General features: G+C 41.2%; 1 protein-coding gene across 1 annotated transcript; it reads left to right on the top strand.

The window, feature by feature from the left end:
- Nucleotides 1-15,471: 15,471 nt before the first annotated feature.
- Nucleotides 15,472-34,067, top strand: LOC311104052 (heparan sulfate glucosamine 3-O-sulfotransferase 2-like; the record flags this gene model as incomplete). Its single annotated transcript, XM_084145708.1, has 2 exons — nucleotides 15,472-16,034; nucleotides 33,449-34,067. Exons 1-2 carry the CDS (start codon nucleotides 15,499-15,501, stop codon nucleotides 34,065-34,067), a joined length of 1,155 nt encoding a protein of 384 aa, XP_084001834.1. The 5' UTR covers nucleotides 15,472-15,498.
- Nucleotides 34,068-72,089: the final 38,022 nt, after the last annotated feature.

The following is a 72,089-nucleotide window of genomic DNA, read 5'->3' on the forward strand; positions in this document are numbered from 1 at the left end:
CATCAAACTGGGGGTCAGAGAGAGATGGAGAACTGATAACAGACAATTTAGAGACGTGTGTAGTTAACTGAGTCACCTGGTTCAGCAGTTGATGATTATCTTCCACAAGAGTCCGAATCAACTGGTCATGCTGTCCTAGCAACGTTCCTTGAGCCTGGATAGCTTGTTGGAAGCTGTCTTTGTTTGCCCCGTGCTGTTTCTCTGTTGGGTCCATGGCCAGATCGTTCTGTTATGGCTATGGTTCAACCCAGCACTCAGAGAAACCAACACGACAAAGGGAGTGGAAGAAACAAAAATATTTTAATAAAAGTTCAAATTGTCTTAGTCCAAAAACAACTGAAGTAAAGGAACAGAGTGGGCTAGTCGGCTCCGGAGGAAGGAGAGGCTGAGGCAGGCAGGCAGGCAGGCAGGCAGGCAGGCAGACCGACAGGCAGGAAGGCAGGCAGGTTGGGAGGTATGACTGAACTGAAGACAAAACAAACGACAGGTTAAGGAGAGTGGAGAGCCAGGCTGAGGACAAAGACAAAATAACTTTACTGGTGAGCCAAGTTACCGCTCTGGTAAGAACAACGATCTGGCGCCGGTGGAGAGCCATGCCCAGGAATAAGTAGTGTAGGTTGATGAGAGAATAGGATGCAGCTGCGTAGGCAGGAATCACTGGAAACACCCCGCAGCTGCACAGGAGAGGCAGATCCTGAGCCCGCCCCCTGCTCCACTCCAGACACACCCACATAAAGGGGACAAACACACATACAACAGAAAAAGAGGGGACAAAACAAGGAGGAAGGGAAACAGAACAGGGAGAGACAAGCTGCCCACATAACAGTCACATAATAAGATGCGTGGTTCACGCTGTGTGCAATAATATTGTTTAACAGGATTTTTGAATGACTAGGCTACCTGGGGCGGCAGGTAGCCTAGCGGTTAAGAGCATTGGGCCAGTAACTGAAAGGTCACCGGTTTGAGTCCCTAGGTGAAAAATCTGTTGATGTGCCCTTGGGCAAGGCAGTGAAACCTAATTGCTCCTGTAAGTCATTCTGAATAAGAATATCTGCTAAATTGATATAAATAAAATAAATGAGGATGGATCAACAACATTGTAGTTATTCCACAATACTAACCTAAATGACAGAGTGAAAAGAAGGAAGCCTGTACAGAATAAAAATATTCTGAAACATGCATCCTGTTTGCACTAAAGTAAATGCAAAAAATGTGGCAAAGAAATTAACTTTATGTCCTGAATACAAAGGGTTATGTTTGGGGTAAATCCAACACATCACTGAGTACCACTCTTCATATTTTCAAGCATGGTGGTGGCTGCATCATGTTATGGGTATGCTTGTAATATTTAAGGATTAGGGAGATTTTTGCGATAAAAAGACACAGAATAGAGCTAAGCACAGGCAAAGTCCTTGAGGAAAACCTGGTTCAGTCTGCTTTCCAACAGACACTGGGAGACAAATTCACCTTTCAGCAGGACAATAACCTAAAACACAAGGCCAAATATACATTGGATTGCTTACCAAGACGACATTGAACGTTCCTGAATCGCCTAGTTACAGTTTTGACTTAAATAGGCTTGAAAATCTATGGCAACACTTGAAAATGGCTGTCTAGCAATGATATACAACCAACTTGACAGAGCTTGAAGAATTTTTAAAGGAATAATGTGCAAATATTGTACAATCCAGGTGTGCAAAGCTCTTAGAGACTTACCCAGAAAGACTCAGAGCTGTAATCGCTGCCAAAGGTGATTCTAACATGTATTGACTCAGTGGTGTGAATACCTATGTAAATGAGATATTTCTGTATTTCATTTTGAAAAAAATCTAAAAACATGTTTTCACTTTGTCATTACGGGGTATTTTGTGTAGATGGGTGATAGAAAAAAGTATATTTAATCCATTTTGAATTCAGGCTGTAACACAAAATGTGGAATAAGTGAAGGGTTATGAATACTTTCTGAAGGCACTATATATACTGTATTCTCCACATAGCTCATACCTACTACTGTACATACCATTATCCTTCCAAATTGAATTATAAACTGTCTATAGACACCACATATTTATATTCTGGATTCTGATACATGCTCACTGTAATAGTGTGCATAATATCTACTCTGGATTCTTAATTGGACTCGTTCTGTCATTTCTTGATTTCTTGTTTTGATTTTAGATTATTTGTATTGTATTTGCAAGACATTGTACTGCACTGTTGGAGCTAGTAACATAAGCATTTCGCTGCACCTGCTATAACACCTGCAAATCTGTGTACCTAACCAATAAACGTTAAATTGATTATGATTTGAGAGCAGCTCCAATAGAGTATTTCAGTATTTATTAAGGGTTGTATCTGTACTGTACTGATTTTTAATACAGTATTGTCCTTTGAAACACTGGATAATCCATCTAAAATAGTACAATTAGACTCTGGACTGTTACAATATAGCTTTTGCATTAGAATATACTGTAAAATCCTTCCTATCGTCCCAAAGTAAAGGGTTATCTTTTAGAGTGAGACGGTATTCAGCCTTCATCTATTGGGGGATATATCAACATAGTCTGTATACATGCTCTCAGCTTGGTGGTCACAGATGAGCAACCTTGTGCACCAAATCTTCAGTGGGTGGTATGTGTTCCTCCAGCCCCCCTTAATAGCAGAGTGGTACAATTGATAGTGTGGCAGCTTGTCAAGCCTCAGTGACAAGACATCGTAACATGCTTTCAACGGACGTATCTAGTCAAGCAGAGCTTTCAGGGTTGTAATTTCCTTAAGATTGGAGTACTCTCAGCCTCAGTAGGCCAGGAGTGTTATTCTGTCTTTCCATTTTAAACCATTGACGCTGCATTGAGTTTCTATACTCCATTCTGGACTATCAGGAGTTTTTTCATCTGAAGACGTATTTGTCGCCCTTGCTAAAGATTGGTTGAAAGTAATTGCTGCTGGCAGATACTTTTCCTGGAATAAGAACCTTGACTTTCATCTTTGTTTTCTTTAATAGTTCTTATCTTTAATATTCTCTTATCTCTGTGAGTTAAGACGAGATCAGTAGGGCATAATACAACTCTGCAAGCAATTTACAAGAATCAATAGATTTCATTACATTTTAGAAGTTTAGACCATTACTGAGAAAAGTTATTTATTTTGATTAAAAATAAATAACTTTTCACCTTTGGGAGAAGGACTGACAGTAAATAGAAATGGTCAGCTTCTCACTCAGATCTACACTCAGTGTACAACACATTAGGACGTTTTGTACCCCCTTTTGCACTCAGAACAGCCTCAATTCGTCGGGGCATGGACTCTACAAGGTGTCGAAAGCGCTCCACAAGGATGCTGGCCCATGTTAACTCCAATGCTTCCCACAGTTGTGTCAAGTTGGCTGGTAGTGGATCTCTACTCCGAATAGCTCGTTCCAGCTCATCCCACATATGCTTAATTGGATTGAGATCTGGTGACTGGGCAGGCCACTGCAGTAAGCTGAATTCCCGTCATGTTTATGGAACCATTCCTGGACAATCCTAGCCTTGTGGCATGGGGCATTATACTGCTGAAAAAAATCTATTCGCAGATGGATACACTGCTGCCATGAAGGGATGCACCTGACTGGCAACAATGTTCAGATTTCCTGTGGCATTCAAATGTTGCTCCACTTTTATCAAGGGCCCCAATGTGTGCCATGAAAAGACACCCCACTCCATCACACCACCAACACCAGCCTGCAACGTTGACACGCGACATGATGGATGCATGTACTCGTGGTTTTCGCTATACCCTAGACCTCCCATCAGCGTGAAATGGCAGGAACCGGAATTCATCAGACTAGGCAATGTTTTTCCAATTCTCCAGTGTCCAGTGTTTTCGTTCCTTAGCCCACTTCAACCGCAGTTTTTTGTTTCTTGCTGAAAGAAGTGGAACTCTGTAAGATCGTCAGCTGCCATACCTCATTTGTGTCAAGGTTTGACGAGTTGTGCATTATTTTATGGGTCTTTGGGCACCAATGTTGTACTGGACTGTCAGTTGACTAACTGTAACCCGTCTGTTGTTCTGCACAATTCGTGTCAGTCTCCTTTGTCCTCTTTCATCAATTACCAGTTTTCGACCACTGCCGTTGGCTGGATGTCCTTTGGTTGGTGGACCATTCTTGATACACATGGGAAACTCTTGAGTGTGAAAAACCCAGCAGCGTTGCAGTTCTTGACACACTCCAACCGGTGCGCCTGGCACCTACTACCATACCCCATTCAAAGGCACTCTGAATAGCACACATACACAATGTCTCAATTGTCTCAAGGATTAAAAATCTGTTAACCTGTCTCCTCCCCTTCATTTACACTAACTGGAAAGAGCAGTGTATATCTACAATGCTGTATACTAAATTGGAAATAGTTCCTTATGCAGGTGTCATGGATAGCAAACAGAAAAACATAAATATGTGGTTGCAGCTCAGAGAGGAAGAGAGAGAGAGAGAGAGAGAGAGAGAGAGAGAGAGAGAGAGAGAGAGAGAGAGAGAGAGAGAGAGAGAGAGAGAGAGAGAGAGAGAGAGAGAGAGAGAGAGAGAGAGAGAGAGAGAGAGAGAGAGAGAGAGAGAGAGAGAGAGAGAGAGAGAGAGAGAGAGAGAGAGAGAGAGAGAGAGAGAGAGAGAGAGAGAGAGAGAGAGAGAGAGAGAGAGAGAGAGAGAGAGAGAGAGAGAGAGAGAGAGAGAGAGAGAGAGAGAGAGAGAGAGAGAGACCCCCCCCCCACACATGCACAGAGTGAGAGAAAGGTAACAGGACAGAGACAGAGCGCAAACAAATAAAGCAACAGATCGATGGAGTGACAGAATGTATCGTAGCTTATTATATGATTCCCATTCAGACATACACTACCGGTCAAAGGTTTTAGAACACCTACTCATTCAAGGGTTTTTCTTTATTTTGAATGAGTAGGTGTTCTAAAACTTTTGACCGGTAGTGTAGATTCCCAGTGCTTTGAGTGCTGATACCTGCATCTGATCAAATATATTGTGCTCTGTACAATATATTAATCATTACATGAGAGCAGATGTGTTGCAATACGGCAATATGTGTGTCTCCAGTATATTTGTGTATTTGTGTCATGCACTGGCAATGAATGAGACTTCAACCACAACAAAGGAGTCTCTTGAGATGACTGTTTAAGTATTAGTATGGGAGGTAATCCAATGCACTGATTCATAGAAGGACACTACGCCCTTCAAAACATCTGTAACAGGACCCAGTGGACCCGATTAGACAAATACAAAATAGCAGTATACCTGACTGGGGATCAGGTCGGAGTTTTACTGTTCAGACTCTTGTGTTTAGTATGGCTGGCCTGTATAGAGGGAGGCTCGTAGGAGAATGTGGTCTGAATGAGGATGAAATTCTTGGCTGGCTACCATGCTTCCTCCCTGTTAACTACAGAAAAGTTGTTATTTTTCTATTCTAAATTAAATCAAGTATGATCAGGCAACATTTGATGTTTGCACAGCTCAAAGTGTGTTTAAAATGTACACGGACATAACCATGTCATAATATTTCATAACCGCTGACATAACTTGTCGTAACCTGTCATAATGTGGTCATAACACAGTCATGACCCATATATTTACAACAGTTGTGACATACTGCATTATTTTATGGCTGGTTATGACACCTACAGTGCCTTGCAAAAGTATTCATCCCCCTTGGCATTTTTCCTATTTTGTTGCATTACAACCTGTAATTTAAATTGATTTTTATTTAGATTTCATGTAATGGACTTACACAAAATAGTTCAAATTGGTGAAGTGAAATGAAAAAAATAACTAGTTTCAAAAAATTTGAAAAAATAAATAATGGAAAAGTGGTGCGGGCATATTTATTCACCCCCTTTGCTATGAAGCCCCTAAATAAGATCTGGTGCAACCAATTACCTTCAGAAGTCACATAATTAGTTAAATAAAGTCCACCTGTGTGCAATCTAAGTGTCACATGATCTGTCACATGATCTCAGTATATTTACACCTGTTCTGAAAGGCCCCAGAGTCTGCAACACCACTAAGCAAGGGAAACCACCAAGCAAGCGGCACCATGAAGACCAAGGAGCTCTCCAAACAGGTCAGGGACAAAGTTGTGGAGAAGTACAGATCAGGGTTGGGTTATAAAAAAATATCCAAAACTTTGAACATCCCACGGAGCACCATTAAATCCATTATTAAAAAATGGAAAGAATATGGCACCACAACAAACTCCCAGACCAGGCAAGGAGGGTATTAATCAAAGAGGCAACAAAGAGACCAAAGATAACCCTGTAGGAGCTGAAAAGCTCTACAGCGGAGATTGGAGTATCTGTCCATAGGACCACTTTAAGCCGTACACTCCACAGAGCTGGGCTTTACGGAAGAGTGGCCAGAAAAAAGCCATTGCTTAAAGAAAAAAAATAAGCAAACACGTTTGGTGTTCGCCAAAAGCTATGTGGGAGACTCCCCAAACATATGGAAGAAGGTACTCTGGTCAGATGAGACTAAAATTGAGCTTTTTGGCCATCAAGGAAAACGCTATGTCTGGCGCAAACCCAACACCTCTCATCACCCCAAGAACACCATCCCCACAGTGAAGCACGGTGGTGGCAGCATCATGATGTGGGATGTTTTTCATCAGCAGGGACTGGGAAACTCGTCAGAATTGAAAGAATGATGGATGGCGCTAAATACAGGGAAATTCTTGAGAGAAACCTGTTTCAGTCTTCCAGAGAATTGAGACTGGGACGGAGGTTTACCTTCCATGCTCAAGTTTTCAGTTTTTTTTGTCTTATTTCTTGTTTGTTTCACAAGAAAACAATATTTTGCATCTTCAAAGTGGTAGACATGTTGTGTAAATCAAATGATACAAACCCCACAAAAATCAATTTTAATTCCAGGTTGTAAGGCAACAAAATAGGAAAAATGCCAAGGGGGGTGAATACTTTCGCAAGCCACTAAGAGGGTCAAAACCCACATTTATTCAAATTAGTTTTTTCCCTGCCAAGAAGTTTCCTTTGAAAGTTTGTTTCTTAAATCCTTTGTTGTTGTTGTTGTAATGAATTCTTTACAGTCATGTTTTTTACATCTTATTTTAAATAACTTGTAGAAAATACACTTTGACACTGTCATGAAGCATTATGACCATCCTGTGTCACTTTACTTGAACTAAGAAAATACACTTTATGACACTGTCAAGAAGCATTATGACCATCATAATCATAAGCCAGATAAGTCTATCACGTACATGCCCTTATATCAGTCATCAGTCAAAAAGAGGGTGTCTTGTCCTGCTCCTGAAAACTGCTCCTGCTTTCATCCCAGTCATCAACAACAGAGCATTGAGGTAGGTGCATGTCTGACATCAATGTGTGTGCAATTACAAGGATAATGTAATCATTTAAAAATGTTATATAACGTAAACATACTGTTGACAATAGGCTATGGTGTAATGGAATGTCTTGCCTTGTGTGGTAGGTTTTGTTCGCAATATATGTCACAACAGGTCAAATTATATGTGTCATGACAGTGTTATGACCATATTATAACAGGTTATGACAAGTTATGTCAGCTGTTATAACATATTATGACATGGTTATGATTGTGTCATAACGTCTTATGATGCTGGGTGTCAAGTAAAGTGTTACCAAACACACAACAACATTCTCCAGCTGACACTTTGGATATTGTGTTCCAGGAAATCCTGCCAACGACCAAATGGTAATGCAATACAGTCTCTGACACTACAGCAAGCATATGACAAATGACCAATAAAAGGATCTCTCCTATTTTTGAAGTTCAAGCATTCCTGGACCTTGTTCTATTGATTCGCCTTCTCCTGCTCAACTAGACATTGGCGCAGGGAGAGATGATCAATGATTGCATTTTTTAAACTTCTCCTGTCCTCCTGTTTTCTTTCTACCACAAGGTACCTAGCTACAGTCCCATCTCCTCCAGCAGACACTGACTGCCTGTCTGACTGGGCTCCATCCAGACAAGACTAACTGGGCAGAAAATGTAACAGCAGCATCAGTATTTGCCACAATCAACTTGTTCTAATTAAATATTTATGTATCCGTCCTAAAGCTGCCTCGTGATAAAGACCTCACTAGATGGTCTCTGCGGTGCCTGATCTCCTCAGATTGAAATGAACATACTGTACTGTGCAGCACGTCTTCTCCCTGGCTGCTTCAGAACTTTGTGACACAAAGCGTGATGCGAACATAGCAACAAAGAATCTGGCAGCATTATCGCCACATAATCAAGTTATTCTAAAAAGAAAAGGCGGATGTGCAAGAACCCCCAGACAGTTTCAGCTCAGTGTTTCTCCACAGTCGGCGCCACATGTCTTTCCATTTGAAATCCCTTCCCAAATCCCAGTAAGAACATTAATTGAGACTAGATTTCAGGAGGATAAAGGTGCCACGTCTGCATGGATGAGAGTAAATGAGTTCTGAATATGAAGAGGGGACTGAGTAGGATTCACATATAAATAATGAACACAGTCGAATCTCAGAGTGCTCTAAAATTTCGCCCTCACACATTAATTATGCATATGGTTTGGTGCTTGGCTGATCCATTTGAGATTTTATGCACTGGTGTTTGTGAAAATGAAAAGCTAAACATCTGTATTCTGTTTGTCTAGTAATAATTAAATATTACATTTCCCTATTGATGGTGAAGAATGACATTTGCTCTTCTCCGTCTAAGCAACTTAACATCAAATTATAGTCATGAGTTGCTTGTATGTACTTGGTTAAAAATAGTATAACTTGCTTTTCACGTTGTTTGAATGTTGCATTGGTGACACTCTTAGAAAAAAAAAGTGCTACCTAGAACCAAAAAGGGTTCTTCGGCTGTCCCCATAGGAGAACCCTTTGGAGAACCCATTTTGGTTCCAAGTAGAACCCTTTCCACAGAGGGTTCTACATAGAACCTAAAATAGTTCTACATGGGACCAAAAAGGGTTCTCCTATGGGACAGCCACAGAACCCTTTCGGAACCCTTCTTTCTATGAGTGTAGCTCTACAAACATTTCCCTCACCTCTATGATAGAAAGACACTGCAATGACTCAATGGCTTTATTTGTCCCAGCAATTTCAATAAGCACCATATGAAGACCATGAGTCTCACCTCGCCTGGTCATTGCAGGCATGTTTTGATCATGGCCTCTAGCAAATCACCTGTTATTACTGGGATCAATGGTCTATGTCAAACCATTTCACAGAGAAGTGCTTCTGTCTGGGGGAGGAGTCAGTGACATAAACAGCTGTGATTTCCAAAGACAATAGGGTAAGCTTTAAGGATCACTATGGGCCACTCACCTAGTATCCTAATAGCATCTAATCAAACATCCATTGAAAATATTTTACCAGAGACAAGTCTGCCATAGTTTAGGTACTTGTTGGATTTGTTTTGTTCAACAATGCATCCTTCATCTCCTATTGATAAATGATCAATACAAGACTTAATCAGTGTGTACCGAACAGTGTGTTACACATATGTGATACACCTTTCTATGGTTTAGCTGAAACTCCTATTAGACTAATATAAAGCCACTGTCTGAGTCCAACTGAAAAGAAGCAGATACCATCATCACTTAAGGATGCAGAAAAGAAACAGAGACTGCCCTTTAAATTGCATTCAGCTAATTACTAAGGAATCCATTGACAGTAACTAATAGTCGTCCCTGGCCTAACTAATGAGAGGGCAAAGTTTGGTTTATTGGGACAGGGAGAGATTCAGCAAATTCAGTGTCATTATCAGAATCATTTCCGGTCTGGAAGCCTGTGAACCAATGATAGATGGCCTCATTGAGGGGCAGCTCTCATTCCTCAGCCATTTTGTTTGGATTCAGTTTGGTTGGAGGCTCAAAATAGATAACGCTCTGGTTAGGTGCTCCCTGTTTGCATGCATTTCACAGGGTGTCAGTGAACCAGATGCCGTAAAGAATATGTGGAAATGCAATCTAATAGAGGGGGTAGGAAATGAAAAGGCGTTGAAATCCTCAACACACCCATCAATCTATTCTCATTGCGTTTGAGGTTTGCAGAAAAATGGCCGGATTATGTTCGACAGTATAATTTTCAAAGACAACGGACTGATTCATGTTGTTGAAATCCTGACCTATACAGTCAATAACCAAAATGTTGTCTAGCAAGAAATACAACAAAAATATATATATATTTGCCACCTGGTCTATGCTGATAGTAAACAGTATGTTTAGGCGCTGAACAAAATGTTTTAATGTTAAATATTAACTTCAGTAACTGGGTGAACTAAACTCTGCAATTGTGAAAAGGTTTGTTTGCATTTTTTTCATTTAATTCCATCAAAATTAAATATGCAGTGTCTCTCACCCAGAAATGCCCCCATTTTCAGCTATGTTGTTTCCCTTGCCCTGTACCATTTGACAGACAGTCACCTATGTCTCAAAATTATGCTTTCCCCCGCTAATGAAGAGCTCTGTCCCTAAAATGCCGGTGTGTCTAAAATGGTAACCATGCCATGGGGTGTGAATGGAAAGTAAATTAGCAAAACAGTCAACACAGATAAGATGGTACAGTATTTATATAGGGGTCTACAGTATGTCATTGGTTCTGTGTCTTCCACTGTAAACCACAGTCCATCCACCAGGAGAAGGCCTGTGCTGATAGTTAAACATATAGCATCACATACCTGATTGCTATTGAAAAAAGGAATACAACTAAATGTGTTACCTATAAGTATCATAAACTTCCAAAAGTCTATGATAGTCTCCCACCTTTTAAGAACTCAATGATGCTGGCACCTTAGCGGAAAACCACTTACAGCAGGTGCTCCCATTAAAACTAGAGTTTAATATCAAAAGTGTGGGTGGGACAGAGAAGATGTATCGAGGGGCTCTTTATGACAACTAATAACATTTTTATAGTCAAATCCTCCTCAGCTGTCTGGCAGAGACACAACCAGCACTAGACAAACTACCCACAATTTGAAAGATTACACTTTCAGATTAAGTATGCCATGTGCCGTTGTTAATGTCATTCTGCATTCTTCAAAGATAGTGTTTGACAATACCTCTGTCATTGTCCACAAACCATCAAGAACTGAGCAAGAAATGCTGATTAATTACCATTACTGATAATACAGGTAAGAAAATTGAAAATGTGTCTACTGTCAGACCACATAACAGTCAGAGTTATTCATAACAGTATATTCATAACAGTATATTCATAACAGTATATTCCATTTTTATTTCCTCATAAAGTTACAGCCTTTGGACATCCGACACAGATGAATATTTCAACATATTCAAATCAACTAAAGACCTAATATCAGACCGACAAACCCCTACACCATTCCGAATAAAATCAATGTTAGGAAGTACTTTTGAGGAGTTCAAAACAGACCAGGTTGAGATTGCATTGATGAACACATACTACATCTTGCCACAGTAGCAAGTCTAGCCTTCTGTAGAAGTGAGTTATAGAGTCTCTGCTACCTCTCATAGAGTTCAGTGCCCCTTTCTAAGCTCCTGTGTCTCAGCTCTATGTGAACAGGATATGAATAATGTGATGTTGGGGTTAGTCTTGGCTGGTTGGCATCTTTTTCCCCTGCACTTGCAAAAAGGCTGAGCTCGGACTTTGGACCCTGATCCTCAGTGTGAACAAATTGGAGAGGATCAGACCTGGTCCCTGTACTGAGGATCCTGCTGAACACTGCCAGTATAAACTGTCTATGGGACAATTACTCGTTTCCAGGAAGCACTCCCACTGAGACGCTCGGCAGATCACCAAAAGGGTGACATTTCTAAGCCCATGTTCCTCCTTTTGTGAGAGACATAGGAAATCGATAGATGAAAATTGTTTTGATTTGAACAACACAGGCAAAATGTCAGCAACAATTAGCTGAGTCAGTGGCTGGCAGGCAGGGAAATGGCCTGCTGTTTAATGGCCTTTAGCTGGGGTCTGGCTTGTCTATTATTCTGTTGCTATAGATCAGAAAGCAGAAACCAAGATTTTTATAAAAACGAATAAATAAATAAATACCTCTGATAGGTGCAGTGAAAGTTGTTGTTTTATAGGGTCAGCCATAGTTGTATGGCACCCTTGGAGCAAATTAGGGTTAACTACCTTGCTCAAGGGCACATCGGCAGATTCTTCACCTTGTCAGGTGACCTTTCTGTTACTGGCCCAGTGCTCTAACCACTAGGCTACCTGCCACCCAAATGATGTGTATACAGTACATGGAGGTCTGCACAAAGTAATAGTTTAATGTTTTACTGTTGTTGGCTGCACTTAACAAGTGGACTTCTCATAATTCCATGAAAAAAGTCCATGTAAATGTATACACAGCACTGCCTGGCGGTGAAAAAATCAAATACGTTCATATAAAAACACATTCTTTGGCATCAGCTTCACATAGGGCTCTTATTGAAATGTATCTACAATTGTGCTGCATATGTCATACATTCTCCGGTACATAATGTCAAGTTTTCCGCTCTTAATGTGGGTGGAGTAATTTTCTCTTTCAGACTCCAAGTGATGCATGCGGTCAAGTCTCCGATCTCATTATGGCTGAATGATAGCATGAAGCCACATTAAATGAAATGAACAGCTGTGCTATGGACAGTAAATGGAAGAGTGAGGAGGACAGCTCAGCTCGATGCAAAAGGTAACAGAAAGGAAAGCCAGCAGTTTGGTGGAGTGGTTTGCTTAAATGTGTAAAATCCTCCTGCTGTGCTGCATACTGTACAGTATCATGGCATCGGAATGCAGTAGTTTATCCCTGTTCAACAACAACAAACTACATCAGACTACAAGCTGGCTAATAATTTTTTCTTCAACTTTCTTCAGCAAATGTATTTACCGTATATATACGGGTAAGGGATATTGTGTCATTGCATTACAGTTACGGCAACTGCAGTTTCTCTGATAGGGTATAAACAAACACATTCAAAGTTATCTCCCAATGCAGAAAAGCACTAGAACGTGTGTATCTCAACATTCATTGCAACTGTGTGACAATCTCTCATTAGCAGTATTCAACAGGTAAAAATTACAACAAACATAAGCAGCCAAGTGTCATATATAATCTATACTGAACAACAGTATCAAGTTCCCTACATGCACTGCATTGAGACATCCATCCCTTTTACAGCATTGGGGTACAGGAGATAGAGCTCAGAGCAGCATAGAGAACAGGAGCCATTTTCAGCACCATGGACAGCACAATGGGCAGTATTACAACTGTGAACCATTTTCAGCACCATGGACAGCGCAATGGGAAGTATTACAACTGTGAACCATTTTCAGATCCATTGTCAGCACCATGCACATTATTATAACTTTGAACCATTTTCAGCACCATGTTCAGCATCCTAAGTAATACTGTGGGGAAAATGTCTTCCTTCAGATAATTGATTATCAAAGACTGATAGGACATTAACCATCAGCCACCAATCCTTACCACTCCCTCAAAATCTGATGATCGGACCTAATTTATTTGAACTATAAGAATTTAGAAGAACTAGAACCCCCGTGCAAGGACAGGAGTTTGAACTTTTCATCTGTGTATACAGAGACCTACTGTGTCTACTTTTCCAAATTAAATATTGAAACTCATTATGAAATAAGAAAGCTAATTGTGAGGCAAGGAATACAGCCAGAGAGGACAGGCTTTTAAAATTCCCTTTGCACTGTCCCGTGGATTCTTCCAATATTAACAATCCTGCTAGATGTAGATTGCGCTACGAGGACATGTGGAGCCGCAATACAACAGCCCTCCACCATTCTAAGAGTGATGAACCTACACCACCAGTACAATCTGAGCAGTACACACTTTGGTAATGACTGTATAGCATTAGCACTTTGAAGCACAAGGGTTCTCTCTAGCTGGGCTGGAAAGGTTAATGAACCCCCCTACGCCTCGCTGTATCAATGTCATATTGCTGGGGACTGTGGCCCCAATTGATCGGTGGTCCCTAATCACATTTCACTAATAGCTGGTTCAGCCCCATGGCAGAGCCACAGAGTGAAACAGAGAAACAGACTCCACATTAGCTGAGTAAATGGATAAAAATTTGCTCAAATCATGTAATGATGTCTTGTGAGCCATTACGTTTGCTGTTTGTTTTTTAAGTAATGATGCTAAAATGACTGGAATAAAAAGTTGAGATGGAATTGTGGAATAACAAACAACGTTTTTGTTTGTGTTTGTGTTTGTGTATGTGTGTGTGGATAAATCTTTTGATTCTTATACTGTCATGGACTAATGGAATGAGGCTGTCTGGTGGGTAGACTGTGTGGCTTTTTACTGGATAACATCTGCTCAATGGGTGTGCTTAGGTATGACACAAAGCAACATGTTTATCTCCTTGACTATACTGCAGGGCCCAATAACACCCATCTGTGAGAGAGAGCACTGAATCATGGAGATTTCACCTGTTCAAATCTAAGCCTTTTATGACTCAGGTCCTAACAGACTATGAGTATTCAGTCATGTCTCTCAGTTTAGAATATATCTGTGGAAGCAGAGATCTGTGCAACAGCTTGGAGATTCAAGATTAGACATAATCTTTGTTGTGTACTTTCATGATTGAAAGGGGGCAATTAATGGCCTGACATTGTGCAATTCAAAGTTATTTTCTAAATAAAAATGCATGGTGTCCTATAAATTCCAAAAGGCTAGGAGAACACAAATTCATGTGAGGTATGTGGAAATGTTCACACACAGGTATCCACATGGGATATCCACATGGGCTATGTTTCACCTGCCAACATGTCCACATATAACTATATATGTTGTATGTCTCTGTGAAATAGGCTACCTGGAGTATTCCTTTAAAAAGTTAAACGCATGGAGAATATGATCATATGAATAGTGACGTCAGACGGCATCTTTATATATTTATCATCGGTCCCTGACTGCCGCAACGGCATTCTTGAGAACTTTGAGAAAGCAGCCAAACATGAGCTGAAAATCGCAGATCCCGTGAAGGCGAGGCTGAGGCTTCGCACTGATTAGAGTCAATGGCAGATTACACCGTGCCTTTTGGAAGAGATGCAGATTTTAGGATTTCGGCAGGTTTCCAAAGTCACTCATCATTATCCAACGGACGGCATATTTTACGCAGACCAACGGATTGAGGAAAACGATTCATGGGATTGAGGATAACGACTCCGTGGGGGTTTAAGTGTTTCGACAAAAGATTATGCAATTAGTTAATATTCCAAATGTAATCATCCTACCACTCAAACTATTTGAACTAATTTAGGCCGGATCATTCTACTTTTTCAAAGAAAATGGCTGAAATCTATTTATTCCAAAGTTATCCAACAGTTGTTTAGTTAGAAACGATGCGAATTGTGCACAGGTAATTTCTTGGAGGAACATTTACCTGGTTTTCTGTCGTATTGGGATGTTGGCAGAGGCAGAGTCGGGTTCCACAGGGAGACACCGCAATCCAGGAGCAGCATAGAAGAAAAACATGCAGTCCATTGACCCATGGAGACATGGCATATAGGTTTATCTCAAGCCGAATCGTGCCATCTTCAAATAGGTTGAGCAAACGATTTATTTTTATATTCACCATTTCATTGTCCTTCACATATTTATGCTACAGCATAATTTTTTGTTGTGGTACAATCATGCCAACCCAGAGTAATGAGGAAAAAAGGTGCCTCCATCACAAGAATGTAGGCAGCAAAAAACTTCTGCAAAAAGATTGCACCGCGGACAGGAGGACTGCTCTGGATGAGACTTTAAACATGGCTCTCACTCACCAAGGATCAAGTCATGATCGCAACCAAAGTAGAAATTCTGCCTTGCCCATCACTCACAAACAGAGTATTGCCTCATCCGAATATAATATTACTGTCGCACAGAAATATGGAAACAAAAAGTTACCTAACGCACTAATCGTCGGGGTGAAGAAGGGGGGCACCAGGGCGGTGCTGGAGTTCATTCGAATTCATCCAGATGTGCGCGCGCTTGGAACAGAGCCCCACTTTTTCGATAGAAACTATGACAGAGGATTGGACTGGTACAGGTACGAAATGTCACGTTGATTTCAATACATAATAAACTAATTTGTCTGTTTATGATATATTTTCATGTTCAATATGTTCTTTTTTGAACAAGTGCATGCCCCCTACAAAGGAATGTGTCACAATAAAACAGTAGACTTATAACCTAATGTATGTAGGTCTGCCTATGAGATAATATACATTTATGTCATTTAGCAGACGCTCTTATCCAGAGCGATTTACAGGAGCAATTAGGGTTAAGTGCCTTGCTCAAGGGCACATCGACAGATTTTTCACCTAGTTGGCTCGGGGATTAGAACCAGCGACCTTTCGGTTACTGGCACTACGCTCTTAACTACTAAGCTACCTGCCGCCCCTAGATATGCTTGGGTGTACTGTATCTGTAGCCATTTTATTATATCTCTGACATTATTAGTCAGCTCTAAAAGTGTGTACTGCCCATAACGTTTTTCATGATCATTAGGCTAATCATGTACCTTGTGGGATGGAATAAATGGGCAGTATATTCCATCCTCTCTACCTACCACTCTTGTTGAAATTGTTGATAATGATCACTTAGAGCTCCCTATAGATCCTTTTTCATAACACAATACAGTAGAGAACACTCATAGACACGCTGAGTATACCAAACATTAGGGACACCTTCCTAATATTGAGTTGCAGCCTCAGTTCATCGGGGCATTGACTCTACAAGGTGTCGAAAGCGTTCCGCAGGGATGCTGGCCCATGTTGACTCCAATGCTTCCCACAGTTGTGTCAAGTTGGCTGGATGTCCTTTGGGTGGTGGACCATTCTTGATACATACGGTAAAACTCAGCAGCGTTGCTGTTCTTGACACAAACCGGTGCAGGTGTTCTTAATGTTTTGTATACTCAGTGTAGATACACTACATGACCAAATTATGTGGATACCTGCTCGCCGAACATCTCATTCCAAAATCATGGGCAATAATATGGAGTTGGTCCCCCCTTTGTTGCTATAACAACCTCCACTCTTCTGGTAAGGCTTTCCACTAGATGTTGGAACATTGCTGCGGGGACTTGCTTCCATTCAGCCACAAGAGCATTAGTGAGGTTGGGCACTGATGTTGGTAAATTGGGCCTGGCTCGCAGTCGCCGTTCCAATTCATCCCAAAGGTGTTCAATGGGGTTGAGGTCAGGGCTCTTTGCAGGCCAGTCAGGTTCTTCCACACTGATCTCGACAAACCCTTTCTGTATGGACCTCGCTTTGTGCACAGGGGCATTGTCATGCTGAAACAGGAAAAGGCCTTCCTCAAACTGTTGCCACAAAGTTGGAAGCACAGAATCTTCTAGAATGCCATTGTATGCTGTAGCGTTAAGATTTCCCTTCACTGGAACTAAGGGGCCTAGCCCGAACCATGAAAAACAGCCCCAGACCATTATTCCTCCTCCACCACACTTTACATTTGGCACTATGCATTGGGGCAGGTAGTGTTCTCCTGGCATCTGCCAAACCCAGATTCGTCCGTCGGACTTACAGATGTTGAAGCATGATTCATCACTCCAGAGAACCCATTTCCACTGCTCCAGAGTCCAATGGCGGCGAGCTTTACACCACTCCAGCCGATGCTTGGCATTGCACATGGTGATCTTAGGCTTGTGTGTGGCTGCTCGGCCATGGAAACCCATTTCATGAAGCTCCCGACGAACAGTTCTTGTTCTGACGTTGCTTCCAGAGGCAGTTTGGAACTCGGTTGTGAGGGCTGCAACCGAACACAGACCATTTTTACTCGCTACACGCTTCAGCACTCGGCGGTCCCATTCTGTGAGCTTGTGTGGCCTACCACTTCGCAGCTGAGCGGTTGTTGCTCCTAGACGTTTCCACTTCACAATAACAGCAGTTGACCGGGGCAGCGCTAGCAGGGCAGAAATTTCACAAACTGACTTGATGGAAAGGTGGCATCCTATAACGGTGCCACATTGAAAGTCACTGAGCCCTTCAGTAAGGCCATTCTACTGCCAATGTTTGTCTATGAAGATTGCATGGCTGTGTGCTCAATTTTATACACCTGTCAGCAATGGGTGTGGCTGAAATAGTCGAATCCACAAATTTTGAAGGGGTGTCCACATACTTTTGGATATATAGTGTAGTTTGTGAGATAATTTATCTAAAGCTTTGATTTCTCAAGGTGTACAAATATTTCAGAATACCAGAGAAAAAGAACCAATTGGAATTGTAAGCATTTCAAGTAAATCAAGCCCCAAATCCAGGATGAAGTTACTTTGGCTTGATACCCAGGATGAAATGCCACAGAATAGCTGCAGTGTCGAATTTCAGTAAGAAACCTGCAGATCAACAGTAATAGATATTTTCAGGGGCAGACTTTTAAAAAACCCTCTGCAGCAGAAACATGGATAATATTGATTAGTGACCTCGGATAAGGTAGGACTCCTCCTGCATTCCCTCTGACGGGATGGTGCTCCAGTGTACAACGATGAGACGGGACATTGGGTCCAGCCTGGCGCTGTTTCTTACCAATGAGTCAGACCTTGGATAAGGAAGTCCATAGGAGAGTAATACCCTTTTCTCACTATTGTACCTACCCCAACTGTACTGTGCTGGCATGGATATTTTCCTTTCACAGGGTTTCTTTCCAGCATGGCCAGATCCAGTAAATCTCAGTTCAGCTTGGCTCAGTTGTGTGACTCTACCTGCCCTCATCCCTTGGCAGCCGTAAGGTCAGTGCTGAAGGTGGTACCTGCACACTTAAAAGCAGGCATTACACAGGTGTCACATTCTCCTCTCTGACAGAACATGGTGCCTATTGAGTGGAACCGAGCAGGGAACTCTCATGGGTCGCGTCTACACTTAGTTGAGAGAGAAAACTCACTGAAACAAAGAATATGCCATTAGAAAGTGTTCTGTGGGAGGTTCTGTCAGACAGGCCACTCCAGTGAAATCACCCAGCAGCTCTCCCTAAGCCCAGTTGGTTGTGGTGTGTGCTCACTGTCCCATCGCAGTGTGAAGCTATTTATACCTGCTGTGTTTAAGTCATTTGAGTCAGACTCACTCATGGGGAGCTGCTTAAATCAACAAGAGGGACTTTTATTCAGTTCAGGGCTGAGGACTCAGTATCACTCACGACTGAGGATATGACGTAGTGGTGCTTTTTCACACACCTAGCTCTGGGGGTTAAGAATAGTCCTATAATAAATAACGATAACTGTAATAATGCTAACATTAGACTAATAGAACAGCGGCAAGTTTGTGTGTAGTAGGCTCATGCCAATATATTAATTATTAATTACACACATAAACACTCACACTTACGCAAACACACACACATACACACACACACATATACACATACACACATACACACATACACACACCGTCACACACAGGCTCTATATTCATCAGTACTATTTGGGGACTGATTAATTAAAATGCCACAGAGGCCAGGACCTTGCAAACAGTGTCTCTAATCCCCTCTGAAAGCAATTTTAGTTTAGCCACTGACATCCTGCAATAAGAGCCACATAAATGCCGGCAGTAATGAGAAAGATAAATTGGCTGATTAACAGCAAAAGTTCCATACAAATCACCTTTAATAATGTGTTTTAGAGAGTCTTATTTTTCATTTGATTTCAGTCCAAGACATGACAGACACCATCCATTTAAATGCAATGAGTTTTTGCTGGAATGGTTCACCTCAGTCATGGTGACTGAAACTGTAGGCAGACTACTAGAACTAATATAACCTGGTCTCAGCTTTAAATAATACGATTGTCACCATCTTCATAATGAGGCACTGTGATAGACTTTGTCCTATATTTTTTATATAAGAGCCACTTGCACATTCCAACTATTTTCACCCCGCTGTAAGTGACAGACCTGTGCGACGACAGTGAAATGGTGCAGTGTTCATTACTTGATTTCCAGAATAGAACAAGACCCATTTGGCCTCATTTAGATTGCATGTGAGTGTCTCTCAATCCTTGTGACTATATAAGGGGCAGCTGAATTTGACATTATACTGCAACCAATTCCACAACACTTCGTGGACTCGTTTTTCAATTTCCAACAAATACGTGTCACTACACACCATCACTATCTTAAAAGGGCATCTCAGTTCTATTGCTTTTACAGGAGTCAGAGGCGCATCAAGTAGATTCCCTGAGAAGTGTTCAAATTGTGCAAGAGGCCTTTTAGAATTTGCTTCAGCCAAGAGTATTCTCCAGGTCCACCATTAATTGGCTCAGGGAGGTTACTGAGCCCCGGAACTCAAGCGTCAGAAAGGTTGACGAGGACAGAAAGTTGGCTGCTGCTCATTTAACAGAGGGAACTACACATTCCACTGGTCCAGGAATCTCTCTCCACTAGTAACGAGGAGTCTTAATCCTGAAATAGCTCAGAAACATGTAGCAGTTAACATTAATTACAAAAACAACTCCTCTCGGGAATATCCCCCAGAGACACCATGGCACAGTGAGGTTTTGATATTAGGATTTTGTACTGAATAAGTCATTAGCTGGAGTTGCCAGCAGCAAGAGCCAGAGGTAGTGGTACTGTGAGTTTCCTACTCAAAGAGACAGGGATAGGGCCGTTACCAACTGTAGGCATCCCAGCTGTACATATCATTTAGAGCTGTTGAGAATGGTAGGCCACCCTGGAGGCAAGGCCACACAATGACATTATTCTGAGAGAGGGCCTCTAACATGGCCGATACCATGCCTAGCCATGTATAATGTGATTATATAAATGTGTAGTTTAGACTGTAGTAAATTGAGTTTGAGTAAATGGGCATATGCACAACTCTGTTCGAACTGTTTTGCCTGGAATTTAGTCTAGTTAGTGCAATACAGAAGGCGAGGTCAGTACAGATGCATCAAAGCTGGGACCGAGAGAATGAAAAACAGCTTCTATCTCAAGGCCATCAGACTGTTAAATAGCCATCACTAGCACATTAGAGGCTGCTGCTGCCTATTGAAATCACTGGCCACTTTAAGAAATGGAACACTAGTCTCTTTAATAATGTTTACATATCTTGCACTACTCACTACTTGCAATATTCCAATATTTCCTATCACTAGCAAATGCCAGGTGTCTTTGGAACCATTTGCATTTCAACCACAGACTGAATGAATCTTTGCAGTGTCTCATTATGCGTTGGTAATGTTTTCATTATTCCCTGCAGTTCAGCAGAAAGCCTTTTGCAAAGACAGACAGGGGGAAATGTGACAGGAGGAAACAAGTTTAAACTGAACAGGATGTGAGGACATGCTGACATGCACTGAAATAGTTTTGTTTACACCGTTTTCCATAGAAATTGGCAGCTGAGCTGCAGTTAATTAATCTGAAACATTTACACAATTAACTGAAATGCTCATCTGAGGATGTGCAGCTTGCCAGCCATGGATTTCGGGGTCTTCCCGAGAGTGTCTTCATTTTGGGATAGTTGGACACTTTCCCACATCAGAGTCAGACACAGTAACAGCATTTGGCTCGCCTTAATTCAATGCTTTATCGCTTCAGGAGAGCAATTGTCTCTCAACATCCTCAGTGGATTAGAATATTCCAATGTGCTGTCATTTCTGTGAAACATAGTGCACAGCCAACATGACTAAATCAGACATCATTGAGGTCAGACTCAGGCAGTATAACACTTACGTGTATTTTATTCTGATTGTGAAATATTTGTTTCGCAAACAGACAAACAGGACAGTCCTTATGTCAAAACATAGTTTCCTCTGGAAAAGATTGAAAAGGTGTGTGTCCACAGCAGATCAGAGCTTTGTTTCAAATTGAATAAGACTTGCTGCTGGTTGTCTTGGCAGTTGACTCTAACTGATTTCTTGGTCTAGTTAACAACCCAACTGACCTGGCTTGCTGTCAGTATTGCTGTCTGGGACGTCGCTCGTTAACTCTCAATTGACTTTCATTGAGACCAGCTTCTGTCGCTGCTGACTGGTGATTAACACTTGGACGTCATCCCAGCAGAAATCTGAGTGAGTGAAATATGAATAAGATAATATTTTCCAGTGGAGACAGAATAAAGCTATTTCCTTCTTACCAGGCGAGGGGAGTGGATTGCAGTTGGTGATGAGGTTGTGTAATGACTCTGGCTTTATTACAGCTGTGCATTAGAACACATGAAGCTGTGGAATTGCAATCTGTGTTGTTCGCAACCGTAACATGGTCTGTACACGTTAACCCTCCTTGTGTCATTGAAGATATGACGTAGCCATACCTTGAACATAGACACATACTGAAGTTTGTAGCAATACTGTATAATGATTTCAAAGCTTTTTCACATAGCGGTATTACCTGTCCCTGAATCCTATAACCTTAGATAGAGTATTCACTGTATAGTTGTGAAATGCAATACAAATTGCAAGGTGAAAGGCTTCAGGATGAAAGCAATGGATGAAAGTGTGACTGTCTATGTGAATGTGAATATGATTCAGGCCCCGGTAATAGCGGTATGTGAAAAATCCACATACAATACTGTATAACACTACAATTCAACATGCTCTTAGCATCCACCAAGAAAGCAATATAGACATGCTCTAAATCCCAGGCATTTCCCTGCACTGATCGCACTTCATCTTACGTTCTACAGATCATGTGAAAGTGACCATGATGAGACATGAGACCTATGTCATAATTGAATCAGGGTCTTTTCCAAAATAACCCCCGCTCGAGCCGAGGCCGTCCCAACACCACAGATAATGGACACGTTGAAGTCACCATGCTCCCTGTACCTGGTTAGAAGACAGTAACTCACAAGTGGTGTATTGTTTAATAGGCAGGGTTCATTATTAGTCTGTGTGATGACAGACACGTTCTGCTCTGGCGGAGATAGGGGCCACTCTCTAAATCTCTCCGTCTGTCTGTCTGTCTGTTGCAGGGACTCTGTCTGCTTGTCATGATTGATGGTTTCCAATTTAAATCCCAATCAGATCAGGCCTGGCCCTCGCATTACTGTCCAATCCTCCGACTCATCATAAAGCTGGGTAATTAGTACAATGAGGCCTAGATTAATTCTGTTGAAAACAGTGTCACCACCACATCCTTTCTACTGACAGTGGAGGATAGCTTGAACGTGGAGGATGTGAATACATTTGTACATTTTAGTAATTTAGCAGACGCTCTTATCCAGAGCAACTTACAGTTAGTGAGTGCATACATTGTTCATACTGGCCCCCCGTGGGAATCTAACCCACAACCCTGGCGTTGCAAGCGCCATGCTCTACCAACTCAGCTACAGGAGGCCTACAATATCTGAAGAAGGCAAACAATATCCACAAAGCAGTGGAGGCTGCTGAGGGGAGGACGGCTCATAATAATGTCTGGAACAGAGCAAATGGAATGGCATCAAACGATGTTTGATGTATTTGATACCGTTCCACTGATTCCGCTCCAGCCATTACCACGAGCCCATCCTCCCCAAGTAAAGGTGCCACCAACCTCCTGTGCCACAAAGGTTTAAGATTAAACATTCTTCCACATCAAAAGACCTGCTAATGACCATACCAAAGTTAGAGTTGAAGTCGTTAAGTTTACATACACCTTAGCCAAATACATTTAAACTCAGTTTTTCACAATTCCTGACGTTTATTCCTAGTAAAAATTCCCTGTCTTAGGTCAGTTAGGATCACCACTTTATTTTAAGAATATGACATGTCAGAATAATAGTAAAAATAATGATTTATTTCAGCTTTTATTTCTTTCATCACATTCCCAGTGGGTCAGAAGTTTGCATACACTCAATTAGTATTTGGTAGCATTGCCTTTAAATTGTTTAACTTGGGTCAAATGGTTCGGGTAGCTTTCCACAAGCTTCCCACAATAAGTTGGGTGAATTTTGGCCCATTCCTCCTGACAGAGCTGGTGTAAATGAGTCAGGTTTGTACAGTGAGGGAAAAAAGTATTTGATCCCCTGCTGATTTTGTATGTTTGTCCACTGACAAAGAAATGATCAGTCTATAATTTTAATGGTAGGTTTATTTGAACAGTGAGAGACAGAATAACAACAAAAAAATCCAGAAAAACACATTGTCAAAAATGTTATAAATTGATTTGCATTTTAATGAGGGAAATAAGTATTTGACCCCCTCTCAATCATAAAGACTTCTGGCTCCCAGGTGTCTTTTATACAGGTAAAGAGCTGAGATTAGGAGCACACTCTTAAAGTGCTCCTAATCTCATCTTGTTACCTGTATAAAAGACACCTGTCCACAGAAGCAATCAATCAATCAGATTCCAAACTCTCCACCATGGCCAAGACCAAAAAGCTCTCCAAGGATGTCAGGGACAAGATTGTAGACCTACACAAGGCTGGAATGGGCTACAAGACCATCGCCAAGCAGCTTGGTGAGAAGGTGACAACAGTTGGTGCGATTATTCGCAAATGGAAGAAACACAAAAGAACTGTCAATCTCCCTCGGCCTGGGGCTCCATGCAAGATCTCACCTCGTGGAGTTGCAATGATCATGAGAACGATGAGGAATCAGCCCAGAACTACACGGGAGAATGATCTCAAGGCAGCTGGGACCATAGTCACCAAGAAAACAATTGGTAACACACTACGCCGTGAAGGACTGAAATCCTGCAGCGCCCTCAAGGTCCCCCTGCTCAAGAAAGCACATATACAGGGCAGTCTGAAGTTTGCCAATGAACATCTGAATGATTCAGAGGAGAACTAGGTGAAAGTGTTGTGGTCAGATGAGACCAAAATCGAGCTCTTTGGCATCAACTTAACTCGCCGTGTTTGGAGGATGAGGAATGCTGCCTATGACCCCAAGAACACCATCCCCACCGTCAAATATGGAGGTGGAAACATTATGCTTTGGGGGTGTTTTTCTGCTAAGGGGACAGGACAACTTCACCGCATCCAGCCATGTACCGTCAAATCTTGGGTGAGAACCTCCTTCCCTCAGCCAGGGCATTGAAAATGGGTCGTGGATGGGTATTCCAGCATGACAATGACCCAAAACACACAGCCAAGGCAACAAAGGAGTGGCTCAAGAAAAAGCACATTAAGGTCCTGGAGTGGCCTATCCAGTCTCCAGACCTTAATCCCATAGAAAATATGTGGAGGGAGCTGAAGGTTCGAGTTACCAAACGTCAGGCTCGAAACCTTAATGACTTGGAGAAGATCTGCAAAGAGGAGTGGGACAGAATCCCTCCTGAGATGTGTGCAAACCTGGTGGCCAACTACAAGAAACGTCTGACCTCTGTGGTTGCCAACAAGGGTTTTGCCACCAAGTACTAAGTAATGTTTTGCAGAGGGGTCAAATACTTATTTCCCTCATTAAAATGCAAATCAATTTATAAAATTTTTGACATACGTTTTTCTGGATTTTGTTGTTGTTATTCTGTCTCTCACTGTTCAAATAAACCTACCATTAAAATGATAGACTGATCATGTCTTTGTCAGTGGGCAAACGTACAAAATCAGTAGGGGATCAAATACTTTTCCCTCACTGTAGGCCTCCTTGCTCGCACACACTTTTTCAGTTCTGCCCACACATTTTCTATAGGATTGAGGTCAGGGCTTTGTGATGGCCACTCCAATACCTTGACTTTGTTGTCCTTAAGCCATTCTGCCACAACTTTGGAAGTATGCTTGGGGTCATTGTCCATTTGGAAGACCCATTTGCGACCAAGCTTTAACTTCCTGACTGATGTCTTGAGATGTTGCTTCTATATATCCACCTAATTTTCCTTCCTCATGATGCCATCTATTTTGTGAAGTGCACCAGTTACTCCTGCAGCAAAGCACCCCCAAAGCATGATGCTGCCACACCCGTGCTTCACGGTTGGGATGGTGTTCTTCGGCTTGCAAGCGACCCCATTTTTCCTCCAAACATAACGATGATCATTATGGCCAAACAGTTCTATTTTTGTTTCATCAGACCAGAGGACATTTCTCCAAAAACGATATTTGTCCCCATGTGCAGTTGCAAACCATAGTCTGGCTTTTTTATGGCGGTTTTGGAGCAGTGGCTTCTTCCTTGCTGAGCGGCCTTTCAGGTTATGTCGATATAGGACTCGTTTTACTGTGGATATAGATACTTTTGTGCCTGTTTCCTCCAGCATCTTCACAAGGTCCTTTGCTGTTGTTCTGGGATTGATTTGCACTTTTCGCACCAAAGTACGTTCATCTCTAGGAGACAGAACGCGTCTCCTTCCTGAGCGGTATGACGGCTGCGTGGTCCCATGGTGTTTATACTTGCGTACTATTGTTTGTACAGATGAACGTGGTACCTTCAGGTGTTTGTAAATTGAACCAGACTTGTGGAGGTCTACACATTTTTTTCTGAGGTCTTGGCTGATTTCTTTTGATTTTTCCATGTTGTCAAGCAAAGAGGCACTGAGTTTGAAGGTAGGCCTTGAAATACATCCACAGGTACACCTCCAATTGACTCAAATGATGTCAATTAGCCTATCAGAAGCTTCTAAAGCCATGACATCATTTTCTGGAATTTTCCAAGCTGTTTAAAGACACAGTCAACTTAGTGTATGTAAACTTCTGACACACTGGAATTGTGATACAGTGAATTATAAGTGAAATAATCTGTCTGTAAACAATTGTTGGAAAAATTACTTGTGTCATGCACAAAGTAGATGTCCTAACCGACTTGCCAAAACTATAGATTGTTAACAAGAAATTTGTGGAGTGGTTGAAAAATAAGTTTAAATGACTCCAACATAAGTGTATGTAAACTTCCGACTTCAACTGTATGTATACGGACTACTGTGGTTCACAAGCAAATATTTACTGAGGACTCTTATAATGCACTCAATTCCCTCTTGATTTGAAACATCAATGAAGTTACACCCTGCGAGGTCTGGGTTAATTGATTGTACTGAAGGAGATGATCCAAAGCTGACCTTTACCTGGAGCTATGGTCTGCATGCCTGATATAGCTGGTGCCTGTGTGTCTGTACAATGTTGACTAGTTCAGTGGACCCAAGTTAGCAGCCAGGGAACTTGGCATGTCCTTTGGCACTTTTAATGTTATAGTATGCCAGACATGGTTTTTAGGTGTTGGTCTCAGCACATCTGTCAGGGGTGGTATTAAATACACACATTTGTTTTTACCAGTGAGGGGAAAATTGCTATCTCTTTGCAATCTTGTGAGCAATGGGCACATTTACAATGTTGGGATAGATCCTCCACAACTCGGTTCATTTTAATAGAGTGATTAAAATGTCACAGCCTGTAATCCATCCTGACTCCTCTCAGAGTTTCACCAATAACCTGAACAGGAGACGGCTGTAAATTACTCCAGTAAATTTAGTTTCAGCTCACAGGATCTGGATGATGATCAGAGCAGGGAGCCCATCCATCTCTCTACAACTTTGATTCATGACACAAAATGCCAGTTACTGCCAGCTTTATAAATATGTGCGTGTGTGGGTGTACTGCATGTGTCAAAATGTGTGCAATTGCAGTACATCCAATGGCAGTACAGTTCCACATTGTGTGTATACCGTCCAACTATATTCTACCTCATTATTAATATTTTACTAACGGTTCATTCTCCAGAGTTATCTGATATGATTTACAATATATAATCTACCAGCATTCTCAACTGTAAATTAGTCCCAGAGCTCCACACAGCTCGTCGGTATTGAGAGCTGGAGTGATCATGGTGACCCTATCCTTTTGAGAGTAGGCCTATCGAGCGACAATGAAGGCTTTTAGAAAGCTACACTTCTGAAGGTGCTCACTGTTCTCTTCAAGCGCCATAGGGTGTCAGGACAGAATACACTGCTGCTAAATGGCTTACAACATGTCAGAGTCACCTTGGCATATCACAATTACAGCAAGAGCCTCCTGTCCTCTCTGATGCTACAAGCACGTCCATTGAAAAAGGCAGGCATCCAAATACAGGGAGGCCAATGCAAATAATGTTAGTGGAGGTTTTAGGTGTGATATCAGACCTTCGCATGGTGCCATTTCTAATTTCACACTGTGGTGGCTGTGTTTCCAGGAATGCAGTCAGTATGCTCATATGAGTAACTGTCCTTTTCCCCGGTTTGGGTATTTACATAAGAGGAAAATGGAAGATGGCACTTTAATTAAATATTTATTAAATATTTATTGATGAGAAGCAGGTTTATATATATATATATATTATAGTCAATGGAATGTTTTGGAATCATGTGGATGGGTTTTAATTTATAATATTCAATTTCTGTAAAACAAATGTTAGTTCAATAAAAAACTACAGAGAACAGCAGGTGGACAATTTATTTTATTAATGTCATTTATTGTAATGATTGCATAATTTTCTCTGATTAGATCTGAGAGGGTAACTTCATTTCTCAAATACATCACATGGATTAACCCTCCCGTTGTCCTAGGGTCAAAATGACCCGCCACTGTGTTGAACCAACTTTATTTAATTTTTATATTTTTGGGATCATTTGTGAGAATGAGGCAGTGAGACTTTAAAGAAAGTATCACTGCCTCCTTCTCACAAATGATCCAAAAAATATAAAAATTAAATAAAGTTGGTTCAACACAGTGGCGGGTCATTTTGACCCTAGGACAACGGGAGGGTTAAATCCATGCTGAAATTAGAATGTATGCACAACGTGTAGGCCTACATTATGAAAGTTCAGATCATGTTAATGCAAATTCCACCAATTTAATTAGAATTATATTAATAAAACACAGTGATAAAGCTGTCTCTGACTAGTTGTTAATACTAAATGATAAGGAGAAGGGGGAAATCATCTAAAGAGCAAATGTACATGCATATCTCATCACTCCAATCATGAACAAGTACATTTAAATTCAAGCTAGGTTTCTGTTCAACCAAACCCGGGTATCAGCACACCCAGTAGATAATGTGAAACATTAACTTGTGCTCCCAAAATGCACATTTTCATCTTTAGGCAGTGGATCATTGTTGTCTTGTGCTTGAAAAATGGATTATGTAATTGGTTATGTGAAGTAAAAGCATCCTATTAATGATATGTTCCATTATGGCTTTCTCTATGGAAAGCTGCAAAAAACCTTTTTGTGTCCTGGTCTCATCTGAAACCTTGGTGGATTAAATAAAGTTATAGGAGGTGATGGATTTTCTTTAATTCCTAATCGACAAGAAATGCACCTCTTTGTGGCAGTTGGGAAATGCTACAAAGTACGGATGCAAAGTACAGTACCAACACTCCTTCTCATCAGCAAAAAACTGACAATTTCAGATCTTGTTCACACTGCGTTCAGCTCCTGCACCAGGCAACAGTGGAAGTGTTAGACTGTTAGTAACACCATCCTGGGTGTTGGTTGTGTGGATTTTTTAAAAAGGTTTATGTAATATGCCTAATTGCAGCTATTTCTTTTAACAGTGTTGGGGAGAATTGTCAAACCCAAAAAAGGGTAGTATTTGAAAGTGTATAACCCAACAGTGTTGGAATGTTTGTAGCTTTCTCCATGAGATTATATAGATTCCTAAAATTCCATCAACTCAATAATACATGTATGATGATGGAAAGGAAAGGGAAAGGGGGATACCTAGTCAGTTGTACAACTGAATGCATTCAACCGAAATGTGTCTTCCACATTTAACCCAAGCCCTCTGAATCAGAGAGGTGTGGGGGGCTGCATTAATCGACAGCACCATCATCGGTGCCCGGGGAACAGTGGGTTAACTGCCTTGCTCAGGGGCAGAACAACAGATTTTTACCTTGTCAGCTCGGGGATTCGATCCAGCAGAAATGTGAAGAAAGAGGAAGTATATACTATACTATAGGTAAATGTTGATGACGTAACTAAATTGGGACTCCAACACTATAGTAGCATGTTTTTAGCATTCGGTAAAGCTGTTTTCTGGGGAAGGTGCTACTGCTGTTCTGTTCCTTCCATCCCATGGAAGATTAGTAATTGCCTGTGGCCCTAAACTGGTAAGGCTAACTGAGACACCCAGCAGAACAGCACAGGATTCATAAATCAAGCTAAACTGATCAATATTTCTTACACTGTAAAGGTACACTACATCTCATTCCAAAATCATGGCCATTAATATGGAGTTGGTCCCCCCCTTTGCTGCTGTAACAGCCTGCACTCCTCTGGGAAGGCTTTCCACTAGATGTTGGAACATTCCATTCAGCCACAAGAGCATTAGTGAGGTCGTGCATTGATGTTGGGCGATAAGGCCTGGCTCGCAGTCGGCGTTCCAATTCATCCCAAAGGTGTTCAATGGGGTTGAGGTCAGGGCTCTGAGCAGGCCAGTCAAGTTCTTCCACAAAGATCTCGACAAACCATTTCTGTATTGTCATGCTGAAACGGGCTCCTGAGTGGCGCAGTGGTCTAAGGCACTGCATCGCAGTGCTAACTGTGCCACTAGAGATCCTGGTTCAAATCCAGGCTCTGTCGCAGCCGGCCGCGACCGGGAGACTCATGGGCGGCGCACAATTGGCCCAGCGTCGTCCAGGGTAGGGGAGGGAATGGCCGGCAGGGATGTAGCTCAGTTGATAGAGCATGGCGTTTGCAACGCCAGGGTTGTGGGTTCGATTCCCACGGGGGGCCAGTATAAAAAAAAATAATGTATTCACTAACTGTAAGTCGCTCTGGATAAGAGTGTCTGCTAAATGACTAAAATGTAAATGTAAATGAAACAGGAAAGGGCCTTCCCCAAGCTGTTGCCACAAAGTTGGAAGCACAGAATCATCTAGAATGTAATTGTATGCTGTAGCATTACAATTTCCCTTCACTGTAACTAAGGGGCCTAGCCAGAACCATGAAAAACAGCCCCAGACCATTATTCCTCCTGCATCAAACTTTACAGTTGGCTCTACGCATTGGGGCAGGTAGTGTTCTCCTGGCACCCGCCAAACCCAGATTCGTCCGTTGGACTGCCAGATGGTGAAACATTGATTCATCACTCCAGAGAATGCGTTTCCATTGCTCCAGAGTCCAATTGAGGTGAGCTTTTCACCACTCCAGCCGACGCGTGGCATTGCACATGGTGATCTTAGGCTTGTGTGCGGCTGCTCGGCCATGGAAACCCATTTCATGAAGCTCCTGACAAACAGTTATTGTATTGACATTGCTTCCAGAGGTAGTTTGGAACGCGGTAGTGAGTATTGCAACCGAGGACAGTCTATTTTTACACGCTACGCTCTTCAGCACTGGCAGTCCTGTTCTGTGAGCTTGTGTGGCCTACCACTTCGCGGCTGAGCCGTTGTTGCTCCTAGACCTTTCCACTTCACAATAACAGCACTTACAGTTGACAGGGGCAGTTCTAGCAGGGCAGGAATTTGACGAACTGACTTGTTGGAAAGGTGGCATCCTATGACGTTGCCACGTTGAAAGTCACTGAGCTCTTCAGTAAGGCCATTCTACTGCCAATTATTGTCTATGGAGATTGCATGGCTGTGTGCTAGAGTTTATACACCTGTCAGCAACGGGTGTGGCTGAAATAGCAGAATCCACAAATTTGATGGGGTGTCCACATACTTTTGTATGTATAGTGTAACTTATGGCCACTCTTACCTCAGTAAAGGCCATTTAGAGCACACAACTCATCCTGTAAAGGTTGCTTTCTGAACCTTGGCTTCTAAGCAATATTGAAGATGCTTAAAGGTTCAGTGCAGCCGTTTTTATTTCAATATAAAATCATTTCTGGGTAACAATTAAGTAACTTACTGTGAATGTTTTATATATATATATATTTATATTTACATTTACATTTACATATTCTTAGCAAAGAGCAATTTCTCAAGTAACAATTTTGCTAGGACTCTCTGGGAGTGTTCTGAGTGGGGAGGGGAAAGCTGAAAACTAGCTGTTATTGGAACGCTCTTTCTTATTGGTCTATTAACTAATTTATAGACTGGTGATGTCACCAGAAAGGACACAACTTCATCCCACCAAAACAGGCTGAAATTTCAGGCATTCTTTTCAAACAGCTCTTACACTAAAAGGCAATTATCATAATATTCACAATTTCACAGTATTATTCCAACCTCATAGTGTGGAAATACATATAAAACACAGGAAAATCACGTTTTTGACTGCACTGGGCCTTTAAGTGCAATGTTTAATCTGTAGCAACTTGCTTGCAAACCACACATTTCAGTATCCAGCAGAGTGTTTCTTCATCTCAGAAATGGAAGTACTGTTTGAGCTGATGATTAATGTAGACGCCATTTTTGTGTAACTGTAACTATTAAGCTCTTGTGTTTGTTTTATTTGGTATGTAGCTAAAGCCCCTACTATCTTTCTTATGAGAATAAATATATTTTGTTCATACAAATGTTGTTATGCTCTATTTTAAGAAGTGATGCTGTGCTTTCTGATGTTAAGCCTACAAATTGAAGTTATGGAGAAACGCTCTATCCTAGGTCTACCCTTACAGCAAAAGCTTCTTGTACTGGGAAACTGAACTGACCCTGGTTTCCCGCATTGGTTCGTTTTTATGACGCATCGTTGCATCGTTAATACAGAGTGTTTCATATGACACCAGTGTTTCATTTGCCCCCATATTAAAGAAACACACCATCAGTCACAGACATAAAGTTACTATTTTATTGACCGTATCAGTTTTAGTGCAAGAATGGTTTTGGGAGAAACTGCTCAATGCACTTTAGGTGGGATCTATCCATGTTAATGTTAAAATGTTTCTGGGAAACAAGGCCCTGACCTGGAGGGAAGAAGCATTTTACTGGATCTAGAGCTTGTATTATGCATACACTATGGGAAAGCCCAGTAGCCTAGAGGTTAGAGAGGTGGACCAGAAGCATGTTGGGAAAGGCAGAAGACACATTTCTGTTCTAACCAATGGACAATAATGTTGTATTCAAATGTAGGTTGTAATTGTATCTTAGAACTATTCAACAAGGACCAATAATGTGGTTGATGATCTGATGCAAGTTTTAGCCAACCAAACATGTAAATACAACTTTTGCATAACCCAGGTTTTAAACAGGAATGATGTATTTCTTAACTCCCATTGCTCAAATCATGAAAGGAAATTCCCAGAGCAATGCCAGTCTCTACATTTTCTTGCAAAATATCAGCACACTAGTCTTTACTTTGCTATGTATAGTTTCCGTAGATATGAGAAGAACTTTACAAACATTTGAAGATGCATTTCCCCAGAAACTTTGACCTATTTAGTGTGACCCAAATTTTCCGAAGTATCTTTTTCTGTTGGATGTCCTTAATGCAGGTGATTGTGATTTATGAACACCAGTCTAAAATGTGATTGGATGATTTCCCTCCAGCCCTCAGCATCACTGTCACCCTGGAGATAGGGAACAGGAGTAGTTTTCATGAAACCTTTTCAGCTATCGAAGTGGATAACGATTTCTGCAAGTCAATTAAATTGCTTTACAATTCTATCCCCATCTAGAGTACTAATACAATGGATTCCTGGCATAAAAAAAACAGTTTTAAACTGATGTTTTTCTCTTTTTGTCTTTCTCTATGTAGAGGACTAATGCCACGGACTCTAGACAGCCAAATCACCTTGGAGAAAACCCCTAGCTACTTTGTGACACGAGAGGCTCCCAGACGTATCGCCAGTATGTCCCCCAACACCAAGCTGATTGTGGTGGTGCGTAACCCAGTCACCAGGGCCATCTCAGACTACACACAGACTCTGTCCAAGAAGCCAGACATCCCCACCTTCGAGGAGCTGGCCTTCCAGAACCGGAGCCAAGGTCTGGTAGACACCTCATGGAACGCTATCCGTATAGGGATGTACATCCTCCACCTAGAATACTGGCTGCAGTACTTTCGCCTCTCCCAGATCCACTTTGTGAGTGGCGAGCGGCTGATCACGGACCCGGCGGGGGAGCTGGGCCGCGTCCAGGACTTCTTGGGTCTCAAACGCATCATCACAGACAAGCACTTCTACTTCAACCGAACCAAAGGCTTCCCTTGCCTGAAGAAGCCAGAGAGCAGCAGCCAGCCACGCTGCCTGGGCAAGTCAAAGGGTAGAACTCATGTGCAGATAGACCGGGAAGTCATCGAGCAGCTCCGGGACTTTTATAGGCCTTTTAATATCAAATTCTATGAGATGGTGGGACAAGACTTTAGGTGGGATTGAGAATCTGATTTTTTTTAAAGAGCAGGTGATATATGCTTATTGAAATAGATACCTCAGTGGAGTCATTCGATTGAGGACACCTTAAAGTAAATCCAATTGCTCTTCATGTTTGAAAATACAGTGCGAGTTTAACAAGGCGTGTGTAATCTGCATCTACCTTCAAAACCTTTGATATAACTTCCTAGTTCCTACTTTAACATCATGCCGGTTTTGTTAACCAAATAAAATAGAAATATATGCTGCCATGCCATTTAATCTCACAATTAGTATTTGTCATACACTAAATTGTGTTTCTTCACAAAGTCCTGTTTCTTTTACAACAATGTACCATGTCAATTGTTCCAACTCAATGGACAACAATAAAGAGTATATAGTGACAGCTGAGATTTGTTGTAACATGTCTATACTATGCTACGGTATGATCACAGCCCTGACAAAGCTATAGTATGTGAACTTGGCATAAAATGTGTATCATAAAGGCATTCTTGCAAATTAAGACAATAATGAATGTAAAAACTGTTAATGGAATGTCCTCATGCATATTATCGTATCAAATCATGGGCATTATGATGATAATTGGAAGCATCTGTCTTTTCAGCATCACACAGAGAAGAGGTGGAGTGTGATGAAAAGACATAGAGGAAGATGTGGAGTTGAACTACATAGCAAAGTGAGCTCTTCATCCAAGGCAGCAAGAAGAAAAACAGCAGATGTTTGTACTCTGCCTTTTGAGAAATTAGGAATGGCTTGATTAAAGAAGCTAAACTAAAAAGAGCCCAAACAAGCGAATGCTCATTTGTCATAAATTAATGATTCAGATTGAATAATGTAAGTTGAGAACTGTAGTATTGGTTAAAAGTTCTAAGCAGAACTTGTGTTTTCAACATTGCCCAAACAGTACATAGAAGTACACAAATTACAGAGCACTAAATCTAGTTAAACCCCTACAAATCATTTGCATATTTGGGGATGTAATAAATGCCCTCAAATGCAATCATTAGGGTTGTAAAATAACCACCTCCATGTAACATAGACGCATAGAACCAATGCATATTTAAGATAATTACATATTCATAGCAGCAGCATAAAAACTGTGCTGTTCCTTCCACGGCATGTCCTTGGGCCACAGCACTATTTAAAATGTTGCTTAGTGCCCCCAAAAGGCTAGGGCCGGCTCTGACTGCATGTGTGGGTATGGCTGTGGGTATGCAGACCCGCGAGCCTCTGTGGCCCCTCTTGATGAGCAGATTTTTTGTGGCCCCCACCCCCATCAAAGTTGCCCATTCCTAATTGAAATTGTCATTTGTGATACTGCTCAATAATTCTTGATTAACCTGTCTACCCCTGCCTGCTACTTTGTGAGCCATCACTGTACATGCTGATACGCTGAGCAGTTTAGCAATGAGCTCAACTTTATCTAACCACAGTTGATTACAACTTTTTTTCCCCCAGAATGCATTTGGCTTGACTACAGAGCACTGAGAGAAAGTTATTTCCCGGCTTTGTGCGATTGTATTGCAGACAGAAATAATGATCTATCCTGTATACAAAGAAAACAGACTTACGGGATTTCCAGCTGACTTGTAGCAGCCATGCTAGAAACACACCTCACATAATATTTATTCCCAGATGGTTGTCAGTAAAGAGCAGTGTGTGAGAATGCATCACCATGGTAATGTACAGAAATCTGTTTTACACCCTGAAATCTGAGGCTCATATATTATTCCTTGTATGTGTGTTCTATTTCTTCCCTGCCATTCAAATAGACTGTATTGACATCTAACCTCAGAACTGTCCTTTAGCCACTACAGTCAGCATAGTGAACTGGTAGGGTCATGGTCAAAGTGTTATCTTTCCCAGGCCTACTCTGTTTTGCTCTCTACATCAGGTATTGATTGGACATGATCATGGGGGAAGTAACAGTCCAATTACCTGCAATGGTCAACCTTCAAAATAAATATCAAGCAGCAAACAGGCTGCTGTTATAAATGTCATGAACTTTGAAAAGACCGAGGCAAGTTGTGCTACAGCCTTTACCAGGCAATGTCAAGCAGTACATGATGCGATCAATTCCAATGGATTCATTGTTTCATTTCATCAAAAACTTGCACTGTCAGGACAGCGTTTGAATCAAAAACCAAAATACATGCAGGAAAGCATTTAAGGAGTCATTACTGTCAGAGTTGATACAGGTTTACAGAAACGTTTTTAACCTTCCCAGACAATCCCATTGTGATTTCAAGGGGGACCTGAAACTTCATGAACTTTACAAAAGTTATGTCTGCTCTCGACAGTCTTAAATAAACAACTGTTTAAAGGGAGAAGTGAAGAGGCGAGTATAGTCCCAGGGTGTGCAGTATGCTCATCTCTGAAATGATATTGGTTATGAGACATCAATAATGTAAAAATGGTTGCGGGCACCAAAACTTCTAAGAGGAGAAAAAGCCTGTTCAAATATTCTTAAAAGCCAGGCTTATATATAAACTTTTACATATTTATTGGTCCATTAGCTGACAGCTGGGAGGAAATGTATGGGGAAATTACCTGAACTCCTACTTATTCTCCATCCAAAGTTTAAGCTTCAACTGAGCTAGGAATAACTTTTTAGACAGAGTTGCAGTTTTTTCTCCTGATTGTCTGTTGTCCTACAGGCCTATGGGCAACTTGATCATGCCCTGCTCATACAACATACTGTACAGTAGATTATGTTACGTCAGAATTCACCACACAGTAGGTCACTCCAGAGGCGTACCATCCCTAATGGTTATAGAATTTGGGAGGTTCCTACTTATAAACCAGATGTCTCAGCTTGAAAAGGTGAGTGTTACTCAGTTCTAATGTACATCTACTGTAGCTGATCAGAGGAGCGTCTGTTGAGGACTGTACTAACCCTTTCTGCAGTCCTTACACCAAATTAGTTGCAACTCATCTTTCTCTCTGCACATTCACAAGAACTTTGTTCAGATGACAGGCCAGGTATATTTAGATATTTGAAGCAGGCAATGATTAGCCAGCTTGTTTAGTGTTGGTTTGGTTCTATCAGCAATTATACAGAAACTGGAGACAGATAACTTTTTCTCAAAACAGGAAGTTGAAAGTATGTCGATTGATATTCAATGTTCACACTCTTTTCCTTTAGAAGAAAACAGATCCATCTTAACCCCTTTAACCTGGGTTGTATCCAGATGGAATCACTCAGCATTTATATGGTCACATAATTGTACGTAGTTCTCTAAAGTAATCACCATAACACTGTAGGGTGCACAATAAAACTGGTGAGCAATGCACTGCCGGGAAATGTAAGCCTTTTAATAAATATTTAAGTCTGAACATAGGGCTATGGTATCCAAAGCCCCCACCCCCACACTTTTCTTAGCAACTTGGATTCTTCCGTACAAAAGTTAATGGTCTTGTGGTATTTATAGATTATTTTTATCGGAGACATCACCTTGTCTCTCCTCCTAAGGCAAAGCCATAGAGGATAATGAGGATGTTTCTTTTCTCCGTAGTACAGTAAGAAAAGCACTATGGATGATTTATATGGTGGCAGCCATAACCCCCTCTCCAAGGAACTCTCATTAAATGCAAGAGATAGCATGTGAGCAAACCTCTACGTGCTTCAATAGTGCATGAATCCCTATAATTCCCCAAGGCCTTCCCTAAGAACACATATTTGCTATGCTTTACCTCAAGGGAATATTTGAAATCAAAAGGCGTACAAAATGAATGCAGATATTTCCCAGACAGGAGTGATAGTGGATAACACATTTGTTATTGAGAGGTCTGGAAGGGAAGCTGTGTGGATGTTGCTGCTTCATAGTTGATGTGCTCTCCACCTGACAGGCTGAACGCCACACTAATGAAGACCAATGCCATTAAAACGACTCCAGAAAGACTCATCGCCTTTGATCCTGTCAAGGTCTGTACGTGTGGTGAGAAGAAAATACAAAAATGTATGGATACACACACAGACACTTGTCTATTCATGGTATAGTAAAATATATTTTGATTCTCTGCATTCTTTAGAGATCCCACACCTAATGGTATAAATAAGAATGTATTTTCAGGTTGATTCCAGAGTTAACAAGTTTGTTGGTGAAAGTCTCTGCGATATGTCTCTCAATAGACTTTTCCTTGACTGAGGCCCCTCTTAACCGAACTGGAAACATTCTACCTCATCTCATTTCTCTGTGACCTGTTGAACAGGCAGTAAGCTTCCTTACCTTGGAGAAATGTCAGTCTCAGAACAGGATTTCAGGAACCCAGTGTTGGAGGATACCAGCTCCCTGGATAACTACAGTACCACCAGCCATGGGTAGACCTCTGGACGTCATGGCCAGCTCGTCCCAGATTCATGCATGTGTAGCCATTTGCATTCTCTTGTACTCATACCCCTCTGGATCCCCTCAGGATCTTATACAACTCAACTGACAGTGTACTGTATAGTATGTACTGGATGTACTGTACTGGATGTTATGATGTGCTCAGAGACAGATACATTTAATGATTGGGTATATATTGATCCCATTCACATATCTTGTTTGCATGCGGACCGATCCTTCTATCATTACTGATATTCAAAGCAGTTTTAATAGCAGTATTTGAATGCTCTTACGGTATTCCAGCATTTTTTATTAGTCTTTCTTGAACATGCTTCACAGATATTGGTTACAATTGATTTTATGCATGTTTTATCTACTCTGATTTACTCTTGCAGAGACCTTTAAATAAGAACCTTTCATTTAAGCAAATCATTATATTTCCAATCACGTATTACTTTACAAGCACACGTATAATACTGAAATTCTCAGTTGTATTTAAAAATCACTACCTAGGGCCTATTTGTTTGATGCTGGGTGTCACGACTTCCGCCGAGGCTGCCTCCCCTCCTTGTTCGGGCAGGCTTCGGCATTCGTCGTCACCGGCCTTCTAGCCACTGCCGCTCCATATATCATCATTCCATTTGTCTTGTCTTGTCAATTACACACACCTGGTTCTTATCCCCTCATTAGTCTGTGTATAAGTGTTCCCTCTGCCCCCTTGTCCTTGTGGGTGATTGTTTATTGTGAGAGTAGAGTAGCTTGGTGGAGCTACTCGTACCTTGTATTGCCGGGGTAGATATTTCCCCTGTGCCTGTATATTGTTGGAGCTACCCGTACCCTGTATTGCCAGGGTAGATGGTTTCCCCTGTGGCTGTTTTCGGTTGTCGCTGTCCAGCGCAATTGTGTACGACGGAATAAACTCTGTATTCGGTGATATACCCTCCTGCGCCTGACTCCTTCTATCATACTCATCACACTGGGATTCCCTGTGATTTACTGTAGTTACAATGCCAAGAACATGTGCTCATTCAATGTCCATTTATCTGATCGGTGCTCTCACCCAAAAATAATAATGATCACTTTTAAATACCAGCTTGCAAACCAGTCTTCAATGTCTTGTACAGAAAGATTTTCTCACATTTCATAGCTTCACACAACCTGCGTTCTGCCTCCTGCCCACCCTATCTGTCTCTCTCACATCCCAGATGATATGGAGACGACTGCCAAATGATGATGTAAATTGCTCTGACAACTGTGAAACCGCTCATTGGAAAAGTGAAAGCTCTGTCCACTTTAAGGTTATAGATTTAGATCGAGAATCCAAGGTGTGGGCTCTTCACCGCAGCCTGAAGAGAAAAACATCATGGGCGAAGTGTGAATACCCTGTTATTCAAGGTGCTATGGACCAGGTTGCAATGGCCATTTGGGGGGTCTGTCTATGCCTTGGCAAGGCCAAAGTATCTAATTTATTTGGTCCAACAAAGCCAGTTGAAATGTTCTTAAATAACATTGTTGATAGCGGTAAGGATAAAGGCTAATGCTATTGACAACTGTTTGGTTATTCACAAAAGATAAATACTGTTCTGTTGTTTTGCTGCTAGCCCAGTTGCAATTAGTAGTGTGAAGCTCAGATTTCTAAAGGCATTTCTCATAATGCTGAGTCATAAACCTGTCATGGCTGTTTGGAGGGTGTGAATAAAGACAATCAATGCCATAAACATGGTGGGGAGACATGGTTTGCTGATGTAATGTCTCATTGACCCGTAATGTGTATGCAGTTAAGGAAAATACATGGATCATTCTGGGGCATAACTGTCAGTAATTGTGGGTCTAATGGTTTTACTCTTTAAAGCAGGAGGTCATTTGTTGCAATCAGACCAAATACAAAGGCATTCTGATAGATTATACTCGGCAGGAATTATTGCAGACTTTAGATAGCTATTTTGTTCTCACACTGCTGGTGGTTTAGTATTCCATATCTAAGCACTTCCCATTGTGACATTTAATTCCCTGCATGGCGTCAAAGAAAAATATTATGCTCATTCTGTTGAGAAGCTCATATCAGTTAACAGTGTAAGTCATACATTCATAAAAGCCAACGGATTAGCATGGGTGTGAAACAGATATATTCCCATCAACAATGGATTAATAGACCTCCCAGGATATATTATTAACAATCTCCTCTGTGGTTCTGTCTGCTATTAATAACCATTTAGGCAAAGAGGCCATTTCACTTTGTTGACAGGACTCAAAGTTGAATGACTTTTCTGTGTCAGTTTTTCCCCACTGATATTGACAACCATTTGATTATGAAGTAGTTATCAACTTCAGTAAAAAGACAGAAGGCAACTGCTCACCTTGTGATAAATCCTAGTCCATCACACTCTGATTGAGCTCTAAGAGAATCCGTTTGTTTCCTCATGCTCTGAAAGGAAAGCAACACAACCAGAGAACAGATCCATTTAACTACCATTGATTGTGTTGTATTCTAAAATCCATTATAATACAGGCTTTTCATAATTGGTGATATAATTAATTAAAAAATGAATTTTATAACAGAAAATGTAAAGTAATCACTTTTCAGATGTTACCATTGGAACTACTTTATTGAATAACAGGTCCATGGTTTTTGAAAACGAACCTTCTGTAGAGAGAAGGCGGTCTGCCTGTGTTGTTTTTCAGGCGCTGAAGCATATGGTCGATAACTGGAGAGACATGGCGACCGGCCCTAAAATCAGCCTGAGCAGCGCAGGCAGCACCGCTGAGCACAACAGAAGGTCAGGACCAGTCCTTTATTTATAGACCCACATCACAAGTTCCTGTAAGTGATACCTTATCAGTCACAGGTCTGGAACACATATATAGTGGAGGAGAATGCTGTATCATTTCCTCATCAAGGGGGCTTTAGCTCAACTGTGAGCAAAGCACAATAGTTTGTAATTACAAAGAGGCTCTGTAAATGCAAAAATACATCAATCCAGAATATGTGACAGGTAGTACCAAACAAGTTCCAAAGATAAGCAGATATTGCCAAGAAATTAAACATTAATAGTTGATGACATAACTGGGACTTTGGCTCCAGTGGAACAGCCAGTGTTTGTGTTTGTCATTTCAACGTGTGCATTGAGTAATTAAAAGGGCTGTCAACAATTTGAATACAACAGAAGTTAAAGATAGATCAAAAAGTGTCACAGCATGATTACTATTTGTTACCTTTTATGTCAAGGGAAGCCCAGGCTCCATTGTTAATGTCGTCAGCTTTACTGTCTAGGGTCTCAAACCAGAGTCAGCAGAGGCAGAGACATTCCCATACCAGACAACTCACTGAGATATGTAAAACATGCCATGTGTGTCTTAAAAAATGGAAGGGTGACGAGGAAGATACAATAATTTGTCCTCTGATCTCTGTGACAGTTTTAGAATCTTCACAAAGTTTAGAGAGGGACTAAAATTGAATTATAGCGCTCGAACCGTAGCGAGTCCCTTCACTTTCACTACGACATTCAGAATGTCAAGGGCAGCTGTGAGTTTTTTCTATTCCCTGTAGGTATTTATATTCTCAGAAGGAGTGTGTGTTGTTAGCAGAGCTTTCACATAGAGGAATCTCTCCTGTAGGCTTTGAAGTGAAAGTCTTACTTTGTTTTTTAGACTCAGCATGAGTCTCCCTTACTGCGGTAGATCTGAAGTGGATGGTTTCAGGCTGTGTTTTTCTCTCTCTCACCAACAGTATGTGCTGTATAACAAAGTGCACCATCAGACACTGTGACCATCTGAGACCAGGAGTGAACACCACTGATCTGTGGGTTAGATGGTACAAAACAGTTCTGAAGAAAGGTATTCCCTTTGTTCTCTATTTGAGATGTACCTTTAACACTAGAAAAGTTTGGCCAAAACAAGTGATTTAGACTCCAACATTCTAACAGTCTAATAAATACATTGATTGTACCCAATCTTCAAGGAAAATAGATTAAAAGGGAAGCGTGTTGCTCTCGTTGTCGATAAACTGTATATTGACAACCAAATGTACCACGACACAAAGACTACTCCATGGCTATTCTGAAAGTTCTAATAGAGGAGTCGAATAATGGAGCACCCAATACTAGCCATGGTAGGGATTGTAATAATAAAGAACATTTATAGTATGTATAGTATTTTATAAAAGGATTTAACGGTATTACAAGAAAAGATAACAAGCAAAATAATACATCTTCAAATACAACTAATTAGAACACATGTACTCAATCAACATAGTGGAGATAAAAACATAGCAAACAGAAGACATAGAAGGCACAGTATGTGGGTATGTGTGGATGAATTGTGATGGTGTGGTGTGCGTTTTTTGTGTTTGAATAAGTGCGGCGTTAAGTGAGTGAGAAAGGAAATGATTGCATATCCCAGAACCAACGTGTGTCTGTGAGCAGGGGTTGTGAGAGAGCTTTCAATTTTGTGCAGATGAGGGATATACATAAAAAAATATAGTATACATGGACCTGCTGTGAGTTGCCTATATGCAGCCTAAACAGAAAAATAAATGCGGTCAGAGACCTACTTGAGCAGCACCGCCCCCTCAAGATTCTGAGCCTGCCTGGCAGGGTTGGTCCTACAAAGCCAGAGCCCCCTGATGGGAGATCATAATATACAAGGACATTGCTGCTAATGAGAACCTTGACGACCTTGTACCTAGCCGGTGGGGATTCCGGTGGGGTACCCCCACCCAGGTAGTGGCAGTGCCGGCAACACTGGCTGCAGTAACCCATGGGGAGGGGTTCACACTCGGACAATCAGAGAGGGGGCTTATTATTGTGGCCCAAGTGGCACAAAATAATCAAAGGTCTGACTGCACGGAGATGCTTGGGGAAAATGGTTACAACGGGGTACCAGAGTGTTTGTGTCTCAGGTGAAGAGGGTGGATCTGATCTCCATCACCTAGGACTTGACATAGATTAAATAGATTAAATTTCACATTGTTGTCAATTTTTGCTCAATCTTGCATGCTTTCTCAAACAGCTGTAACTGTATATGCATTCCTAAATCAGGTCCTTTCTTGAGTTGGGCTCTGGGATGTAACAACCGTTGAGCATCTGATTTTATGGTTGATTGTGGAGGAAAGTGGTTGAGTGTGTTAGAGTATGTGCGTGTATGTTTATCCCACATCTGTTGCAAGGGGGTAAGGATGTTAGGGAGAATATAGGATGAACCATAATAATTGTTTGCTAAAATAATAATTGCTTGTCAAAAATGTAATGTAATACAATGGCAATCCGGGTTATAGGTTAAAATCCTACCCATGAACTGCCAACATTATTACGCATATTAATCGATAATGATGGAAAATAAGATATGCAAGATATTTGAATGGATATATATTTTTAAATATATATATATATATATATATATATATATATATATATATATATATATATATATATATATATATTGAGGTGAGAGCATTGGAAATGCTTTTGGCGGTTGACCTGCTTCTGTTTTGTGGGTGGCACTGTGTGCTGTTTTCGATGGATGGGTCCTGGCCTCTCGGGGGCCTAGGGATTCGGGGGGACAGGGGTGGTATATGCTGAATACTGGGATGACGGCCCAACTTGGGATGGGGAGGGGCTTTAGCGGGGGAATTAGTGGAGAACAATTGGAGGGTTACTTAGTAGCAATGCAAATGTCATGGTACAGCTATATGGACAGTCAATCGCAATGGTATTTTTTATTGGTAAATTTACAAACATATATAATGATAAATAGATTTGAAACTTGTATCCCATTATGGTATGTGGTGAAATAAGTATAGCCAATTATAATTGTAATGGCTTAGCAGATAATAACAAAAGAATAACAATATTTACATGGCTCTAAGAGAAGTAATATAATATCTATTGTTTACAGGAAACTCATTCAACAATTCTAGATGAAGTTGCGTGGAAAAAGTAATTGGGGGGGTGGGGGGGGGGGCGAAATATACTTCTCCCATGGGCAAAGAAACTCAAAAGGGGTGATGATATTAATTAACAATAATTTTGATCCGAATGTGCAAATTGTCCAGATACGCAAGGTAGATGGATTATTTTAAATATGTTATTGGACCATAAACAGATATGGCTCATTAACCTTTACAGACCAAATAATGATGATCCACACTTCTTTGACAATATATATAATACATTATCAACTCTGCAAGCAATTCAAGACTCTGTTATTATGGTGGGAGTTTATAATACCGTTTTAAATAGCTCAATGGACCGTAAAGGAAATCACACTACAAACAATCACCCTCATGCTCTTAAGGAAATCGTGAATGTCATGGATACATTAGAACTAGTAGATATATGGAGGCTTAAATATCCTAGTCGTCAATCAAGCTAGTCGTCTTGACTTCTTTCTTATGTCATTTTCGTTGGCACCAAAAGTTTAAAAAGTGTTGATAGGGGACAGAATGCAGTCGGACCATCATATAATTGGCATATACATTACTCTTACTGAATTTCCACGTGGGCGAGGATATTGGAAATTTAATCAAAGCCTATTGGATGATAACTTGTTTTTAACTAGGACAGAGGAATTTATAACTGATTTTTTCCGACATAACATAGTTACGACAGGCTCTGTCGTAGCCGGCCGTGACCGGGAGACCAATGGGGCGGCGCACAATTAGCCCAGCGTCATCCAGGGCAGGGGAGGGAATGGCAGGCAGGGATGTAGCTCAGTTGGTAGAGCATGGTGTTTGCAATGGCAGGGTTGTGGGTTCGATTCCCACAGGGGGCCAGTATGAAAAAAATAAAAAATAAAAAAATAAAAAATACATGTATGCACTCACTAACTGTAAGTCGCTCTGGATAAGAGCTTCTGCTAATTGAATAAAATGTCATGTAAAATGTACAGCAAATCCCCTTATTGTATGGGACACCTTTAAATGTGCCTTTAGAGGCCATGCAATTCAGTACTCATCTCGAAAACAAAAGCAATTTAGGTCAAAAGAGTCCACACTAACAAAGGAAATAGAAGGTCTAACAGAACAGATAGATAGCAATAAAAACTGAAAAATAGGCTCAGAATAATTAGAGGAAAAACTAAAAGAAATTGAGAAACTTATTCAAGAAAGATAAAGTGTAATATATTATAAAAAATAAAGCAAACTAGATGGAATATGGGGAAAAATGCACCAAATTCTTTTTTAATCTTCAACATAGGAATGCTACCAAAAATAATTTATTGAAACTGGTTACAAATGACGGAGTCACCCATGATTCACCAAATGATATTTTGAAGGAGGAAACAAAGTACTTTAAGCATATGTTTTCATTTCAGTCGCCTCCATCTCCTCTAACTGAAGCAAATTATAGAGATTTTTTTTCTATTGATAATGTAAAATTAACAGCCATGCAGAAAGACTCATGTGAAGGTGAAATTACAGAGGAGGAACTTCTGGATGCAATTAAAGACTTTAAGTCCGGGAAAACTCCAGGGTTGGATGGCATACCAGTCGAGGTATACCAAACCTTTTTTGATATACTCAGAGGACCGTTATTAGCATGTTTTAACCACTCCTATGTAAATGGTAGATTATCAGACACTCAAGAAGAAGGTCTGATTTCATTATTACTGAAACAGGATACAAGTGGAAAATATAAAGATCCAGTCCATTAAAAAAATTGGAGGCCCCTTACACTTCAGTGTTGTGATGCAAAAATTCTGGCAAAAATGTATAGCGCATAGAATTAAAAAGGTATTGTCTGTCATTATTCATTCTAATCAGACAGGTTTTTTACATGGAAGATACATTGGAGATAATATAAGGCAAGTACTGGAAACAATAGGACACTATGAAAAATCTGGGAAACCAGTCCTACTATTCATAGCAGACTTCGAAAAAGCATTTGATAAAGCACGACTGGGGTTTATATATAAATGCCTGGATCATTTCAATTTTGGACAATATCTTATAAATTGGGTTAAAATCATGTATAGTAACCCTAGGTGTAAAATAGTAAATAATGGCTATTTCTCAGAACGTTTTAAACTGTCAAGAGGAGTGAAACAAGGTTGTCCACTATCGGCATATCTATTTATTATTGCCATCGAGATGTTAGCTATTAAAATCAGATCCAACAATAATATCAAGGGATTAGAAATCCAGAGGTTAAAAACAAAGGTGTCTTTGTACGCTGATGATTCATGTTTTCTTTTAAATCCACAACTTGAATCCCTCCACAGCCTCATAGAGGATCTAGATACATTTTCGAACCTCTCTGGATTACAACCAAATTATGATAAATGTACTATATTACGTATTGGATCACTAAAAAATACAATTTTTACATTACCATTTAGTTTACCAATTAAATGGTCTGATGGTGATGTGGATATACTCGGAATACATATCCCAAATGAAATAAATGATCTCACTCCAATACATTTTAATAGAAAGTTAGCAAAAATAGATAAGATCTTGCTACCATGGAAAGGTAAATACCTGTCAATTTGTCGAAAAATCACCCTGATTAACTCTTTAGTATTATCCCAGTTTACCTATTTGCTTATGGTCTTGCCTACGCCTAGCGAACAGTTTTTTAAATTATATGAGAAAAAAATATTCCATTTTATTTGAGAGAGAATAGGAGAGGGCCTAGAACTGAGCCCTGGGGGACACCAGTGGTGAGAGCACGTGGTGTGGAGACAGATTCTTGCCACGCCACCTGGTAGGAGCGACCTGTCAGGTAGGACGCAATCCAAGAGTGAGCAGCGCCGGAGATGCCCAACTGGAGAGAGAGGGGAGAAAGAAGTCAAGCATAGGGTAGGGCAGTGTGAGCAGGACCAGCGGTGTCATTTGACTTAATAAATGAGGATCGGATGTCGTCAACCTTCTTTTCAAAATTGTTGACGAAGTCATCCACAGAGAGGGAGGAGGGAGGGGGAGGAGGGGGAGGATTCAGCAGGGAGGAGAAGGTGGCAAAGAGCTTCCTAGGGTTGGAGGCAGAGGCTTGAAATTTAGAGTGGTAGAAAGTGGCTTTAGCAGCGGAAACAGAGGAAGAGAATGTAGAGAGGAGGGAGTGAAAAGATGACTGGTCCGCAGGGAGTCTAGTTTTCCTCCATTTCCGCTCGGCTGCCCGGAGCCCTCTTCTGTGAGCTCACAATGAGTCGTCAAGCCACTGAGCAGGAGGGGAGGACCGAGCCGGCCGGGAGGATAGGGGACATAGAGAGTCAAAAGATGCAGAAAGGGAGGAGAGGAGGGTTGAATGTTATTTATATGGGGGATACAATCTTCCCAGCTCTGCAGATTTTGCTGCGAAGAGACAGAATCATTAGATCATTTGTTTTGGTACTGTCCATTTGTAGCTTGTTTTTGGACACAGATCCAGGAATGGCTAAAGGATTGCAATATTTACCTGGAGCTAACTCTGCAGATAGCACTACTGGGTGATCTGAAAAGTCATAGTCAATCGATCAATAATATAATAATACTTTTAGCAAATAAAATTATATTCAATTTACGATCTGTAGAAACAATGAGAATAGAAAGCTTCAGAACATTTGTAAAACATCACAGTACAGTTGAAAAATATATGGCAAATAGAAATCCAATATGGATGGTGTTAAGAGATAGATGGGAGGTGTTGAATGGAGTTGAAGGATGGGACTAATAACAACAACTAATAACAACAAGATAACTAATGTAAAGCATACTGTGTCCATAATAAGTATATAGGTTATAGGTTGAGAGCTTTTGTGAAAGAGCACAGTTAGAAAAATATGGCATATAGAAGCAAACCAGATGGACATCATGAAAATGATCAAAGTTCAGGAGTAAAAACAAACAAAATATAATTATTGTAGAATTTGACTGTGTCCATAAAATGTATATAGTATGTATGGGCTGGAAGTAGAGGCCTAAGCGTTGTTGTTCACTAGTTTACTCCAATTGGGGAAGGGGTGGTGGGGATGGAAAGTAATGAAGGGAAATATAATTTAAAAAAGGATATGTGTGTGTATGGATGTATGTATATATGTCTGTATGTATATATACAGTGGGGAGAACAAGTATTTGATACACTGCCGATTTTGCAGGTTTTCCTACTTACAAAGCATGTAGAGGTCTGTCATTTTTATCATAGGTACACTTCAACTGTGAGAGACGGAATCTAAAACAAAAATCCAGAAAATCACATTGTATGATTTTTAAGTAATTAATTTGCATTTTATTGCATGACATAAGTATTTGATCACCTACCAACCAGTAAGAATTCCGGCTCTCACAGACCTGTTAGTTTTTCTTTAAGAAGCCCTCCTGTTCTCCACTCATTACCTGTATTAACTGCACCTGTTTGAACTCGTTACCTGTATAAAAGACACCTGTCCACACACTCAATCAAACAGACTCCAACCTCTCCACAATGGCCAAGACCAGAGCGCTGTGTAAGGACATCAGGGTTAAAATTGTAGACCTGCACAAGGCTGGGATGGGCTACAGGACAATAGGCAAGCAGCTTGGTGAGAAGGCAACAACTGTTGGCGCAATTATTAGAAAATGGAAGAAGTTCAAGATGATGGTCAATCACCCTCGGTCTGGGGCTCCATGCAAGATCTCACCTCGTGGGGCATCAATGATCATGAGGAAGGTGAGGGATCAGCCCAGAACTACACGGCAGGACCTGGTCAATGACCTGAAGAGAGCTGGGACCACAGTCTCAAAGAAAACCATTATTAACACACTACGCCGTCATGGATTAAAATCCTGCAGCGCACGCAAGGTCCCCCTGCTCAAGCCAGCGCATGTACAGGCCCGTCTGAAGTTTGCCAATGACCATCTGGATGATCCAGAGGAGGAATGGGAGAAGGTCATGTGGTCTGATGAGACAAAAATAGAGCTTTCTGGTCTAAACTCCACTCGCCGTGTTTGGAGGAAGAAGAAGGATGAGTACAACCCCAAGAACACCATCCCAACCGTGAAGCATGGAGGTGGAAACATCATTCTTTGGGGATGCTTTTCTGCAAAGGGGACAGGACGACTGCACCGTATTGAGGAGAGGATGGAAGGGGCCATGTATCGCGAGATCTTGGCCAACAACCTCCTTCCTCAGTAAGAGCATTGAAGATGGGTCGTGGCTGGGTCTTCCAGCATGACAACGACCCGAAACACACAGCCAGGGCAACTAAGGAGTGGCTCCGTAAGAAGCATCTCAAGTTCCTGGAGTGGCCTAGCCAGTCTCCAGACCTGAACCCAATAGAAAATCTTTGGAGGGAGCTGAAAGTCCGTATTGCCCAGCGACAGCCCCGAAACCCGAAGGATCTGGAGAAGGTCTGTATGGAGGAGTGGGCCAAAATCCCTGCTGCAGTGTGTGCAAACCTGGTCAAGACCTACAGGAAACGTATGATCTCTGTAATTGCAAACAAAGGTTTCTGTACCAAATATTAAGTTCTGCTTTTCTGATGTATCAAATACTTATGTCATGCAATAAAATACAAATTTTAAACTCGGACAAAACAGAGATGCTTGTTCTAGGTCCCAAGAAACAAAGAGATCTTCTGTTAAATCTGACAATTCATCTTGATGGTTGTAAAGTCGTCTCAAATAAAACTGTGAAGGACCTCGGCGTTACTCTTGACCCTGATCTCTCTTTTGACGAACATATCAAGACTGTTTCAAGGACAGCTTTTTTCCATCTACGTAACATTGCAAAAATCAGAAATTTTCTGTCCAAAAATGATGCAGAAAAATTAATCCATGCATTTGTTACTTCTAGGTTAGACTACTGCAATGCTCTATTTTCCGGCTACCCGGATAAAGCACTAAATAAACTTCAGTTAGTGCTAAATACGGCTGCTAGAATCCTGACTAGAACCAAGAAATTTGATCATATTACTCCAGTGCTAGCTTCCCTACACTGGCTTCCTGTTAAGGCAAGGGCTGATTTCAAGGTTTTACTGTTAACCTATAAAGCGTTACATGGGCTTGCTCCTACCTATCTTTCCGAGTTGGTCCTGCCGTACATACCAATACGTACGCTACGGTCACAAGACGCAGGCCTCCTAATTGTCCCTAGAATTTCTAAGCAAACAGCGGGAGGCAGGGCTTTCTCCTATAGATCTCCATTTTTATGGAACAGTCTGCCTACCCATGTGAGAGACGCAGACTCGGTCTCAACCTTTAAGTCTTTACTGAAGACTTATCTCTTCAGTAGGTCATATGATTGAGTGTAGTCTGGCCCAGGAGTGTGAAGGTGAACGGAAAGGCTGGAGCAACGAACAGCCCTTGCTGTCTCTGCCAGGCCGGTTCCCCTCTCCACTGGGGTTCTCTGCCTCTAACCCTGTTGCAGGGGCTGAGTCACTGGCTTGCTGGTGCTCTTTCATGCCGTCCCTGGGAGGGGTGCGTCACTTGAGTGGGTTGAGTTACTGACGTGATCTTCCTGTCTGGGTTGGCGCCCCCCCCTTGGTTTGTGCTGTGGTGGAGACCTCTGTGGGCTATACTCGGCCTTGTCTCAGGATTGTAAGTTGGTGGTTGGGGATATCCCTCTAGTGGTGCGGGGGCTGTGCTTTGGCGGAGTGGGTGGGGTTATATCCTTCCTGTTTGGCCCTGTCCGGGGGTTTCTTCGGATGGGGCCACAGTGTCTCCGGACCGCTCCTGTCTCAGCCTCCAGTATTTATGCTGCAGTAGTTTATGTGTCGGGGGGCTGGGGTTAGTTGGTTATACCTGGAGTACTTCTCCTGTCTTATCCAGTGTCCTGTGTGAATTTAAGTATGCTCTCTCTAATTCTCTCGTTCTCTCTTTCTCTCTGAGAACCTGAGCCCTAGGACCATACGTCAGGACTACCGGGCATGATGACACCTTGCTGTCCCCAGTCCGCCTGGCCTTGCTGCTATTCCAGTTTCAACTGTTCTGCCTGCGGCTACGAAACCCCTACCTGTCCCAGACCTGCTGTTTTCAACTCTTAATGATCGGCTATGAAAAGCCAACTGAGAGACCTGAGCCCTAGGACCATACGTCGGGACTACCGGCCGTGGTGACTCCTTGCTGTCCCCAGTCCGCCTGGCCTTGCTGCTATTCCAGTTTCAACTGTTCTGCCTGCGGTTATGGAACCCCTACCTGTCCCAGACCTGCTGTTTTCAACTCTTAATGATCGGCTATGAAAAGCCAACTGAGATTTATTCCTGATTATTATTTGACCATGCTTGTCACTTATGAACATTTTTGAACATCTTGGCATGGTTCTGTTATAATCTCCACCCGGCACAGCCAGAAGAGGACTGGCCACCCCTCATAGCCTGGTTCCTCTCTAGGTTTCTTCCTAGGTTTTCGCCTTTCTAGGGAGTTTTTCCTAGCCACCGTGCTTCTACACCTGCATTACTAGCTGTTTGGGGTTTTAGGCTGGGTTTCTGTACAGCACTTCGAGATATTAGCTGATGTAAGAAGGGCTATATAAAATAAAATTGATTGATTGATTGATTGAAATTAATTACTTAAAAATCATACAATGTGATTTTCTGGATTTTTTTTTTAGATTCCGTCTCTCACAGTTGAAGTGTAAAATTACAGACCTCTACATGCTTTGTAAGTAGGAAAACCTGCAAAATCGGCAGCGTATCAAATACTTGTTCTCCCCACTGTATATATGTGTGTGAATGTGTGTGTATGTATGTGTATATGTGTATGTGTATGTGTGTATGTATTGTGAGGGAAAAAAAGTATTTGATCCCCTGCTGATTTTGTACGTTTGCCCACTGACAAAGAAATGATCAGTCTATAATTTTAATGGTAGGTTTATTTGAACAGTGAGAGACAGAATAACAACAAAAAAATCCAGAAAAACGCATTTGTCAAAAATGTTATAAATTGATTTGCATTTTAATGTGGGAAATAAGTATTTGACCCCCTCTCAATCAGAACGATTTCTGGCTCCCAGGTGTCTTTTATACAGGTAATGAGCTGAAATTAGGAGCACACTCTTAAAGGGAGTGCTCCTAATCTCAGCTTGTTACCTGTATAAAAGACAACTGTCCACAGAAGCAATCAATCAATCAGATTCCAAACTCTCGACCATGGCCAAGACCAAAGAGCTCTCCAAGGATGTCAGGGACAAGATTGTAGACCTACACAAGGCTGGAATGGGTTACAAGACCATCGCCAAGCAGCTTGGTGAGAAGATGACAACAGTTGGTGTGATTATTCGTAAATGGAAGAAACACAAAAGCACTGTCAATCTCCCTCGGCCTGGGGCTTCATGAAAGATCTCACCTCGTGGAGTTGCAATGATCATGAGAACGGTGAGGAATCAGCCCAGAACTACACGGGAGGATCTTGTCAATGATCTCAAGGCAGCTGGGACCATAGTCACCAAGAAAACAATTGGTAACACACTACGCTGTGAAGGACTGAAATCCTGCAGCGCCCGCAATGTCCCCCTGCTCAAGAAAGAACATATACAGGCCCATCTGAAGTTTGCCAATGAACATCTGAATGATTCAGAGGAGAACTGGGTGAAAGTGTTGTGGTCAGATGAGACCAAAATCGAGCTCTTTGGCATCAACTCAACTCGCCGTGTTTGGAGGAGGAGGAATGCTGCCTATGACCCCAAGAACACCATCCCCACCGTCAAACATGGAGGTGGAAACATTATGCTTTGGGGGTGTTTTTCTGCTAAGGGGACAGGACAACTTCACTGCATTAAAGGGACGATGGATGGGGCCATGTACCGTCAAATCTTGGGTGAGAACCTCCTTCCCTCAGCCAGGGCATTGAAAATGGGTCGTGGATGGGTATTCCAGCATGACAATGACCCAAAACACACGGCAAAGGCAACAAAGGAGTGGCTCAAGAAGAAGCACATTAAGGTCCTGGAGTGGCCTAGCCAGTCTCCAGACCTTAATCCCATAGAAAATCTGTGGAGGGAGCTGAAGGTTCGAGTTGCCAAACGTCAGCCTCGAAACCTTAATGACTTGGAGAAGATCTGCAAAGAGGAGTGGAACAAAATCCCTCCTGAGATGTGTGCAAACATGGTGGCCAACTACAAGAAACGTCTGACCTCTGTGATTGCCAACAAGGGTTTTGCCACCAAGTACTGAGTCATGTTTTGCAGAGTGGTCAAATACTTATTTCCCTCATTAAAATGCAAATCAATTTATAACATTTTTGACATGCGTTTTTCTGGATTTTTTTGTTGTTATTCTGTCTCTCACTGTTCAAATAAACCTACCATTAAAATTATAGACTGTTCATGTCTTTGTCAGTGGGCAAACGTACAAAATCAGCAGGGGATCAAATACTTTTTTCCCTCACTGTATATATATATATATATATATATATATATATATATATATATATATGTGTGTGTACAGTGGGGAAAAAAAGTATTTAGTCAGCCACCAATTGTGCAAGTTCTCCCACTTAAAAAGATGAGAGAGTCCTGTAATTTTCATCATAGGTACACGTCAACTATGACAGACAAAATGAAGAAGAAAAATCCAGAAAATCACATTGTAGGATTTTTAATGAATTTATTTGCAAATTATGGTGGAAAATAAGTATTTGGTCAATAACAAAAGTTTCTCAATACTTTGTTATATACCCTTTGTTGGCAATGACACAGGTCAAACGTTTTCTGTAAGTCTTCACAAGGTTTTCACACACTGTTGCTGGTATTTTGGCCCATTCCTCCATGCAGATCTCCTCTAGAGCATTGATGTTTTGGGGCTGTCGCTGGGCAACACGGACTTTCAATTCCCACCAAAGATTTTCTATGGGGTTGAGATCTGGAGACTGGCTAGGCCACTCCAGGACCTTGAAATGATTCTTACGAAGCCACTCCTTCGTTGCCCGGGCGGTGTGTTTGGGATCATTGTCATGCTGAAAGACCCAGCCACGTTTCATCTTCAATGCCCTTGCTGATGGAAGGAGGTTTTCACTCAAAATGTCACGATACATGGCCCCATTCATTCTTTCCTTTACACGGATCAGTCGTCCTTGTCCCTTTGCAGAAAAACAGCCCCAAAGCATGATGTTTCCACCCCCATGCTTCACAGTAGGTATGGTGTTCTTTGGATGCAACTCAGCATTCTTTGTCCTCCAAACACGACGAGTTGAGTTTTTACCAAAAAGTTATATTTTCGTTTCATCTGACCATATGACATTCTCCCAATCCTCTTCTGGATCATCCAAATGCACTCTAGCAAACTGCAGACGGGCCTGGACATGTACTGGCTTAAGCAGGGGGACACGTCTGGCACTGTAGGATTTGAGCCCCTGGCGGCGTAGTGTGTTACTGATGGTAGGCTTTGTTACTTTGGTCCCAGCTCTCTGCAGGTCATTCACTAGGTCCCCCCGTGTGGTTCTGGGATTTTTGCTCACCGTTCTTGTGATCATTTTGACCCCACGGGGTGAGATCTTGCGTGGAGCCCCAGATCGAGGGAGATTATCAGTGGTCTTGTATGTCTTCCATTTCCTAATAATTGCTCCCACAGTTGATTTCTTCAAACCAAGCTGCTTACCTATTGCAGATTCAGTCTTCCCAGCCTGGTGCAGTTCTACAATTTTGTTTCTGGTGTCCTTTGACAGCTCTTTGGTCTTGGCCATAGTGGAGTTTGGAGTGTGACTGTTTGAGGTTGTGGACAGGTGTCTTTTATACTGATAACAAGTTCAAACAGGTGCCATTAATACAGGTAACGAGTGGAGGACAGAGGAGCCTCTTAAAGAAGAAGTTACAGGTCTGTGAGAGCCAGAAATCTTGCTTGTTTGTAGGTGACCAAATACTTATTTTCCACCATAATTTGCAAATAAATTCATTAAAAATCCTACAATGTGATTTTTCTGGATATTTTTTCCTCAATTTGTCTGTCATAGTTGACGTGTACCTATGATGAAAATTACAGGCCTCTCTCATCTTTTTAAGTGGGAGAACTTGCACAATTGGTGGCTGACTAAATACTTTTTTCCCCCACTGTATATGTATGTGTGTATGTATATGTATGTGTGTATGTATATATATATATATATATATATATATATATATATATATATATATATATATATATATATGTGTATGTATGTATATATATATTTTCGAGTAAAAAACATATGGGGGATTGGAAGTGATGCAGACAATTACATTGATGGAAGTTACAATCTATCTGAAATATTAAAGCTGATCTACCCCCTAAAACATTTTTTTTTAGGGGGTAGATATACATTGCTATCGTAACATTTATATTTCGGTTGTGTTTATGAAGGTCTTGAGTAGCATTCACATTTTTTTTTTAAGTACACAATAGCATTAGTTTATGTTACTGTAGGCTATCTGTTGCCAAGTGCTGAACTGTGGAGTGCACGGAACAGTGGTTATTCTTGGAAAAGGTGATATTTTGAGAGTCATTTGGCAATGGTAAGTGTTTTGGAAACCTCAGAATCTGCTCTTTCTGATACTAAATATGAATCAAAATGTCTTACCTGCATGTGACTCTAGTAGATTTGAAAAAGTAACTTTTTGGTGTCCTTTTAAAACTGCTTATAACACAAATTATGTTTGTGTTATGGAAATTGCCATTTTCACATACTCTGATGTTGGGGTAGTGCTGGAGATGATGAATAAATGTCCCTTGGTAAATTTACTAAAGACAGATAGTGGCCTTTGGGATACCCCAGGTTTCTGTCAAGCATCCTTGCACCAAGGAGGGCTGAACCTTCTCCACTGCCAGAGATTCCCAAGACAAAGCGACATGTCAGAACTCATGTCCCCAACATTTCATCACAGAAAGGTCACACATACTGTAAGGAAGCATTGACAAGAGTCTGGAGACAGTGGTGAGGAGAGAGAAGCTACATCTTAATACAGGTTGGAAATAGGGTTTTCAGATCATTCTGAATTTGAATTAGAATTAGAAAAACTTTATTGTCCACGCAATGTGGAAATGTATCTTTGGCTTCACAACATAAAAACAGACAAACACAATCAGACGCACATCATCCTTGAGATCATTAAATAAGCTATACAAAGTACAAATGTGCTACAGTGCACGTGCAGTTCCACGTTAGTATATATTACATCATCATTGGTCTAAATGCCATAATCAACATCAAGAATTCCTAATTAAAATACATCACCATCATTATGTCATTAAGACTTAAGGGCACCTGGTCATCTACACCATCATTCCTAGAATACTGTTTAGAAATATACCTTCCTTTTCCAGCTATGCAGAGGTCTGGTTTTATTCAGTGAAGCGTCTTGCCTTTTTCACAGAAGACGTTGTATTAGTAATTTATCTCTGTTTGGTAAGCTTGATCCGGCCTGCCAACACGGCCTCAAATAAGACCTGAAAGCAAAGCGCTGTTATTTAACATGGTGTCACATACTGGAATGCTGACATTGTCATTCCTCAGTTTGCAAGCAGACAGAATATAAAAAAGGTTATCATCAAACAGCATCACTTGGGATGAACAGTGTAATTTAAAACCCTCCTGCTCCAAGTATTCCATATCTACACAGAGACAGATATAATGTGTCAAGGGGTACGGAGATTCTCTCCCTGGTATGTGCATTTGTCTACTCGCATTTGTGAGAATTTGAGAAGAATACCAAACAGTATTTGCCATGGGCAGTTCAACCATTCAATATCAACTGACATCCCGATGTACTTGAAATTCTGAGGTAGAAAAAAAGGGGGTCTCAAACCACACCCAAAAAAGTTTTCTATGTGTCATCTACTAAGTATAAAATTGATTGGACACTCCAATGCAGTGTAAAGGATCAAACGTGTCACTGAATCAGCAATGCTTAAGTTCAGGAGGCTTCAGCAGAAGGGCCTTCAGCTTCAACGTGAATCAGTCCAGCGCTGTCGTTTTTCATCACTGGAGACAATTGATCTTTGGTCTTCAAATAATATTTATGCTTAACTATTCTTTTTTTCTCCATGCCTTGCTCCAGGCCTTCCTGTGGAACATTCCACACAGCGTGCCTGCCATGGAGTGTGTGATTGTGTTATCAATGTCATGGCGGATAGGGACGATTAACTTTACACCTCCCAAAAAGGGGGTTCTAATGAGATTTGTGTTAGGGTTTATCGGCAGCTACAAAATCCTACTGGGATATTTGCTGAGCAATGTAGCTCAGGCTATAGCTCTACTGATAACAAATAAAGTTTACTACAGACCAGAGTAGCATGAGAGAATGGACACTAATGCAAGCCAGTAGCTAAATGAATTATTGAAAGTCTATGCAACAACAACTGATTTTGTATTTAAAACGTCAGCGCTCTGTGACACTGAAATATGTGTTGAGCTTCTATGGCATCCTTATCGAATACATAGATTCTCCCAAGGCAGACCTATTTGCAGTTTTCTCTTTTGTATTCGAGCATTGGACTGCCTCCAGCAATGCCCCCATAAAAGTGATAAACGATTCTGAAAAATATATTGTTAATTTAATTACTTAGAGGAAAGGTGATGTGATAACTTTTTGAATGGAGGTGATTATTATGGCGCTCACTGCTGTCAAAGACCGAGTCATTTGCAGTTAATATTGTCCGCATGATCTGATAAATAATACCCTCATGAAATCTTGATTATGTTTTGACTGAACTTGACTTCAAATCCAATGAACAGGATAAATAGAATTGTTGAAATGCAGTTGGGAATTCATGTAAATCTAATTTGCCCTAATCAGTGCATTCAAATACATTTAATACTACTACCTCTTTAATAATAGTATCTGACCATAATGCATTAGTACTTTACTTCAATAATAGGCTAATTAAACATTGTGAATGGAGGCACAGCATGAGCTCAAGCCATTCTTGGAAAGCAGGATACTTTTTAAAAGTCTTAGGCCTTGCCTCTCAGCTCATTTTCTGCCGCTTGTTTGACATGATATTTTATCTCCCGTTGTGTTATCCCCAGTCCTTGCCTACACCTCTGACTGATAAACTGTACCACAGCCAACTTTCAAAAGCTTTGATTTAAAAAGTTTCCACATGTCAGAGTGAAATCCAAGTCTGTAGTAACCTTTCCCAGCTTACAACATCTGCATCCTCACAAGAAAAGACTGCTGCTTGGGATCAGAGGAATTAGTATCTTACCACAAACACACACACGCAGGCGAACACGCAGGCGCACACAAACAAATACATACTTACACCTGAGAAAAGATTGATAGCTTAAACCTGATCTGTTTCTAAATTCCGGACTGAATCAAGTTTAATGAAAAATACTGCTCATTTGAGGTAATCGAATATGTATGTCTGACACAGAACAGTAGAAAGACCTCTAAAAACAATCAGAGGGAATTGCATTTGGGATTAGATAATAGCATTGTTACCCTCTGAAAGCATAACCCGGCTGTACACCAACCCTACCATTAGCACTCACTTCACTCATCTGATTGGACAAGTGGTGTGAATTCCAACGGGTCTGACAGAAGTTCACATTTTATTTGTACCAGGGTTTGCTGTTACACTAATTACTGTAGTGCCAAGATCATACTTATATGCTGTTATATAATAATGTAGTAATTACTTTGTAATTTCACACAATTGAGTTCAGTGTGGTGAATATGGTTCCTTATCTTTCCAACTGTTTCTTATTCCACTTGTTTTCCCTGTCAGTGAGTGGGGGTTGTAAGTAAGCATTCCCACATACAGTAGGTGTGCAATCTGGGAAGATGGAGATTCCAGGGATGATGTGTCTTCGGCAGACCATTCAACAGATGCTTTGAAGACACCTCAGGGACACTTCCTCATGCAGCAGTGTCCCCTTTTATCACAGTACCCAAAGATCGCCAGTGACACTGATCTTCAACCCCTGGCACCAGCCCCTCCCAGAGCCCTGCACGGGCATGATTTGTAAGCCCTACCCATGCCCGTGACGTTCAGGCCCTACCCTACCCAGGCCAAATTGCTTCTGCCAAATTGAAGGCCCGGCCCTGCCGGAAATCAGAAATAACTTCCTCTGTTAGTAAATTCATAGCAGCTCGTCTGTCTGTGCCTCGCTCCCTGCACTGCTCGCTCTGCACGCGCTCTGTGCATGGTTCTGCTTGTGTGAGTATCCATAGAAACACCTCTGCTTGCTGTTCTGCTCAATGACGAAACAGAGAACAGTTAGCTGTAAACTACTTTTCATCACTCTAAACTTCACCACAACAAAAATCAAGGAACATTATTATTTTCTGTAAAATATTCTCTCCTGTGGATTAGGACAATGTTCTGGTTTTATATTTGATGAGGTTGAAGCACTTCTGACACCATGATATGTACTGCGCAGCAGAGCACAAGCAAATGGCTCAGCTTCAAAATGTTAATGATCAATTTAGTGATACCCAAGTCCTACCCGTACCCTAGTTATTCATGAAAAAACAGGCCCTACCCAGCACTAACCTGATGTATAATGTCAGGGCCCATCGGGCTTGGGTTGGGTAGCAGAGCTCTATCCCCTCCACCCTCCACCCTCCAATCTATTTTGCATAGCATCTCCAGCGGGGAGACACTTACCAAGCTTGTGTGCCCCGGGGCCCGCAGGGTCAGGACTGGGTGGAATAATTTTCACACTTGGGTTCAACATCTGTTCGGTTGTGTGACAGGTAATGAAAGCAGCCAGCCAGCGCTCGCATCACAATGTAGATTCTCCCTATCTATCTGCCACCACACTTCACTGATAGAGCAGTACATCATGTACATTGTGGTTTTATGGATATATTGCATGATTATAATGCCATGTAGTCAGGCATTTAAAGGGAGATGCATTGTATGTTTTTTTAGGGAATAGAGAGGGGTCAATTACGCTGTCTTAAAGTTAGCATACAGAATGTCACATTGGTAAATTTTGCCTTATACTATTTTCTATTAAGAGACAAAATATGGTTAAATAGAATTTTATTACATGTAAGAGGCAATTCAGTATCACTGAGTGGATTTGATAGGATATTAAATACTGTTTACTAATCAGTAGCGGGTATTCGAACACTGTTAAACATATTGTACACTGCCAATGCCTCTGAACTCTATATCACCCTCCTGTGGTGAGTATTTACTGCCACAATCAACGGATGAGGATCCAATGTTCGCAATGAAGTCTGTATCCATACAACATCTAATGAGGGTTGATCATTCCAGAGATAGATAACTGTTCCAGAGATAGACCGTTAGATAACTGTATAAGGTAATAGTCTGGAGGGGGGGGCGAAATACCTGTCTTAACAGCTTATTCTAAACCTCGAGAGATGAGTGGAGGATAGAAATATAATGCAGTCACTAAATTTCTAATTTTCTACCTTTCTCCAAGGAAACCTGAATCTTCTGTCCTTGGCCCTATATAGGATGTGCTGTGAGTGAGAGACTATGCAGTCGAAGGCAACAGCAAGGCTTTGATTGTGGAGATTCAGCACCACGGAGAGCTCCCGAGCTGCCGCACCATGCACAGCACACAGCACAGACAGAGGAGAATAGGCACCATACAGAGATTAGGTAAAGAGGTGTCAGACCACTATTGTATGCAGTATCTATGCCCTCCATTATCATGGATCTCAGGCAGGTTATTGATCAATCGTGCCTTATGTGAAGTTGTGGGCCGTGCTGATGCTTAATAGTGTATGTTGCTTCTGTTTTTTGCAATGGTTGCTGTAGATTGTGATGATGATGATGATTACAATTGAGTTCAATGTATCCTCATTATCGACATTGGAGTGAAACTACTGGGCAAAGAAATGTTGCAACAATTCAGATACTTTTTCATCGGACTAGCATCATTGGTTACACTCAGGGTCCCCTTTTCATATTATCAAAATAAAATGCTTTGGGGAAAATATTACCTAACTTAGATTTCACCTACTTACATTTATTGGAACAATTTCATAGCACTAAAGGTTTAGAGCTGGAGGGGAGTGCTTTACTTTCCTGTGAAATCTATGTCATGAGTGACTGACTGAACTCAATCATGCAGCCATATGACTCCCAGTGATGCATTTATAACCATTACCAACTGTATTCCAAGCACAACGGGACTATAAATATAATGTTAACTTTCCCCTTATTCACTCCTATTGAGACATCCATCAAACAAACAGCCTTTTACACACTATTGTACCATGACCAGTAGATGCACTCTGCATTCAACATGTTAAGAGAAATATGATGAGCTTAAAGAATAGATTGCAGGATGGATTTATGTAAGGATGGATATAAAATATATGTTAGTAGAAAACGATTCAATCAAGACTACTCTAAAAACACTTATTTATGCTTTTGTACAAATTATTTGATTCTCTGTAAGAATCTAAACTATTTTCACAGAAATGCAAGTGTATTGATTGTTTTTCTATTAAATTCATTTGAGTCTATGCACAATATAGCAATCTGCAAACACAATACTGTAGATGTACATCATATTGCCTGATACGAATGCTCCGAGGTTGTCATCTAAAACCTTCCACATGACTATGAATAATACAGTACAGCTAACCACAACATATGACTCATTCTGTCTTCATCTGAATCTTTTAGCCCAATGCATCGACTGTCATTCAAGCATGGATGTGACATTCTTATTTATATGTTAATTTTCACAGTTACTCTTAGATTTCATAATGTTTCCTGTCTCAAAGTATAAGCATTCTGTATGTGCAAATGTCATTTTCTTATCAAAAGACGATTCAGGCAAATTAGTTCTTGCAATTGTAAGGACATGATACTCATCAGTCCCAAGTGTGATGACATTGTAATAGTTGATCTTAGAATAGAAGGAGCACATGGAAGTGAACCCAGATGGAGCAGTCCCATTTATCCCCGTTGTATTTGTGATACAGGCACCTGAATGAATCTTTATTATTCTCCTACCCAGAGCACTGAGACACTGTTACAGCTATGGCATTGTACATCTCCCAGCCCCCACCTCCACAAACGTCATTATTGAAACTCTGTTTGAATTTCATTTGTAGCTTTGGTATTCCAGAAAAAAAGGTCAAAGCCAATTACTGATATTGTGCTGCAGGCAGTGTGTGACTCGTTGAACAATGATGCTTCAGTGTCCCAAATTAAAGGTTGAGACAGAAACAAGGCCAGGAAATTAAACCTTGACACATGGGCCAATTTCAGTAATACAAAAAAATCCCAGCTGTGTCTGTGCATGTCACAGAGCCCTTATTTAGGTGGGATCGTTAGGCCATGAGATATGTAATTCTTTCCCTCCCACTAAGTCTCATGGCAGGGGGGACATACACCACAGTTGGGCCTGTCACTTCTACACTGCCTATACCTGCAGGTTAAGAATGGATAAAATAATGTATGACTGAAAGTGTGTTGAACTGGATGAAGATAACAGCCTGTGAGGAGTACAGGAGATGAAGACGCAGTGCTGGTGGGAGAACTGTAGTGTGCCTGCCACTTCACTGACCCAAGGGGAGTCCTGCACTACTGGTGCGTTTAAGAGTCGGTAATAGCCCAGTAAATAACATGTTCCAGAGTGTTTCTCATGGCACTGCCTCAGGTGAAAGGGCACAGCCAATGACGTCTTACCAACTCAAGCATGTACCTTACTCCTCCACCCTCTCCCCTCTGTCACATAGGCTACAGTGAGGAACCAGGTGGGGCTTTGCAGAGGTACTGTATGCAAAAAGAAGAGGAAAGAAACCGCAAAATAAGACTATTCTATGATGGTTGTTTTCACAAACACTGAAAAACAGTAAGGTTTCCCACTTGAAAATCCAGGCTATCACATTCCCTGGAGAAAGAGCCGTTGCCTCCCTTCCGGTCCATCAATTTTTCTGTGTGATCTAGCAGTCTATGTGTTTATCTAGTCATGGTGTGGTGTGGGGTGAATAGGAAATGAAGTGAAGATGTAGTATATGCAGCGATTTTGTTGTTGAAGACTTGCTGAAAGAGATGTCTCAAAAAAGAAACAGTCATGTAACTTGTCATCAACTATTACACTGAATAAACATGCTAGTTTGAGGTTCAGAACGTCATATACTGTAAATGAAGAGATGTAGAAATTCATGCAAGTCTATGAGACATGTTCAATTACTGGATATAAGTGGAGAGGTTTTAGAAGGACTCGATACAAACCATTGATTTACAAAGTGTCTTGGTGACTGTAAATTGGTGGATTGACGATGCTCAGCGTTAATGGCCATGTTCTATAACTTTTACGAGGCCAGAGATAGGCGTTGCTCTCATCACGACAAATGGAACGGAAACATTGTTTGCGCTAGACTAGTTAGAGGCTGCCAAAAACAGTCCCTCACACACACACACACACACACACGGACACACACACGCAAAAAACACACACACTAGCTCTGCCCATTAAGCCAAGAGCCCTTGTTGGCTGGGATCATTTCATTCAAAGTGTGCAGGCTGTTTAGGTGTCAGCATAAATCCAGAGAAAATAGCTACTGTAGAGTAAATGCCTTAAACAGGATTACCTCAATAATTACAGCACGACTCATGTGGACTGCACGTACTTTGTATATACAGTGGGGAGAACAAGTATTTGATACACTGCCGATTTTGCAGGTTTTCCTACTTACAAAGCATGTAGAGGTCTGTCATTTTTATCATAGGTACACTTCAACTGTGAGAGACGGAATCTAAAAATCCAGAAAATCACATTGTATGATTTTTAAGTAATTAATTTGCATTTTATTGCATGACATAAGTATTTGATCACCTACCAACCAGTAAGAATTCCGGCTCTCACAGACCTGTTAGTTTTTCTTTAAGAAGCCCTCCTGTTCTCCACTCATTACCTGTATTAACTGCACCTGTTTGAACTCGTTACCTGTATAAAAGACCAGAAAATCACATTGTATGATTTTTAAGTAATTCATTTGCATTTTATTGCATGACATAAGTATTTGATACATCAGAAAAGCAGAACTTTATATTTGGTACAGAAACCTTTGTTTGCAATTACAGAGATCATACGTTTCCTGTAGGTCTTGACCAGGTTTGCACACACTGCAGCAGGGATTTTGGCCCACTCCTCCATACAGACCTTCTCCAGATCCTTCAGGTTTCAGGGCTGTCGCTGGGCAATACGAACTTTCAGCTCCCTCCAAAGGTTTTCTATTGAGTTCAGGTCTGGAGACTGGCTAGGCCACTCCAGGAACTTGAGATGCTTCTTACGGAGCCACTCCTTAGTTGCCCTGGCTGTGTGTTTCGGGTTGTTGTCATGCTGGAAGACCCAGCCACGACCCATCTTCAATGCTCTTACTGAGGGAAGGAGGTTGTTGGCCAAGATCTCGCGATACATGGCCCCATCCATCCTCCCCTCAATATGGTGCAGTCGTCCTGTCCCCTTTGCAGAAAAGCATCCCCAAAGAATGATGTTTCCACCTCCATGCTTCACGGTTGGGATGGTGTTCTTGGGGTTGTACTCATCCTTCTTCTTCCTCCAAACACGGCGAGTGGAGTTTAGACCAAAAAGCTCTATTTTTGTCTCATCAGACCACATGACCTTCTCCCATTCCTCCTCTGGATCATCCAGATGGTCATTGGCAAACTTCAGATGGGCCTGGACATGCGCTGGCTTGAGCAGGGGGACCTTGCGTGCGCTGCAGGATTTAAATCCATGACGGCGTAGTGTGTTACTAATGGTTTTCTTTGAGACTGTGGTCCCAGCTCTCTTCAGGTCATTGACCAGGTCCTGCCATGTAGTTCTGGGCTGATCCCTCACCTTCCTCATGATCATTGATGCCCCACGAGGTGAGATCTTGCACCGTCATCTTGAACTTCTTCCATTTTCTAATAATTGCGCCAACAGTTGTTGCCTTCTCACCAAGCTGCTTGCCTATTGTCCTGTAGCCCATCCCAGGATTGTGCAGGTCTACAATTTTATCCCTGATGTCCTTACACAGCTCTCTGGTCTTGGCCATTGTGGAGAGGTTGGAGTCTGTTTGATTGAGTGTGTGGACAGGTGTCTTTTATACAGGTAAAGAGTTCAAACAGGTGCAGTTAATACAGGTAATGAGTGGAGAACAGGAGGACTTCTTAAAGAAAAACTAACAGGTCTGTGAGAGCCGGAATTCTTACTGGTTGGCAGGTGATCAAATACTTATGTCATGCAATAAAATGCAAATTAATTACTTAAAAATCATACAATGTGATTTTTTGAATTTTTGTTTTAGATTCCGTCTCTCACAGTTGAAGTGTACCTATGATAAAAATGACAGACCTCTACATGCTTTGTAAGTAGGAAAACCTGCAAAATCGGCACTGTATCAAATACTTGTTCTCCCCACTGTATATTCAATTTTCCTGCTGAAAAAACAGCATACACCAGCATATGCTGGTCCAGCATAGGTGCTGGTTTAGCTGGTGACCAGCCTTCGCTGTGTTTTTGCTGGTACCTTCGCTGTGTTTTTGTGGTTAACAGCCTTCACTGTGTTTTGCTGTTGCCTTCGCTGTGTTTTTGTGGTGAACAGCCTTCGCTGTGTTTTGGACACTGGTGACCAGAATCAAGTCACATCATGCTGGCTTGCAAAGTGATGTTTACTTCCTTTTGGAATCCAGCCAGAGTGGGGATATCCAACAATTATAACTTTTCTTCATCCACAATATGCATTCGAAATGACTGCCAAGGTTAGAAAGATTAATACATGAGACTACCTAAACCATCTAAACTGGAACAACCATTTCAGTAACGGGTGCAATAAGTCCAACTAACAGATTGGATTTGTTTAGAAAAATGTATGTTATGTAGCATAAGATTAATTAATCAATCAATGTACATGCAACAACACAGCAAACAAAAAAGATATTGAAACAAAAAATCAACTGCAGGCTGAGAAATATGATAATGATGGGTGTGGTCAGACCAGCATAGACCAGCTTGGTCATCAGCATACCAGCATCACCAACATAAGCTGGTATGTGTCCAAAACACAGTGAATGCTGGTCACCAGTGTCCAAAACACAGACCCATGCTGGTCAGACCAGCTAGACCAGGGATGGGTAACTGGCAGCCCGCCCTTTTATAGGCCCGTCGAGACCCCACTCAGTTACTGTTGAGAGTTAGAATAGTAGAATACACAAGGTGCAATTTCAAAATGTGGTTGTGCATCAGCCGTTTTTCTCTTTTATCTCAGTCCATGCCAGCTAAAATGTTTAAGATTGGTAAGTCTAGCGGACAGCTATCTAAACTTGTAGTAACCATGGTCGAATTACCGACCGGGGAGCCCCCATTGGTTTCGTTAGTCACTCTCACTCAGATATATTAAAAACTGCAAATATTTCTCTCTGCCCCATGGCAAAATGAGTAGAATTGCATGAAATTAGTTATACAATTGCAAAATGTGTAGAACTGCAGCAAACTTGCTTTAAAACTGCAAAATGTTCTGTACACCCCATGGCAAAATCGTGCCCCCAAAAGGCTAGGGCCCGAGAGCCAATGCGGCCTCTCATGATGAGTTCATATTTTTTGTGGCCCCCACCCCCATCAAAGTTGCCCATCCCTGAGCTAGACCATGCTGGTCAGACCAGCTTGACCAGCATCAGACCTGCACTGACCAGCATGAACCAGCTTGAAATGTATGCTGGTCTATGCAGTTTTTTTTCAGCAGGGTTAGTTTCATTAAGGGTAGCTTTCACTAATCAGGCAGATGAGATCAATTAATATGACGTTATTAATCATGACAACAAACACAAGTGAAAGAGTATTACACTTGAAACGAACTTGTCCATCACAATGCGTGGTAGCCCATCTAAACAATACTTTAGGCTCCCTACCCTAAAAGGACAGATGAAAATTAGAACTCTTTTCCATTATTTTAGACAATAAGCCAGTGAATAAAATAGAGTTATACAACTTTGATGATACTGCAGAGAGAGGCTCCTCCACCAGGGCAGATGAAAAGACTGGAGGCACCTTCTAATTCATTTCACAACCTCATGGGTCCCAGCCCCACTACTTATTCATTATTGAGCGGGGCGGCAGGTAGCTTAGTGGTTAAGAGCGTTGTGCCAGTAACCGAAAGGTCGCTGGTTCTAATCCCCGAGCCGACTAGGTGAAAAATATGTCGATGTGCCCTTGAGCAAGGCACTTAACCCTAATTGCTCCTGTAAGTCGCTCTGGATAAGAGCGTCTGCTAAATGACTAAAATGTAAAATGTAATGATCTTCATAATTTCAAAAAATAACAGAGGCAACCCATGGTTAATGTCTCATCTGGCTCTCATAAAGCACATCAAAGCTGATTTGATTCTCTCTCCAGCCACACAAACCAGTGAGGAGGCCAATTACACTTTATAAGCCACTTTATAGCTACAGACTGTAGCCACTTTGTAATAGAACATACCTATATGTGACTTTATACAAACTGTAATAGAAAACACTGTGTTGTCACTCAAGCCAAAAAGGAAACCATAAAGATTACAAGGAAATCTTCATAGACATTTTTTTGTTCTGCTGTTGTTTATGTATTTACTCTCGAATGCTTCTGAATACAACTATTAGTATGTAAATGTAAGTTGTCCCACGTTCTACAGAAGTAACCTACCAAGTAAGAAGTAGACAACAACACATTAACAGTAACTTGTTACTGAGAGGTCATCCGTGTAGAGTATATTATCCTTCATAGATTATTCACATCATGTAAGTCTGTGTTTATCTTGGTAAAAAAAAGCCTGTCATCAACCATAACTATCTCTGTCTCTGGTTGTTTACATTATGTCACGATCGTTATAAACAGCGGACCAAGGCGCAGCGTGATAACCGTACATCTTTATTACGTACTTAACACACAATCAAAACAAAACAACAAACGATACGTGAAGTCCTAGGTTATACATCAAAACAAACCTTACGGAACAAGATCCCACAATAAACTAGTGCCAAAAGGCTGCCTAAGTATGGTTCCCAATCAGAGACAATGAGAATCAGCTGCCTCTGATTGGGAACCACCCTGGCCAACATAGAAAACACGAACTAGAACACAACATAGAAAATAACACATAGAAACTCCACACCTTGGCTCAACATATAAGAGTCCCCAGAGCCAGGGCGTGACACATTATTAATGAAATATACGGTTTCGCCTCATGGACCTCTCAAGTCTCTTTGGAGAGAATATCTTCCCTAGGCTTCGGTGTATCCACTTCAAACACCTCAACATACTGTAGGCGTATTGTTCTTTACATTGCCACAGTTTGAGTAAATCAGAGAGAAGTGTTTGATCGCACCCAATTATAGCAGAGCCTTAAAACTCGTCAGTTGGCCCCAATATAAGAACCCAGAGGATGAACCAGCCTCCATTGCCTTTCCTTATCAAGCTGTCGCCAAAAGCAAATGTTTTCTCCTCTTATAGGCTATGGGTTAACAGTGGGATAGATGGGTAGGAAGGATGCCTAGTTGCTAAGAGCGTTGGGCCAGTAACCAAAAGGCTGCTGGTTCGAATCCCTGGGCCACATCTGTCAGTCAGTCTGGATAAGAGCGTGTATGCTGTGTTCATTATTTGATGATAATTTTTTGGTCACAGTGTTTATAAATGTGTCATAAACCAAGGGAGAGGTCCTGTATAGAGGCATGGATGTATCATTCACACTGATACTCAGCCCGGGCCTAGCCTTCTCTAGTCTCTACACAGCAGACTCACTGCGAGGGGAACTTGGTGGGATACTCTCAGAAATGTACAGCCACTTCAAATGTGATGAGAGAAAGTCAGCCAAGAACAGGGAAAGAGAGATTGAGAGTGAGTAAGATGCATAGAACCTTGCTGGCAGAGACGAGGGTAAAATAAATATTCATATGCCATGTCTCTTGCACCTTAATCCTATATACTCCATCAATATAAATCAGGGACATTAACTGTCAAATATTTGACTTTTATCCTTTTTAACTTTTCATAATTTTTGTTCCTTTATATTTCTCTCTCTCTGTCTTTGCGGCAGAGTTCCAGCTACATTTGAACCTGAGGTACCTGGCTGTTCATTGGTAGAAAATGAGAAGAGGTGACAGAGATGTTTGTTACCTAGCTACACATCTTAGAAAAAAGGGTTCTAAAATCATTCTTTGGCTGTCCCCATAGGAGAACCCTTTTTGGTTCCATGTAGACCCTTTTTAGTTCCAGGTATAACCCTTTTGGGTTCCATGTAGAACCCTCTGTAGAAAGGGTTCTACATGGAACCCAAAAGGGTTCTACCTGGAACCAAAAAGGGTTATTCAAAGGGTTTGTTATGATGAGTTTCTTGGATATCAAGTAATCAAGGATGTAAGAATATACTTAGACACTTTGTAGAAAGTTAATGCAAATGTTTTATTAGTCGGTACCGGGTTCGATATATTTTACATTTTAGTCATTTAGCAGACGCTCTTATCCAGAGCGACTTACAGTTAGTGAGTGCATACATTTTTCATACTGGCCCCCCGTGGGAAACAAACCCACAACCCTGGCGTTGCAAACACCATGCTCTACCAACTGAGCTACACAGGGATACAACAAGGACAGAGCTTTGCCTCTTGCTGTTTCGAACTGACTCGAACAAAGATCCACTCTCCCTTGTATACACTTGGTTACCATTTCCTTAACATACCTCTGGTAAACCTCCATGGGCACTCCCTTTCTTTGATGTTATTACCCTTTACCCCTAGTCAGTATATCCTGTCCATCAATCATGCTCTCATAAACATCAGTAATCTCCTTTGACATAACAGAATGTAGACTCTGTGGCTGCAAACCACTTATCTACTAACTCTCCCCTGGTCCACACAATACTATGACATGATAGCATTACAGGGTTCTAATATGGGTTCTAGATAGCACCTTTTTTCTAAGAGTGTACCTGCACATAATTCTCAATCAGCACTTCTGGAATATTTCATTGCAAATCACTATTGTACCATAAGGAGTAATGGGTGACATGCTGTGAGATGGGCATACATGTTGATTGGCCTATAGACTGATAAAGTGGGGCTCGCTCCTCTCTCTTACTGAACACAGTGAAAGTAAAGCTTTATGAAACACTGATATCACTGTGTTTACCACTCTGCACGTATTAGCATTCCTTCCTTGTCCTCATGCTGTGGGACATTTAAATGCTTGACTTTTAATCTTTTGTGTATGGATTCTGTAGAGCGGATTTAAATCAATAAATGTCTGCAATTAAACTTAAGCACTAGTTCCAGTCGATGTTGCTGTTCCCGCTCAGAGCCATATTTCATGACACATTCATCCCATTTGGGTTTAATGTTGGCAACAAAAGAAAATACCTTCCGCTTCCAGTCTTGGTTGTAATGCTGTCTGCAACACATTGACTAACAGCAGGCCTTATCACTTTACATCAATACATATTTAATGTCTGAAACATTGTGGGCTTGTAATTCATTTTCCAAAATGTATGGGTATTCACAAAAATCTGATTACAATTTGCATGAGCTATGATATGCCATAAAAACTGAAAAGCTTATACATACTAAGTGACACAAGCATCTGTTTTCTTATGGAAATCCAACTTGGAACCACACCAGTCAGGACTATGGAAACCTGGCAGATAAGATTCTGTTTGTGTTCTGAAACTCATATTTCTTTAAACTCAACAACATCCTTCATGGGGAATACATCATGACCATATTGCAGTTGTGGTGTTTTTATTGCCAATAAAGAGCAAAACCATGCTGAACCATGCATTTATTACCAATAACTAGCATCATCTCATGACGGAGGCATGTCACACATCATAAGCAATAGAGTAATAGTCCTTGTCAGAGCACCTTACTGATCACTGCACCTGTACACAGCCCATCTGAAATTAGCCCACCCAACTACCTCATCCCCATATTGTTATTTATTTTGCTCATTTGCACCCCAGTATCTCTATTTGCACATCATCTCTTGCACATCTATCATTCCAGTGTTAATACTAATTGTAATTATTTTGCACTATGGCCTATTTATTACCTTACCTCCATAACTTGCTACATTTGCACACACTGTATATATATTTTCTGTTGTATTTTTGACTTTATGATTTGTTTTACCCCTTATGTAACTCTGTGTTGTTGTTTTTATCGCACTGCTTTGCTTTATCTTGGCCAGGTCACAGTTGTAAATGAGAACTTGTTCTCAACTGGCTTACCTGGTTAAATAAACAAATAAAAATAAATTGTCTAACAAGGTGATTGATATGTTTCATGATGCTAAACCTATCACAGTGACTAACTGATCTCTTCAACAGATCTGCCACAATGGGAAGACACTACCTTTGACACGACCTTTGACAATAGCAAACATACTCGTGAATAACATAAGTCTCGTGAATGACCATGACAGTCGTCAGGTGTCATGATCATTTAAGCAATGGCAGATGCATATACTGTACAGTACAAGTGAATTGTCACTGTACACCCTAGATCACAAAAATCAGGCCATTGCGATTATCTGATGTGTACAGTGGGGAAAAAAGTATTTAGTCAGCCACCAATTGTGCAAGTTCTCCCACTTAAAAAGATGAGAGAGGCCTGTAATTTTCATCATAGGTACACATCAACTATGACAGACAGATTTTTTATGAATTTATTTGCAAATTATGGTGGAAAATAAGTATTTGGTCACCTACAAACAAGCAAGATTTCTGGCTCTCACAACCTTCTTTAAGAGGCTCCTCTGTCCTCCACTCGTTACCTGTATTAATGGCACCTGTTTGAACTTGTTATCAGTATAAAAGACACCTGTCCACAACCTCAAACAGTCACAGTCCAAACTCCATTATGGCCAAGACCAAAGAGCTGTCAA

Source organism: Coregonus lavaretus (genome assembly GCF_964263955.1).
Source record: "Coregonus lavaretus genome assembly, chromosome: 2".
Classification (NCBI taxonomy): Eukaryota; Metazoa; Chordata; class Actinopteri; order Salmoniformes; family Salmonidae; genus Coregonus; species Coregonus lavaretus.